This window comes from Prunus avium, chromosome 4 (assembly GCF_965620075.1).
Source record: "Prunus avium chromosome 4, drPruAviu1.hap1.1, whole genome shotgun sequence".
Classification (NCBI taxonomy): domain Eukaryota; kingdom Viridiplantae; phylum Streptophyta; class Magnoliopsida; order Rosales; family Rosaceae; genus Prunus; species Prunus avium.
The window spans coordinates 10,500,298-10,572,386 of NC_142287.1; the positions used below are offsets into that span (position 1 = coordinate 10,500,298).

General features: G+C 35.2%; 2 protein-coding genes and 2 long non-coding RNA genes across 8 annotated transcripts; 1 reads left to right on the forward strand and 3 right to left on the reverse strand.

Annotated features, from left to right (window-relative positions):
- Positions 1-8,136: 8,136 nt before the first annotated feature.
- On the reverse strand, positions 8,137-11,674 carry LOC110755800 (pre-mRNA-processing protein 40A-like). 3 transcript variants are annotated; one of them, XM_088252584.1, is made up of 12 exons: positions 11,380-11,673; positions 10,894-11,267; positions 10,735-10,800; positions 10,604-10,653; positions 10,319-10,405; positions 10,174-10,208; positions 9,948-10,053; positions 9,227-9,307; positions 9,046-9,138; positions 8,910-8,954; positions 8,710-8,825; positions 8,137-8,585 (listed from the first exon to the last, which is right to left on the reverse strand). In XM_088252584.1, the coding sequence occupies exons 1-4, from the start codon at positions 11,468-11,470 to the stop codon at positions 10,639-10,641; spliced, it is 546 nt and encodes a 181-aa protein (XP_088108710.1). In that variant the 5' UTR covers positions 11,471-11,673; the 3' UTR covers positions 8,137-8,585; positions 8,710-8,825; positions 8,910-8,954; positions 9,046-9,138; positions 9,227-9,307; positions 9,948-10,053; positions 10,174-10,208; positions 10,319-10,405; positions 10,604-10,638. The 3 variants fall into 3 exon arrangements, with proteins under 3 accessions (XP_088108710.1, XP_088108711.1, XP_088108712.1); XM_088252585.1 differs by having other exon boundaries at positions 8,901-8,954; XM_088252586.1 differs by lacking the exon at positions 10,735-10,800 and having other exon boundaries at positions 11,380-11,674.
- An 812-nt stretch (positions 11,675-12,486) lies between these two features.
- Positions 12,487-13,387, reverse strand: LOC148294769 (uncharacterized). Of its 2 annotated transcripts, none has more exons than XR_015835042.1 (3): positions 13,173-13,387; positions 12,977-13,055; positions 12,487-12,637 (listed from the first exon to the last, which is right to left on the reverse strand). It is a non-coding gene; the product is annotated as an uncharacterized LOC148294769 (long non-coding RNA). The 2 variants fall into 2 exon arrangements; XR_015835041.1 differs by having other exon boundaries at positions 13,169-13,387.
- A 1,205-nt stretch (positions 13,388-14,592) lies between these two features.
- On the reverse strand, positions 14,593-26,233 carry DGS1 (dgd1 suppressor 1). 2 transcript variants are annotated; one of them, XM_021957087.2, is made up of 14 exons: positions 25,893-26,231; positions 24,337-24,451; positions 23,736-23,939; positions 23,456-23,593; positions 23,149-23,310; positions 22,625-22,819; positions 22,065-22,165; positions 20,936-21,025; positions 18,711-18,783; positions 18,603-18,631; positions 18,381-18,504; positions 17,883-17,993; positions 15,044-15,144; positions 14,593-14,883 (listed from the first exon to the last, which is right to left on the reverse strand). In XM_021957087.2, the coding sequence occupies exons 1-14, from the start codon at positions 26,114-26,116 to the stop codon at positions 14,763-14,765; spliced, it is 1,788 nt and encodes a 595-aa protein (XP_021812779.1). In that variant the 5' UTR covers positions 26,117-26,231; the 3' UTR covers positions 14,593-14,762. The 2 variants fall into 2 exon arrangements, with proteins under 2 accessions (XP_021812779.1, XP_088108293.1); XM_088252167.1 differs by lacking the exon at positions 14,593-14,883 and adding an exon at positions 17,352-17,423 and having other exon boundaries at positions 25,893-26,233.
- Positions 26,234-46,972: 20,739 nt separating this feature from the next.
- On the forward strand, positions 46,973-50,026 carry LOC110745090 (uncharacterized). The gene is made up of 3 exons (XR_015835439.1): positions 46,973-47,449; positions 48,343-48,406; positions 49,516-50,026. It is a non-coding gene; the product is annotated as an uncharacterized LOC110745090 (long non-coding RNA).
- The last annotated feature ends 22,063 nt before the right edge of the window (positions 50,027-72,089 follow it).

Consider the following 72,089-nt stretch of genomic DNA (forward strand, 5'->3'; position numbering starts at 1 on the left):
TAAGTGATTGGCCAAAAATGGAAATAGGCAATTCCATTTACCACTAAATACGAAGGTTACGGATTGGTGTTTGTGAAGTGAAATAAGATCACTAATATGACATAAGGTTTCCTGGTAGAGACATGGTTTTAGTCTCCCATCTCATCGTATAGATGCATCCACATTTCTATAAGTATATTTGTTATTTTTACGCGAAACTTATAGCATATGTTAAATGCATATTTATTAAGACTGTATGGTACATGGAGATCCTCAAAGCTCATGAAATATTTGAGATATATCGCATGAAGCAACCCCTTGAAGGATATAAAGTACCACGATATTCTTGATTAAGAGTTAACACTAAGAGTTTGAGTATTTTGAATTCAAATTTGATATTGTTGTAACATATTCTAACTATTAGATTAGTTGTTGATGCTACTAAAGAGTTAAATCATTTGAAAAGTGAAAAACAGGTCGAATACTGTGATAAACGATCAGGTATGAAGACAATGTTGCTTGTATTACTCAAATCAGAGAAAGGTTCATCAAGGGTGACAGTTCAGAAAAAAGTCAAGAGATTGGAGTTAAACAAATTTGTTCACAAGATAATATGGCGAACCTTTTTACCAAAGTTTTTCCGAAATCTATATGCCAGAAGTTATTGAAAATCAATGGGAGATATCAATCAGGGGGAGTATCCTAGTTCTACTACATACAACACATATGCATGCATGTTGTACTCTTTTCCCTTCAATTAGGTTTTTGTCCCACTGGGTTTTTCCTAGCAAGGTTTTAACAAGGCAACATAAGCGCATTCAACACCATATCAATGATCCAGAAGAAAGTTTTACTCTTTTTCCCTTTGCTTTGGTTTTGTCCCACTGGGTTTTCCAGGCAAGGTTTTTAATGAGGGAACTATGTCATTGTATGGTGGACATCCAAGGGGGAGTGTTGTAAATGCATGAGTTGGTGGATGACCACCATACCTCTTAGTATTCCACCGTTGGATTTTATGTAACCTATGCACTAAGTATTTGTAATTAGTGCTTATAACTTATAGGTATATTGTAAATGGTGATATTCAATTTCCTATCTTGTAAGCCTATAAATAAGTGGTTCTACCAAAGATTAAGGGAGGAATAAACATGGTGACACTTTATCCTTAGCATATCATTTCTCTCTATATTTTCTCCATCTAGTTTTATATCAAATCATACATTTATATACCACTTTGTATACCACCTCTCTAATGGAATTGGGCCATCATATTTGTGGGCTCCACTTGTATTAGAGAGGTGGTAAATAAGGTGGTATGCAAATGTGGTATGTCTAGCATTGGCTTTTTTAAACGAGCATGGTGAAGTATGATGGTGAGTACAAAGAAACTCTATACCATGTGATGACTCTAGCTCATATAAGAAAATGAAGAAATCAGAGAAAGAAAACATACCAAGAGCAGTGTTGTGCTGATAACGTGTTATAAAACTAAGGTAGAAAATGTGGAGAGAAGTGATGTGCTAAAGATAAAGTTTCATCATGTATATTCTTCTTTCATATTGGGTAGAGCCACCTATTTATAGGCTTACAAGATAGGAGATTGAATACCATCATTTACAATATACCTATAGGTTACAAGCACTAATTACAAATACTTAGTGCATAGGTTACATAGAATCCAAAAACTAAGAGGTATGGTTGTTATCCACCAACTAATGTATTTACAACATTTCTCCTTGGATGTCCACCATACAATGACATAGTTGTCTCATTAAAACCTTTGCTAGGAAAACCCAGTAGGACAAAACCTTAGTGAAGGGAATAGAATACAACCTTGGTCTAGATCAATGACATCACGTTGGACAAAACTTTTCACAAACCATGAGTGACGTTTAACAATATATCATGGTTATGAAAAGGTAAGTAGAATGTGTTAGAGAACCCATTCAGTTGGAGTTACAATACAATATGATTCTTCTCTTTTTTTCCAATACTCTTTAATCAAATATGAATATAAATTTTTTTTAATGTCAACTCCGTACCAAAACTTTGGTTTCCTACCACTTTCATACCCACTATTAGTCTTATCGTCAAGAGGTCTGTTAAATTGTGTCATGGTAATGAATAAGCCGTGTGGACTCACTCATATTATGTCACATGTAATGATAAAAATTAATTTAAAAGTTTTATTTTTTTCAAAAAAAAACCTCTCTCCCTCTTTCTTTCTCTTCACTCTCTTCATCTTTGAGTCCAATTGAGCCCCACCACAATTCTCCTAGCCAAACACCCAAGCTCAACCCTAGCCTGAGCTGGAAAAAAAAAGTAATTCATAGAGAGACTAAGGACAAGAGAGAGAGAGATGGAGAGATTTTTTTTACTTTTAAATTTTTGTTTAAAGGTTCATAGTATTTTAATGATATATTTTATTATTTTTAAATAATTTGTGGTCTCATCTACAACAATATCATAAGTTAACAAATGGAGGCACCTTCTACAGTGCACCAGGTGCACCCATGCACCATTTGTCCTTTATGATGCTCCCGGATTTTTTTAAAAATTAGTTACCGGTTATACAAGTTATCAAGTTTTCACTTTTTGAAAATGCAATTGCATAAGGGTCATGCAATTATGCCCTTCCTGTTTGGCAATTGGCATATGATTGGATAGTGATTTACAGTAGTTTGGATATGAGAGTACCATAACATTGTAAGAGGATCCTAAAACTTATAAGTTACAAGATTTGGGCAGCTGTTTACAAGTTTTTGAACTATGATTACAACATTAGGGTTCACCTAATTCATAGTATTGTAAACATCCGAGTTTACAAGTATAAGGACCCAATTTACCATCCGAATGTTCCCATTTACCCTAATATTGTACTACATGTCTTTATCTTTGTAAATTACGATATTACAATATTAAGGATGCATTTTACAATCAAATGGAACATAACTGTCCAAAACCCAGTAAAACAAGACCTTAATATAGTAAAAGTTTGTGTTTACACATATAAGGACTCAATTTACTTTCCTAATGTCCCTAGTTACCTTAATATTGTACTAAACGTCCTTCTCTTTGTAAATTACGATATTACAAGATTAAGGATGGGTTTTACAATGTTCTGGAACATAACTATCCATAAAAGAGTAATACAAGACCTTAGTATTGTAAACATCCGAGTTTACAAGTATAAGGACCCAATTTACCATCCGAATGTTCCCATTTACCCTAATATTGTACTACATGTCTTTATTTTTGTAAATTTCGATATTACAAGATTAAAGATGCATTTTACAATCACATGGAACATAACTGTCCAAAACCGAGTAAAACAAGACCTTAATATAGTAAAAGTTTGTGTTTACATATATAAGGACTCAATTTACTTTCCTAATGTCCCTAGTTACCTTAATATTGTACTAGACGTCCTTCTCTTTGTAAATTACGATGTTACAAGATTAATGATGGGTTTTACAATGTTCTGGAATATAACTATCCATAAAAGAGTAATACAAGACCTTAGTATTGTAAACATCCGAGTTTACAAGTATAAGGACCCAATTTACCATCCGAATGTTCCCATTTACCCTAATATTGTACTACATGTCTTTATCTTTATAAATTACGATATTACAAGATTAAGGATGCATTTTACAATCATATGGAACATAACGGTCCAAAACTGAGTAAAACAAGACCTTAATATAGTAAACGTTTGTGTTTACACGTATAAGGACTGAATTTACTTTCCTAATGTCCCTAGTTACCTTAATATTGTACTAGACGTCTTTCTCTTTGTAAATTACGATATTACAAGATTAATGATGGGTTTTATAATGTTCTGGAACATAACTATCCATAAAAGAGTAATACAAGACCTTAGTATTGTAAACATCCGAGTTTACAAGTATAAGGACCCAATTTACCATCCGAATGTTCCCATTTACCCTAATATTGTACTACATGTCTTTATCTTTGTAAATTTCGATATTACAAGATTAAGGATGCATTTTACAATCTTGTGGAACATGACTGTCCTAAACAGAGTAATACGATACCTTAATAATGTAAACATTTGTGTTTGCACGTATAAGGATCCAATTTACTTTCCTAATGTCCCTAGTTACCTTAATATTGTACTAGATGTCTTTATCCTTGTAAATTACGATATTACAAGATTACGGATGGGTTTTACAATTCTATGGAACACAGCTGTCCAAAATAGAGTAATATGAGACCTTAGTATTGTAAACATCCGTATTTACAAGTATATGGACCTAATTTAACTTCCGAATGTTCCACTTTACCTAATATTGTACTACATGGTCTTTTTTTGTAAATTACGATATTACATGATTAAGAATTGATTTTATAATATAATGGAACACAAATGTCCAACAGTGCAATACAAGTCCTTCCTATTGTAATATCATAAATGGGAAGTGAAATCCTGTGGAAAACGAAGCCAAACGTTAAGAAAATAGGCATGCATGCACGTTTGCAATTTCAAACAGACGGTTTGTCAATTGCATTATACTTGTTCAATTTATAACTCACTGTTTGTCAATTGCATTATGTTTATTCAATTCCCAACGCACTGTTTGTCAATTGAGTTATTTTCGTTTCCTCCTAGGCTACCCAATCTATTAGTGCCCTTTCCATCTTATGGTCACTTCCTTTCAAATTAACTCATTCAATCCATTCACATACAACAATACACGATCATATTTGACATCATTATATAATACGTTTATAGCATCAAACAAGTTACATAAGCTTTGGGGTTACAAAACTATTTCAAAAGGGAATTGAAATCCTTTGGAAAACCAAGCCAAAAGGGTTGAAAAAAGGCATGCATGCACGTTTGCAATTTCAAACTTATGGTTTGTCAATTGTATTCTTTTTGTTCAATTACAAACTAACTGTTTGTCAATTGTATTATTCTTGTTCAATTTCCAACTCACTGTTTGTCAATTGCGTTATGCTTGTTCAATTTCCAACTTACTGTTTGTCAATTGCATTATGCTTGTTCAGCAAATCAAAAACCCATTTACTTATGCTTAGTTTCTTCCTGTGCTGCATTAATTTCTGCTTAGTTTTTCTGGTTTTCTTTTCATAACATAATTACTTGATTTCATAGAGGGAAAATTACCCATAGAAATAGCTGGTTTTCTTTGAGCAGATCAATATAGCAAAATGTTATATTGCTGGTCTTTGGGAACTCAAGTGTGGACAAGGATAATTTTTATTTTATTCACTTTTACCTACACCAACCCTTTTAACAGGTTACCAGCATTCAATGGTGTGGATTTAACCCTCATCTCCACTTACTCATCCAATGGCTGATATTTTGGGCGCATGGATACACCACGCCCATTGTAGAATTTTTCTATAAGTTCTGTTAATGTATGAATTTTGATTAATTCTTTTGGCTTCCCTTGACAATTTTGTAATAGGACTTTTATATGTATTTATCAAGCTCAAGGTTAGATTAAGAATAGGATCTCTAAGTGTTCTTAACTCTCATCTATCCTATGGAGGTTCAAGCAATTTGACAAAGGTAAATCATGCATTGCATATCATGCATTAAAACAGTTTTCATAAATGATGACTAGTCATCCTTGCTCTATAGGATTTCCAGCTGGTTAACCATCTGTTTTGTCCTATTCTCTTTTCTCTCTCTGCTGCCATGTGTTAGTCTGACCTAAGGGATTCTTTTGTCTGTAAAGGCTAGTGAATTCCTCATTTGGAAGCCGCCTCTTTTGGGTGGAAGTTTTGGAAAGATTGGCTTGCCATCTTTCTCTTCTTCTTCCTCAAGAGTAAACCATATATTTCATCTATGAGTTTTTTTAATTGATTTCTTTTTGAAAAACTGCTTTTGAAATATGAATCTGCATCTAGCTATTTAAATCATTCTCTCATTTAGATCTAGATCGGATTCACGACTGATTTCTTCAAGAGTATGGTTTCTTGAAGAAATTTGGTCATTCTCCCTTTAATCCAAAGTTTGGTTTCGGTCTGAGTTTGAGCTTGCAAGCTAGTGCCATGGGATGATCGAACTTGAGAAGGAGCTGCCATTGCCATGAAGAACTGAGCTTCAAGCTTTGCTAAGTTGGAGAAGAAGATTGCACAAAGGAGGTAAAGCTCATCTTCCTAAATAGATCTAGGTTTTGCTTGAGCTTGCTTGTATTCCTTTGTAAGAATCTTTTTCTACTTAGTGGATTGCCTAGTCGGTTGATGACTCCTAGTTTTTCCCAATGGTGGGTTTCTGGGTAAACAAAATCTGTTTTGCATATCTGTAAATTTTTCTGGGTTTGTATTCTTGGTGGTTGACTAGTCGTCTATATCTGCTGTTTGCTGTTTACTTGATAATGATGACTTCACACACTTTCACCATAGTTGTTGCTAGCACAGGGGATGCCTAAATTGATGGGTCCTTCTGAGTGCCTAGGTTGTCACTAGTAATCTTCTAGGGCTGCAGGTACTTTGTGGCATACTCTGTGTGTTCTCTTGATTGTTGAGTTGTTGTGTCTTGTTTGTTTAGTTAAATTACCCCTCGTCACCTAAGTATCAATTTCAAGTTCAATAGGTGTCACAGCCTTTGCACGATTGGAATGCAAATGAGAATTCTTTGTTTGTCAATTGCAAAACTAAAATACAAATGGCACTATCTGTTTGTCAATTGCATTGACAAATCACATAATGTATTTACATTCTCAAAATTAAAAAGGCTGCCAATAACATAAATAAAACAAATCAATAGTTTTTATAATTATTTATATTTCTCATAACCATGAGTTTAATGAAATATCCTACTAAGTACAACTAAGTTTGGATGATTTGATATTATTTATTGATTATGAATTTTGGTATTCTCATACTAACAACGCAAAAGTGCAAAATTTGTTCTGTAAATTGGCAATTGCATATTGGGATTCCAAACGTTGCCTCGCTGTTCGAAGAAGTAGTATTATATGACAATATTCACAAGGAAAATATAATTTCGACCAAAAATCCGAGGAAAATATAATTGCATCCATGTTTAATAGTGTTTAGGACTTAACCGTTCCATAACATTGTAAAGTTTATCTCTAATCTTGTAATAGAGATCATTTCTATTTATGATATTACAAGTTTATGGATACATTTTACAAGTTTATGGAATACTAAGATCCATAATATTGTAAAAAAAAAGGTCCTCAATTTTGTATTTTCAAGATAAACATATAAAAATGGGTCATTATTCTAGTAATGGTGGACCTTAGCAATGTAAAATGGGTCATTATTCTAGTAAAAAATGTTTTACAAGATTAAGGAATGAGGGTAAAATTTATTAGAGTGTTGGGCACATCACTGTTCCATAACATTGTAAAATTTATCCCTAATCTTGTAAATTACAAGATTTAGGTTAAAATTTACAAGCTTTGGCATCGTTTTAAAGTTCACTTTCATCGATAATATTGTAATAGCGTAATTTACAATAAAAATGATCTCCATTACAATATTCATTAATTGTTGGGCTTTGAACAAGTAAAATTGCTCCTCATTCTTGTAAAAACAAGGATTTACAAAATCAAGGACTTATTTTATCATAGTTGGGGCATGCGAGGTCCGAAACCTTGTTAAGTTTATGCAAAATCTTATAAAACCATGAGTTTCATAATTGCCAATCAGGCACTCGGTTTTCGCAAATTGGAATGGTAATTACGTGTTGTCTGTTTATCGATTGTCAACTTGATGGGGCTGAGTGAAAGCAAAATAGGCAATTGATGGGTATTGATTCGATAATATATGGTAAATCAGACTTTTTAATTTTTTTTATATCAAAGGCCAAACGTGAGACAAATTTCCCATCATTATTTAAAAGTGAGACATGATTTAACCAAAAAATAATAATTCTTAACAATAAAAGTTAATATGTGAAATTCTAATACTTTGTAACTTAATTTATGTCGATCCGTATGACCTAATACTTTCCATTTGTTATAACTTATATTTATTTTACCCTTAATCAATTCAAATGTTTTTTTTCGGAAATAAGCTTATCCTTAATATGAAGGATTTTGCACATAGATTACAACCTTTTGAACATACAATTAATTATAAAGGATTTATCATTAGTGAGAAATTCTACGTTTCATAATTGTGCACAGATAATGACAATTGGGCGACTGGAATGCAAATGAGACTACTTTGATTGTCAATTGCTTGACTAGAATGCAAATTACACTACATGTTTGTCAATTGCATTGACAAATCACATATTGTATTTACATTTTCAATTAATTGAGCACATATAATGGCAATTGCTCAACTGGATTGCAAATGAGACTACTTTCTTTGTCAATTGCACGACTGGAATGCAAATGGCACTACCTGTTTGCCAATTGCATTGACAAATCACATTATATTTACATTCACAATGTCGGATTCTATTCTCAACATTAGCTAAAATACAGATGATTAATGGATCAAGACATGATGGTATAAGATGCTAGGTTACACACCTGTTTCTCTAATTCTTCAGCAACATCCTCAAACAATTCTTTTGGTGTTGAACCAGAGGTATTAGATGCAACAGCTTCATACGAAGACATGTCTTTAACCTACAATCCAAAGACAACACTTATCAAAAGTGCTTCAGATGCAGAAGCAATCAAACATTTGTCTTTTGATTTACTATGCAGCTCTTCTTCATATATTATCTCCACAACAACTAGAGTTGAGCACCTTCATGCAGTAATCGAGCCAGTGAGTTTTAGCTGTAAGAGTACCGTCGGCAACATGTTCTTCCATCAGCTTTCGAAACTCATTGCGGTTTTCCTCTCAACCCGCCACAATTGTTCCTTAAATTTAGCGAAACACAAAGATAAGAACATTAAATTAGAAGAAAGATAAATTATCATTTATATGGATTATACCTTCTGTACCTTCTTTTGCTCCTCTTCTTCCTTCTCAAGGTCGCGAATATAGTCCTGCAACAAAAAAAAAACATCATATAGTTCTGGTACATGAACACAACCAATCTTCTCACACACATGATTGAACATAGATTATGTGATCTACCTGGAAAATGAGCAACCTGTCAAGTTTTTCAAGATGCAAGCATCTCTCATCATCCTCTCAGCGATCTTGAACTTTCCGCCACTGGCTGTTCACCTGCAAATGAATGATGATCATGACAAAAGGTAATAGATAAAATCAGTCATAATAAAATACATGTACACGTTCCTTTTACAAGGCTTACCTTGATAAAGTCACAAGATTCCAAGAATTTTCTATACTATGCAATATTCTGCTTATGCTCTTCAGCCGCCTTTTCTTTTTCCTGCATATAAGAATCGAAACCTTGGTAGTAAGAAAAGGCATCCTCTATGACATGAGACCACTAATTTTAATCTTCCCACTCCAAACGAGAATGACAATGGAATTCTAATACATGGCAATCAATTCACTCTAAAAGATAAATGTATCTCAGTAGTTTTTTATTGCTTTTGATTGAGAAAAGAACTCAAAATTGTATTCTTTTCTGTCAGTTTATATTCCCTACAATCTAGGAAGTGTCAACATCTATATTAAGTAACATGAGCACCCCATGGAGTTTTGTACACCTAAAGGGCAATGAAAATGAGGATACCATTTAAGGCGGTTTTACCAAAGCAAATTCAACAGTTGGAAAATGCAAATTTAAACAAATCCACAAATTGAAGGGAGTTAGAACAAGTGGAGAACTGGACAATAAGTGAGACAGCAAGCCAATAAGCCAATACCACCAGTCCAATTGGTGGTTCTTCAACATAATTCATGTTTAAAGCATGTAGAGGCAATTCTCAATCCTATCTACTTGATACCAAAAATCTTTTCTAATAACATCAGGAGTCAAATATAAGGCCCTAATTTACAATACGATATCTACAAATGGTGCATAGCATAAGTCAGAAAATGAAAAATGAAAGGCAAATTGTTACCTTCCTCTCCAATTCTACAATGTAGCTCTCATAAAGATCTTCCCAATCCCTCGCTCATTCTACAACCTTGAATCGTTCATCATTTTCAAACATACTAACAACTTTGCTGATCAGGCCAATACATCAGTCAGAACATTTAAAACATTTTGCATGCTTCCCAGTCATAAAATACATCAAAAAGACTAAACTCAAAATCACACTATTCATAGAACAGAGAGGAGTAAACCTCCATCTGGTTGCTGACGTAAGTTCCTTGGACTCCTTCAGAAAAATATCAAAATACAAACTTTTTTGTTAAGATCAAGGCATGATGTATTATAAAATTATTAAAGAAAAATGCAGTAACCAATTATGACTAGAAAGCAACATACTTGAAACATTTTTGAAAATTCTTCCCGAGCTTTTTTCTGCCTCATGCGCCTCTCTTCATTCTCCAGTTTTTTTCTTTGACCCAAGTACTAAATTAATAAATCTCATTAGTTTTAGTTCAGAAAATGATGCGAAATATTCTTGATAAAAATCATGAATATTAATTAGGGGGGGAGTCATTGAGCAGTGCACAATTCTAATGAAATAAAAGTAGTCTTGAATATGTGCAAATAAACAAAAGAACGACCAAGACTCTAAAGCAGTTAAGAAATCATTAATAAGATTACCTCATTAAATGCTTGCTTCCTCTCGCCTAGAGTTTTCAACGCACTATTGTCTGATATAACATTTCAAAAACTATTAGAAGACTCTTCAACAACAAAAGATGGTGATAATACGAATGGAATAGCCAAGCTACCTGCTCCCAAGTCCAATCGGAGTGAACATTTGCAGATTCCAGAAGTGCTGTAAATGCATTTTTTTCCTCCAAAAAGAGAACATAATTATACACATATTATTCTTTGAACAGGCACGGCAATGAAAAATTGGACAAAGACATAAAATCAAATATGTGTACCTGCTTATTGGCAAACACCAATGGTTCTTCATCAACTGTTTTCTCCTCTGACGGAGTCACATTAACTTCAATGCCATTAACAATCGCTTTAGGAGTCTTGGAGTGAGTATCACAAACTATATGCCTCTCGTGGTAATCCTTTGAGGAGCTAAGATCCATGTTACAACCAAGGACTTGCCGTGTGGGAGTGTGAGAGTATGAACCCTTAATGCCAGCTCTTGTAGACCTCTCTTTAGAATGTTGACCATTCTGCCCATTTTTGCTATCAGCCAACCTCCCTAGCTTCAAAGCAATGAGTGATGAATCCTGGCTATTAGATTCATTGACCGGGCTCGAAAACTTTGACCCAGATTCTCCTTCACACCACTCAAGATCTGCAACACAAACACCCACCAACTTGTTAAATACAAAATCAATTATAATAATCCATATTAAGGGAAAATTAATGAGAGTAATCTTGATGGAAGAGAAAAACATAAAATTGACCTGCCAAATGGTCCAATGGAACAAACTCTTTGGGGTTGCGATGGTGAGGAAGCATTCGGTCTGCATAGCTCTCATTCATGACCAGCGTCATTTTGGCCAGATCCTTGACGCCCTACATGAGAGAAGGAGGCTGAGATGAGAGAAAGAGAGAGGAGTACAGGCGTTAAGTCTGAAAACGAAGAGGAAAAGGGATTTAGATGAGATAGAGAGTGAGGGTTTGGGATCAGAGAGAGCGAGAGATAGAAAGATGAAGTGAGTGAAGAGGGAGCTTAGGTTTTGACAGGTTGGGAATTTTCTTTCAACCTGGTGAGCAGGTTTTCAGGTTATCCCATTCAATGGTGTGGATTTACCCAGGAAATTTTAACAAAATCTAACGGTGAACAGGACTTGGCGCATGGATGCGCCAGGTCCACTGTAGAATTTTCCCTAAAATCAACTCCTAGAAGGCCAGAGAGTTCAATGATTTCACACATTGCCAAAGATGAGAATCATCTCACACATTCAAATTCATACATAAAAGAAGATAAATTCAAATTCATAAATTCACATCAATGATAGCATTTTTGTTTTTTGTTTTTGTGAATGCAGAGAAAAAGTTGGGAAAAAGAGGAGCACAGTTGTGATGGTGGACGGCTCACAAGTCGAAGAATTAGACGCATTAAGAGACAATGATCAATTGTTTATCTTTTGAACATGAACATGAAAATGATGTATGAATGATCACTAATCAGTTTCAGTCACTTTATCAATGAAATTCTATAGCATAACTCATGTCAAAGATGAAGATTGGACAAAGAACTTACAACACCTACATTCTATGCTCTGTTGTTGAGCATCTCTAAAACTGCATAAGAAACTAAAGATATTACTCTAAAATTCAGACTAAATTATCTCAAGCACAAAAATAATACATTATAAGAAGTCATGGATCTCATGGGTTGTAATGGACACCAATTTGCTCCATTGTCGTGGAGGACAATAAATGTCTCAATCCTATCTCAAGTTCTAGATCATTATTTTAACATTAAGATCTCAAGTAAACAGAGTACATAAAATTCCAAGTTATCAAACATAGAATACACACAGTTTACAAAATAGAAACCTGCAATATCCCTTCAAGGCTGAAATGGATGCTCCATCGTCTAGCATCTTCCTTCAAGAACCCAGTGCTTTTGGTTTGAACAATATGCAGTCTCAAGGCCATCAATTTAAAGTCCCATATCATTATCAAGAATGAACAACTCTCAAGCTTCCAACCCTCAAATTCAAATAATAAAAAAAGTAAGAAATTAGCAACGTATATCTGAGAGGGAGAAAGGGGAGAGGTGGGAGAGAGAACAATTCGAAAGAAAAAAAAACAGAATTATAATTTCAAAAAATTACCAAATTCCTATATAAATCCAAAATATTACCAAAATAAATAAATAAGGACTTGCGATTCAATACCCAAATCATTAAACCCTAAATTAAAATAGGACATATAAATCATTTTGTTAGAAAGCCTAGACCAAAATTCAAAGTTGAAATACTTTATGCTATGATGCGAATCATCTAAATCGCACAGTTAGAAAGAGAGGGAGAAAATTAGAGTTCTTACCTGCCACAGAGAGGTTGAGAGAAAGCCATCCACAGAGATCCAGATGAGAGTGAGACAGAGAAATCATAACTATGAAAACCTAAAAAAACAAAACAAAAAAACCAACGATGAAGCAGCAGCAACAAGGAAGATACCCAGACCAAAAACCCTAGAAAGGAGAACGAAATGAAGAAGGAGAAGAAGGAGCATGACCTACTTGAGAGGAGAGGAGATGTGGTCGTGGGCATCATCTCATCGTCACAGAAGGAGGAGAGGAGCTGCTGTGGAAGGAATCGAACTCGAAGGGAAAGAAATGAAAACCCAACCCTAAACTTGAAATGTCTCTTACTGAGAGAGCAAGTATTTTTTATTTGGTTTTACCTACAGCAACCAATTTAACCGGTAACCAACAATCAACGCTTTGGATTACCCCACATGCCCCAGCTACTCATCCAATGGTCTATAATAAGTGGCGCACTGTAGAATTTTCCAACTTCTTGATGGGAAAACTCACAGATGCATAAAAGTGATAGGAAACCAAAGTTCGAGTATGAAGTTGACACCAAAAAAAAAATTCGGTAGTAAAGGTTGAAACTCTGTGAAGTTCCGAGTAGTAAATTCAAATTTACCCTTTCTTTTTTTATTTGTACTCAACTCATTTTACCATTGAATAAAATAGAATAAGAAAAAGATCAAAACACAAACACCCACCCGACCCCACACCAATGCCATATACACACGCTCTAGTAGACCCAACCCAGGTGCGGATGGTACATCACCCTGATGAGAAACACTTGTGTGCAACAGGGACAACATTATTTTGTTATCCCCAGCCAATCACATTATGCCACACGTAATAATTTTTTCACTTGACATAGCATGATTAGCTGAGGATAACACCCATTCACACAAGTTTTTCTACACCCCAACATAGCTAACAACCATCCCTTCCCCTCCTTTTGCACTCGCCGGTTGGGTAAAAAGTTGGGTGTCAATAGTAAACTGTTGAATCCTAAGAGCACTTCCATCAATTTGCCATGGCAAAGGGAAAGGGCAAGTAAGGGCGGTTACTATTCACATGAATAATATTTGCCTAGCAATATTTTTGTTGCTTTTCCACCCATTGCCATCATGAGATTAATAATGATAAAAAATTACTATGTATGTATAAAAAAAATATACTGTATCTTTTGGTTATTTTTCAGAATTTTTTTCGGTTTTTTAAAAATTATTTTCTTCATTGACATCATCACTCGCGGACAAGAACTTAGGCTCATTTTGCCTTGGGGCTTGCCCGGGCTGGACTCCTGCGGTGGAACTACTCTTAACAGAATGTGCGAGGTAAAATTGACACACCATCATAATAGTTCACTGCGTCAAAATGACAGTTATCACTAGTTATATTCGCACTAAGCTCTCTATGTTCTGGTGCCAAAATAAGTAAACCCTCTACTAGAGTGTTGTTGTCAATCAACCACTAATGAATTGATGGTCAACTATGCTTTTATGTGACGCAAAATAAAACTGATTTACCATGTCAATTGGCATTAACCAAAAATGAAAAACAAGTTTACCATTCCAAATTCAAAGCTTTGTCCCAAAAAAAACAAAAAAACAAAATTCAAAGCCACAAAAAAGAAAGCAAAACAAATATTGTTACTCAAGTACTTCTAGTCATTGAAACTTAGTGTATTGTTGCTACTTTAGTCATTGAGGAAGGAAAAAGGAAAAAAAGAACAATAATCATTATGTTCACAAAATTTTCTAACGTGCAATTTACACACAGGAAAAGGACGGGAAAAGGTTCCTACTGGCGTTTCAATGAAGGAAGCAGACAGTCATACGCTCGTTCCAAGCGTGCAGTCACTCTGAGTTTATATTCAGTTTGGAGGCTGGGCTTCCCCAAATCAATTATATCTTGACTCAACCTGTTTCATGATACAACAAGTAAGCTATTTTTCCAAATAAAAGAATTTACTTCAAAATAATCCCTCAACCCCTCAAGTAAGCTATTTTCATCAAAAAGCACAAGAAATTACAGCATTAAAATACAGTAATAGTATGTAAATATGGCGATCTGAAACTAACCACTGCCATTCACCGGTTGCTCTTGCGTGTCTCTCGACAGCATGGTATAGGCGATCCAGACTATACAACAGCAATCCGTACACGCACTGCGCATCTTTCTCCTGTAAAGTGAAAAGCGTATCAAGACTAAGTTGGGGTTGATGACACATTCTTTATTTTCTTCTTTTTCTCCAACAAATAAAAAAATTTAACACAGTTTTGTTTCTTCAGAATCTCAAGCAAAGTAACAGAAGAGCATAAAATAATACAAAGTTAAGGATCATTGGGGAACAATAATGATTCTGGAATAAGTTGATATCAGAAAGAATATATACGAAACATGTGAATGAATAAATAATCATGCGGCCAAATATAGCAACAGCTCATTTATCCTTCTCCAACACCCGACCAATCTTGGGGCCTACCCTCCCCTGTTGGAACATTTCATACTCCAACCCCAACATGTGTCTAAAATTTCAAAGCTCAATCCACTCCACCTCGCTACAATTAATAATATTAGGAAAAAGATAAAGTTAACATTCAAGTTATTCGCAAAAAATAAATAATTATTACCAATGAAATTACAGATCAAACAACGACCCTGATTTAGAAACAAACCACAGGCAAAAAATGTCTAACAAGGAAAAATAAAAACAAAAGTCAAGCTTAGGATCAGAATTAATCACAAAACAAGAATCATAGTACTCACTAAGATTAAACAAAAATGATCAAAACAAAAATATTTTCACTTGAAAAAGAAAATACAGAAAATAATATGTAAAAGAAAATAAGCTGGTGGAGGTTGAATGGAAGAGGAAATTATTTAATTGGGTCTTCCAATCCTGCAATTTTGGAGCAATGGATGATTTCTGCGTTTTTAATTTGTTTTCTAAGTTTTCTATACTTTCAGGATTTCTTGTTTGACTAGGATTTGGTTTACTTATTTTATTAGATTTAGATTTGATTACCTTTTCTATTTGGTTAGGATTTCTTTCCTAGAATTAGTTTGACTCACCCATGTCCTACATCAATCACAGGCCATGGAGAGTAGGAGGCCATCCTAAACAACTTGGTAGGGATAAGATTTCCAAACAGACAACAGGTAAGGAGCTATGGTGTCACACTCCATCCAGAATACATGTTTCCCAAGAGTGAGGTTGCATCCACATCCATGGAAACTGATAACATTGTCACGTCATGGTAGTAAGGTCGTGCCATCAGCATCAACACCACCTCCTGCTGAGGACATTCATGCACCTCACCACCATCCCCACCTCCTGCCTTAGACATGGACACTGCCAAATATAGTCAAGATACACCTATTGACTTCTGGCCACTCATGTCGTATGTTGATGTAGACAGGAACTGAAGATGCGTCAACTTCTAAAAATGCAGGCATGACATGCCAGTATAATTATATTTGCTGATTTACATAGATATTTATCTATATATAAGTGTATGTTTGCTGGAAAAGTAACCATACATATAAATGAATTTAATGAAATCATAATCATGTGTGGCTTTCTTGATAAAAATACACAAAAACTTGATACTTTTTTTTAGGCAGACTTTCAAAGTAAATCAAGTCAATTCTTCTTAAGCATCCAAAAGAAGCATCATATCAGACTTTTTTTTTTTTTTTGAAAAGACATCATATCAGACAAATTATTAACAAAATCCTAGTCCTGCATAAATAATAGCCTATCCAAATATGCTAAAACACTAGGATATACATCATTCAAGAGAATATAATCCAATAAGGATCCACAAATTATTGTGGAATACGAGATAAACAATTAACCACCACAAATTTATATGCAGTCAAGAGAGGTACAAGTAAACATGAAATCCAGCAGTATGTATTGATCAAGGTTGAGGGAGGCAGCTATTAGGACTACGAGTCCTCCACGGTTAGTCGTGACAAGATGGTTCCCACTGCACCATCATGCCATGAACCACCCCGACATGCATTTCTGAGTGCTCCAAAACATGACACTAGTTTATTGCATCACCAAGTGTGTGAGTCACTTATACCACTCAAAAATATAACACTCAGGCTGTAGCTAAGTGTGTCACATGTCAATGTGAAACTTTTCCGGAAAATAAGTATGTGTATGAGGTACCAGATTTATTTTCATTTAAAATTATTACTTTATTTTACCATCAATCCAAGAACAAAAAATTATATATTTTTTTTTGCAGGAAACAAAAAGAAAGAGAAAAACAGAAGAAGAAAAGAGCTTAGAAACGCTGATAAGGTAAATACATCAGTTTTCCAAATAAATAAGGAGAGTAATGTCACCACCTTTTTTAAGCAACATTATCTTACCAAATGGCTAACTGGTTGAGGTAGAACGAAAATTCAATATGCCTTCATTTATGTTGAACTAAAGAGAAAAAACTGAAAACAAAAAGGAATCAAGTTGTAATGGTTGTTGTTATCCTAATTTTAGCTCTTAATATATATATTTGTAACTTTGTTATTCCTTATTTGATTTGTTGACAGTTAGATCTACAGCTTATGACTCTCTATGACTTCATGAATCTTTTGGAAACCACTTATTTATTTTCTTCAATATGCAATATCATGCATAAGTTCAAACAAAAAAAAAATTAAGACAGCAAATACTGTACCCTTGCAATTCTTCTCAACGCATATAATCCCGAATTGCATGAGTAAAAACAACAGTTCAAACTAATTCCTCTGTTACAAATGAATTCCATTTGAGAACTGTATGCTATGAAAATGTTGCCCCTTTCTATATTTTATTTGTGTATAGCTCTATATTTGGCACTCTTCTAATAAAATTTTCTTCATCAAGGAAAAATAGAAAAGAGATGCTTAGAATTGAACTCTCACCATCCCTTTATCAACAAAAGTACGATACTGCATAATCTTTTTCTCAACCTCCACAACAAGCAACCTCCTCTGAAGCCGAGCAATTCTTCCCCTTCCTTCTGCTCTAGTATCCTGATTTACATAAGTAGAACTAAGATTAAGCAACTAATACAAATGGGAGGAAAACAATACATTTGTTACAATTATAATTTGAAATGCATTATGCAGGATTACAAAATTAATTATTTTCAGATTTGTTTAGCTTTCATATTATTTCATAAAGTCCATCTGGCACACGCTATGAAGAATGCACCAGCACTTTTTATAATTAAATAGTTAAATACTTCTAAATTACAATTTAACATACGAATTAGAAATTTCAGAGACAAAAATGAAGTTTTGTGAAGAAAAGTGAATTATAGGTGTTTTAGAAAGCTTTTCAGTAAGGCTATGTTCTGATGCTGCCTTCAATAGTTTTTTTTAAAAAATAAAAAAAAAATCTTTAGAGAGCTCTCCTACCTGTTTGAACCATGCACGCATTAACATTATCAGAGCGAGGGAGAGGAAGAATGCCGGTAACGCAGCTAGAATAGCAAAATTGATCTCATTTGCCCTCAAAATCTGGTTGAGTTCAAGCATCGCCCTGTTCATAAGATCATCTTTAGTATCTGAAATATGAAATACGATAGAGTATCTGAAAAACTCGCTTATTAACCAGAGACAGCATGATCAGAAACTCACGTTTCAATATCCAGCTTTAGCTTCTGAACCTGTGAGGCACCAGGCATTTGTAACATGAGAAATAATATAAACAGTGGTAACTTTACTTATAGGTAATAGAGAAACTACCTGAATCAGCATAGCACGAGCCAGCTCGCCATTAAGAAGGTTTGTAATAGGATGTGTAAGTTCCTTTTCGTACCTGTATATTCAGAAAATGAACAAACTCAATTATTTTCTTCTGAAGATATGGAATTTGCTAATGAAATATAAACATAGGAAATCGGAACAAGACTTCAGTACTTGCGATCTGCGTTTAATAGTTTTCTTTTCTTCAAAAAAGAAGTCGAGTAAACAACAGTACTTACAGAAACTTTAATCAATTCTATTTTAAATAAAAATCACATGTTGACGTGAAAATTTAAGACTTTTTGGTGACATAATTAAATTGACACCAAAAGACAGCAATCAGCCTTTTAGAGATGATGTCCATGGGCATCGACTTGAGCCTTTAGCCACAATCTTGGGATCACATCCAATTTCATGCATTCCATACTTATTCCTAATTATAGTTTACCAAAGGAAATTTATCTCTGTCTGGCATCTCACAACTACTTCTCAAGCAAAGCTTCATTCTCTTTACCAAAATTCCCACCATTAATTATTCTTTTTCCTTAAATTGTGTCACCAGATCCAATCTTACCAAGTGATTCTTATTTCCTTCCGCCACCCCTTCCAACTAAAAATTGCTCATTAAACCCACCAATCTCTTTGCCAGACTACAAGGAATCTTAACAAGGGATAATAGATTGCAAAACTGATCAACACTGATTGGATTAATATCAACCTCCCTCCTTGAAAAATAAGCTTTACTCCAGCCCTCTAGTCTTCTCTCCACTTTTTCCACTACAGGGCTCCAAAAATTTACTTCTCTTGAATTCCCTCCAAGGGGCAACCCCAAATGCTTTACAGGCCACCTTCCCACCTCACATCCCAATGCCAATGCCAGCCCTTCAACCTCCCCTTCTTCAATGTGTATCCCTGCAATTGAGCACTTGGCTCTATTAATCTTCAAACCAGATATAACAATAAACACTTCCATCACCCTCGACAGATTATTGAAATTATCCTCTTTTCATCAGAGAAGGAGATTGTGTTATCTGCAAATTTGCAAAGGAGAAATTTATACTCTTACCATTCCTATTGCCAGCCCTCCTTTGCTCTTTCAACCAACCGACACAAAACATCAACTACCAAAGTGCAAAGAAATGTATCTCCCCTTGTCACAATCTCCTTGTAGCTCCAAATTCTTCATTATTACTTAGGTTAGCGGTTCCTATTGTCTCATACGACGTTATTTGTTATTATATCAATTCCGTTGTTTTTGTAATTTTACCAAATTTCCGTTGACATATTCTATAAAGGGAAAATCCTTAGCAATGCCCCTGTGGACCTTCGCCTGCATCCCACTTTGGTCCCTGAATATCAATTTGACCCACTTTTCCCTCTAAACTTCATTTCATGTGTTTCAATGGTTCCTGTCGTCAAATATGCTCAATTTACGGTAAAAATGGTCCATGTGCCGCACATGCTCACTTTTTTAGATGTCATTAGACTATGGCCCTCTACTTCTGTCTCTTCTTTCTTTTTCTTCTCTCCCCCTTCTTTCTCACTCCCCCTGCACATTTCCCTCCTCCAAACCACTAAGCACATTCAGCTCCCACCTCTAGCACTTCCAAGTTCTCTTTGGGCAAGAAAAATCGAAAATCCATTGCAAGAATCATACACCCACAAGAATCAAAGATTCAAATTCATGAATGCAGTTTTTCTTTTTTCTCTTTTTTTCTTTTTTCTTTTTTTTTTTTTTTTTTTTTTGAGGAAACTTGAATGTTGTTCAGTTAAATGAGGACAAGATGTCCAAAAAAAACACTTACCAGCGACTGAAAAGGTCTACTATACATTATACAAATGGTGAAACATATGGATTGTAATCAAAATAATAAATGAGTTTCTACACTATTCTTTTCCACACCAGGCAGAGTAGTGGTTTAGGCTTAGCTGGAATTTCGCAAACTCAAATACGATTGAAAATAAGACAACCAAATTCGTAGATTAGATTATATTACTATGTATAATTAAAGTGGACTTTTTAGTTGAATACAGCATCCAATCCACATAATTGATCTATTCATATGAACTTCAATGAACAAACAATAAAGGTCGCCATAGCATCCAACGGTTCAATCATAAGTAATCAAATTATTCCAAATTTTATAGCAGAAAAAACAAATGAGAGGCTCAGACGCCAAATATTGCTAGAAGCAACTACATGCAAGCCGAATAGAAATACCCACCTGGCCATAACTATTTCAAGCATTTCCTGATCTGGTGCATTCTCTGGGAACTTTTGACCTTTTGTCTGCTCACTGAAAGCCAACAACATTCTGCAAATCAAGCAGATAGAAATGTAAGATTTAAAATATAAGGAAATGACACCTTTGAGCCAAACATCAAAGGAAAACCAAAATCTGTTTTTCTGTCAGAGGATAAACAAACCAATTTTGAATGTGCTAATGATAAATGATAAATCAATGAAACACAAAACTAGTGATTTCCAAAGGCAAAATTTTGTTTGTATATTGTAGGATATAGTATTATTCCCCTCTACCTTTTATGAAAACAATTGATATGAAAATAAAATAAAAAAGAAAACAGCAAACCCACTACCTTGCTGGTGCATTCCAGTGACTTCATGTGTGAGAAGACAGGTTTAAGCTGGTCCATTCCGGGGTCGTGTAATGCACTATTGTGCTTGAAGTTTTTTTGGTGGAAAGAAAAAGAGGTTTAGTTCTAGGGAGAGGTGCTATGATGTGCTTATGGGATGCGAAGTGTTTTTTGGCGTCTTTTTGGCATCTGTAGCTTCAGAGTTAGGGAGTTATCTTTTTCTGTCATTTTTTCAGATTGGAAAGCATACTTTAGCATATGTTTTGTAGTTCTTTGGAATTCTGTTTTTGTTTTGGGGTTTTCCCCAGGATTGAAGTGTCAGTTGGTATGCTTAATTTTCTTTTAGAAGTGGACTCCTTGTTCACTTTTGTTGTACTGTTTTATTGTCAATAAAGATTAATGTTTCTTATCATAAAACAGAAAAAGAAAAGTGATCCAACTCCAAGGGAAAAAAAGAAATTTGGGATATTGAACATGCGAACATTCAGAAAGAATCCTATTACTTTCAAATCACATTATTCAATATACACAACCCCAACAGTAATTACATTTTTATCTGGGCTAAAGATTTCAGGTTATGAATGGAACGTCCTCTTCTTCCACTAAAAAATGAGAAAACTGCCAACCATTGATATAAAACTTGATAGTCACAAGCTTCATGCTGACCACTTTTGTGATTTTAGAAAGAGGAATACCATTTACCATCCAAGGTTCACGTAAATATAAGTTTGAATTGAAGTAGGAGATAAGAACATTAACCTGTGTAGAGAGTTAGAAGTTAGTTGCACTTCTTCAAGATCCATCATTCCCCTGTGCCTTTTCCTAAATGTCTCAAAAAGTTCATCTCTAATAGACAGAAGCTGGGGAAATTGAGTCAAAATATAACTCTATCATTAACATATTCAGCTATTCTATAAATATGCACAAAGTTTGCGGTGAAAATTGAGTGTCAGCTTTTAATCATGAGATGTCAGCCATTTTTTTAAAAGAGACACTGTACAGTAAAGTGGACAAGCAATCCATCATGAATAGATTAGAGAATATTTAATTCAAGCTACATCTAGTTTATCAAACCAAAAATATTCATGACACAACAGCTTTCCACTCTAGAATAACATCAGAAACAGTAGTGTTCCTAAAATAAGGAGAAACAGATGCCCAAAGCAAATTTAAACATCTAAAAAAATTTTAACAAGGTTAATTTCTAAAGCAAAGCAAGTTGCATGGCACCATAGCTTCCTTCGTTTCCAATCAAAGAAAATAACACATTTTTTAGAGCAATAGCAACAAAAAGCAAGATACAAGTAGGATAAATATACCGGTTGCTCTACATGATCGCTGAAGAAGCTGATGGTTGAATCCCTTGCTTCACGAAGCCAATTATCAATGTCAGGGCTTCCCATCAGACGACTATGTCCTATAAGCCACATAGAACAAACTGAGAGGCCAACCACGCCACAAGTATAACGGATCCAATATTGAGTCACTTTCCTTGGTTTCCGATGTTTTGCAACCTAACTCAAAAATAAAAAAGAAAGAAAATGAGTACAAAGAACCAGAAGGAAAAGAAAAAATTGAAACAAAATATAGAGGTTCGTTTGCTGCATTTTCTCAAAATATGGATAGAGTACACAAACAAGAACCAATCACAAGTCAGTGGATACACATTATATCAACTAGCTGGTTAAAATTTCAAGGTGCTACCAGTAAGCTGGATAGTCATGTCACCTACCTTCTCTTGTACACTTCTTCAGGATGTTAAAGGTACAAGTTTTAATTTATTATCCAACAAAATCTAATGTTACTTAATTGGATAAAACAAAATTATGGAAGAAGATCTTACAATATAAGACAAGTACAAATCCAGCTTCTCCAGATTTTGGTAAACCAGATTAATAGCATCCCTAATTTCACAGTCTGTCCACTGGGATCCTTCTTGATTTATCTCCGGCAGTTTCTCAAATAGTAGCGGGACTGAGTAGCTGCCCTCGACAGAAGAATCACACTGCACAGTAATTGAATTCACTTATTACAATAGTCTTTTCATCCTTCTTGTTTTTCTTTCTTATGGAATTCCAGATGGTAAAATAATTTTAGAAGTCAGACTACCACTGCAACAAAATCTTTAGCTGGGATGTTCAAAAAGCTACCTGCCGCATTGCATGCAGATGGCCAACAGACGCCTCTAGTTTGAAGAATAAGCCATTAATCCTAATTAATAAGGAGGGCAATGAATTCTCTGGATCTCTCAGTAACTCCTCGCCGAACCTGTCAATTTCCATGTAAACCTATACAAACGGCCATTGACATAAATCATATTCCGATATATACATGTTTAAAAGATAACAATAAGTAAAAATCTGCAGTTTTCCTTAAAGGGTTTAGAGACCATATTCAAATTAAACGATACATGAACAAGGTAAAGCAAACCTCAGCCAAAAATGTGGCAAGGGAACATCTTAAGTTAGTTAATATAGCTATCCTTTCAGATATGTGAGCAGATGCAGAGAGGCATATATTCTTTATAGAAGAACCTTCAGCAACGCATCCATGTATCAGCTGAATTGTTCCTTCAATAAAAGCTTGTGGCCCTCTTTCAAGAACCATAAATTTAACTTTTTGAGCATTTGATCCCTGAAATTAGAAATGTCTGTTTGTATTATTTGTATATAACATCTATAGCTGTGTGTATGGATACTTCAAAAACACAGCCAGCATAAAAAAAACACATAAACAAATATACTAGATAAATAAATAAAATACCATACACCATGAAATATAAAAAATAATGGCAGGTATCATAATCTATGTCGAAACACATCCAAAAGATCAAACCATTTGGTTTGACTTTTTATCTTATTTTCCTTTTGCTTTCCAGATAGTACTTGTTCAACATTGTTTCTAGCTCTTTTTTTCAATGAAAATATTAAATTTATTTCATAAGAAGCACTGTACAGTGAAATGGACAAGTAATCTACCAAGAGTAGAATCTAAAGTTGTGTTGCTCATTAAAATATAACAAATTTCTCACCTCAGCCCTAGATTGCCAAAATTGCATGTTCTTCTGGATATTATGCAGATTGGAGAAGATGTGCTCCAAAATATCATGTAGAACATCACAAACTCTAGATGCCTCTGTTGTTACCCTGCATATTAAAGAACCAAACTTTTTACAGTTTTCATCTAACATGATCTAATAGTACATAAAAAATTGAATTCTCGTGTGGCAACTAAGTATGATATGGATGATCAAAAGAAATTTGAATCATATAATAAGGCGATGATTCTTGGTAGACATTGACTGAAGCTTCATGTTTCAGTACGAGGGCCAACTGCGAGGCAGCTGAAATCTTTTTTTATAATTTTTATTAATGCTAAACAAGACTTAACAAAAAGCCATTGTACGGCACTGAAGAAAAGATTTTTTCCAAAATGAAAAACAAAACAAAACCCACAACCATCATCTACCTACACCAAAGGAACTACAAACTGTAACCAAAACAACACCAGCAGGCATGAACACACAACAGCAATCCAATTTGAAAAAAAATATTAATAATAACAGTAAATGAGTTCTCCGTAAACTTGGATGACACCAATGTGAATTGATGGCTATTACATGTGGTTTAGTTGCAATTGCATAGGACCACGCACACTAAAGGCCCCACAATTCGTAATATGACATGTTGCAAACTATATTTGTTAAAAACCTAACTTAGAATTGGCAAAAAAAAAAAAATTATAACAGAAAACTCTACCATAAACCTCAGACTCTCATCCTTTAGAAAAAAACAAAAATGGCCAAAAAGGTTGTGAGGTTTGAAGTAAACCAAAACCATGTTATTGCCTTCGAGGATTAGCGAATTCAACCCAAAGGGTTTGGGGTTGACATAAGCAATGGACCGGACCACCTAAATGCTATGTTCTGCTGTTGTTGTCTAAATTTGTGGTGTTGAAATGTTGTGCCATTTACTATTAGCTACGGTTGAGTGACCTAGTGTAATTTAATTCTTTATGCAATTTACAATCCATAGGCCTAAATAGTTGAACTCAGACTGATTAGGCTAGTCACCGAGATATTACTTAGGGTTTTAATTTTTCAACCATGTTAAGTGAAGCAGTCATAAGAGGTAGTTCTAGCACATTCTTCAAATAGTCCTAGTGTGTCCTATTCACCCTTTATGTGTATAAATATATTAATACAAACACTCAAAAACTACAATTTCCACGCGCATCAAAACTCCACCAATATAACAAGTAAACTTCACATGCAACATCAAAAAGTGCATTTCACAAAACTGAGCTAATTTTCATTGTTCTTAAATGAATCCACGTTTCACAACCAATAAAACATCATAAAAAGCAAGGGACAGGACATAAAGAGGGTATTAACCATGCTGTCGATTCTCAATTGTATATATATACATGCATACACTATCTCTGCAGCAAACAGAAGCAGAAAATTCACAACTTCAACAAAAGGAAAAAAATAAAAATATTCCCCCTCCGTCAGTTTTGTTGGCAGCCAAAGACGGCTTAAAAATTGACAACAAAACAAAAAGTAATGACAGAGAGGAGTAAGCGTACGGAGAGTATTGCAGTGAATTAGAAGGCAGCGGCAGGGGAAGGCATGCTTGGCGTTTCCGTGATCTGCTACGAAAATAAATTGGAATTTTTCCGAGAAAATTGGAATCAGAAGAGGGGACGAAGCCCACTACTCGGTTCCAGAGAAAGTTGGAGTAGAGCGAAATTAGGGTTTTTAGGCCCTTGTTTTCGTTCCCATCAGTTGCTGGAGCTGCAGGTACCTCCATTGCCTTGAAAGCTTTTTTTTTCCTTCTTCTCACTGTATATTGCAAGCGGTAGAAGAAAGAGAGACAGAGAGAGTGAACAATGCATGAAACCGAATGCTGAACTTTGACCCATACATGGGCATTGGGGAACCGGGCCGGACCGCGATTTCAATGAAGCCGAGTTAACCCAACTCAACATGACCTGGCAGTGGCAATATTGTACACAAATTCGTTAACAAAGACACGAATTCAAAAAAAAAAAAAAAAAAAAAAGGAAATAGCGCTTAATGCCAATGCTTTTCAAATTTTATTTGCAAATACCACATTTCCCCACACATTTTGCAAATATAACATATAAATACATACTTATTGTCCACTTATTGCACACATAACACTTTTTCTCAATTTTTGTTCTCTCTCAGCTCTCTCTTTGTTATGTCTCTCTCTCGCGCAGCTCTCACTCTCTCTCTCTCTCTCTCTCTCTCTCTCTCTCTCGTAGTAGTAGTAGTAGTTCTCTTCCACTCCCAGCGTTGTCTGTTAGGTCGCTCCGCCTAAGGTCGTAGCTGCTTGCAACCTCGAAGCTCAACTCCATCGCTGACCTCCAATAGGTACTGCCGATGGTCATTTCCTTAGGGTTTAGGGATTTCTCTGAAATTGGTTTAGGGTTTAGGGGTTTCTTTGAAATTGTCTGATTTTGATGATTCATTGTTTGAAACAGTAAATGGGTTTCTTCTTTGTGGATTGATTCTTGCATTTGATTTGGGATTTGCTTGTTTACTGCTATTGTTTTGTTGTTATTATTGATGTTGTATTGCTGTTTTTTTTTTTTTTGGATTGCCATTGTATTAATGTTGTATTGCCTGCTATTGTGGTTTTATTTCCGTTCCATTGTGGTTTGAATGGTTTTGGCGATTTATGCAATTGGATTTTGTGTTCCTTTTTTGTTTTCTTTCATCCAAAGAGGAGAAATTGTAGGTGTAACATCCCAACCCAATTTTAATTATTCGTTAATTTAATTAATTTAATAAATTACGAAATTACAATTTTGCCCCCCGGGATAGGGTTATTTTGGTCGCTTTTTAATCCATAAGGATTTTGGGGAAATGAATGGCACCATGATGTAGATCGCATCAAGATGAGTCTGTAGACACATAGTGGGCTCAAATCAGAGTTGTAATGAAAAAGTTACGATCAACGGAAGTATAATGGCATAATCGTAAATAATTCAAAGTCTGATTTTTTTTTAAACCTGGTTTTCTCTCTCTCTCTCTCTCTCTCTCTCCGCGTGACAGCCCCCCTCCCTCGGTACTGTTCACAGACCGATTTTTAGCCCCCCTCCCCCGGTACTGTTCACAGACCGATTTTTAGGTCGCCACCACCACCTCCAACCACCAATCGTGACGAGACCAATACCAAAGTGACTGGCTCTGCTCCCTCTTCCCACCCCACCCCTCAACTGCCGCCATCTGCCGCCCAGGTCACCAGAAAAAACCAAAAATACGATTGGTTTTGACCCAAAACTTCCACCACTCGTTCCGGCGATTCCAACCACCAATTTCTTCGATCTAGGTATGTTTTTTCATCCTCTCAATGTGTTCTAGCTGATGGTTGGGTTGATTAGGATCAATTTTCACATTTTAGAACTCAATTTATCGCTTGAAGTTTGCCCAAGTTTTCTACATGTTTCCGGCAAGTTCCGGTCACTTTTTGGCCATGGTCCAAAAACAAAAGTTGCTCCACTCATTGTCCTGATTGCGTAGGTATAGGTCATGATCGGGGTTTTGGAGATTTTCCGGTCACCGGAATTTCTCTAGGGACCCACGCGTGTGGCGGCGCGTGGGCACTATTTGGGAGACCCATTTGGTCCCAAAATGATCCCCATGTCGTCCCGAGCACGACGGTATGCTCATATTTGAATTTAGTTATCGTTTGACTGTCGATTGGATTACGCACATTAGGCGTTATCCGGGTTCGATATGTTTGGACCGTTGGATCGACTCCATTTCAAAATATGTTGATCTAGTCATCTCTAGGGTTGTGTAGGAATTCGCGGATCATGAATCGAAGTCCCGGATGCTTCGATTCAATGACTTAAAGTTTGTGTAAAACGATAACCGTCCGATCGTGCGATCGCGAGCGATCCGACTGTTCGATTTGGACCAAACTTGCAGGACATGTATAATAAACCTTGTTGAACCCATAGGAACTTTCGGATCGAAAATCGAAGGTCGTGGGCCCCGCGAGCCCGGTTGACCAAATATGGAAAGTTTGTCTCAACGTGCTCTACGCAACAGTCCAATTAAAATTTCCATTTTCCTTCCCGAACAAAAAGTCAACTTTTATACTAATAAAATATTCCAAGGGCAAAATAGTCTTTTCTCTAAATAAATTAATAGCTAATAATTAATTTAGTTTTGGGTTGTTACACAAGCAACATGGGACTACTTGTGAGTAGACTTTGTTTTCAAACAATAAGCATTATTTTTAAAACGGAAAGCTATGTATGATGATTTATTGTTTATTGAGTTTATTATATAATTTAATTGTTGAAATATGATATTTTTATAAAGTATTTGAAATACATTTGATGATTGGCATATTGTGATTATCATGGGTTGAGATATATATTATTTTCGAGAATTTCTATTTGGTTATGTGTATGTGGGGTGTTGGTAATGAGATTATGGAAAGAGAGTGGATTATAGTTTATGTCAGTTTGAAGTGCTATAAGCACTACCTAATGTACTTCCCCAAATTTGCAATATTGGAATTGGATAATTGGTGATATGGGATATTTGGAAATGTTGGAACCCGGGCGCCCTTGACGGGGTGTTTCGTAGACCCTTAGCGGGGTTAGTCTGCACTCGTAGGACTTGTCACAGGAGCATGAGTTTTGAGGATTCTGCTGTGCGTGTTGGTAGAGTCAGTCCCCAGGTTGGACGACTCATTCTCTAGCCACATGGTCAATATAAAATAAATCCATGTCCAAATAATTATAACGATAAGTAAAGGTTTGTTTTGACACGATTATGAATGCATACAACCTAAACTAATAAATCTAAAGTAAACATCACGGCAAAGAAGTAGGAATTGATGCATGGCTGAAATCTTCTTAGTTGGATCAACTTATATTGTCCTATGAGATATGCATGCTCTCATTGCATATAAATTAGTAGCTGCTTCAATATCTAGCTCAACGAAAAATAGGTAATGGAAGAAATTATATACCAAACATTGATCATATACAAGTTAAAGATTATTAAGAGGGTACTTAGTTAAACTTGAGACATTTCTAATTGTTAGACAACCAATAGGCGTACATATCAAAGACAGAACATGTGCAGCCCTAACGTACAATAAATCACTAGAAACATATATAACGAAATGAGGCTTGGAGGATTCAAACAAAGGAGCTCTAATACTATGTTAGACAACCTCAAACCAAAGTTGTAATACCATGTGTTAAACAACTGTTAGGACCAAAAAGTTATGTTCTCCAGAAATTGGCTAACAATAATTACCTAGTGAACTATGAACCTCAAAATGTGTTGATGTCTTATACATATACATACGTAGTATATATATCTTTACTTGTACGTTGACAATTATGAATGAAGTTCTAAATTGTCTAACCTAAAAATACAGACATTCAAGAATCAAATTGTCTTTCTTGCCCTCAAATGCCAAACGTCGATCACTAATGATTTCACATCAATACTTATAGTGTATTACACAAGTATTGATTTACACAACATAAAATAGATCCATGTCCAAATAATTATAACGATAAGCAAAGGTTTGTTTTATCACAATTGGGAATGCATACATCCTAAACTAATAAATCTAAAGTAAACATCACAGCAAGAAGTAGTAATTGATGTATGGCTCAAATCTTCTCAGATGGATCAACTTACGTTGTCCCATGAGATATGCATGCTCTCATTGCACATAAATTAGTTGCTGATTCAATATCTAGCTCAAAAATAAAAATAAAAAAGGTAATAGAAGAAGCTATATACCAAATATTGATCATATACAAGTTAAAGATTATCAAGAGGGTACTTAGTTAAACTTGAGACATTTCTAATTGTTAGACAACCACTAGGCCTACAAATCAGAGACGGAACATGTGCAGCCCTAAAATACAAGAAATCACTAGAAATATATATAACGGAATGGGGCTTGGAGGATTCAAACTAAGAAGCTCTAATACTATGTTAGACAACCTCAAACCAAAGTTGTAATACCATGTGTTAAACAACCGTTAGGACCAAAAAGTTATGTTCTCCAGAAATTGGCTAACAATAATTACCTAGTGAACTATGAACCTCAAAATGTGTTGATGTCTTATACATATACATGCATAGTATATATATCTCTGCTTGTAGGTTGACAATAATGAATGAAGTTCTAAACTGTCTAACCTAAAAATATAGACATTCAAGAATCAAATTGTCTTTCTTGCCTTCAAATGCCAAACGTCGATCACTAATTATTTCACATAAATACTTATAGTGTATTACATAAGTATTTATTTACACAATATAAAATAGATCCAAGTCCAAATAATTATAACGATAAGCAAATGTTTGTTTTGTCACGATTGGGATTGCATACATCCTAAACTAAAAAATCTAAAGTAAACATCGCAGCAAAGAAGTAGCAATTGATGCATGGCTCAAATCTTCTCAGTTGGATCAACTTATGTTGTCCCATGAGATATGCATGCTCTCATACCACTACTACAAAAATTGCAATAGACGACGGTAATCCACCATCGTGTATCCGGTTTTTCAACCGTCGTGAAATCGACCGACATCTTTTGATGCATATAACCACGACGGTAAATCCCCGTCGTCTATTATTTGTAAAGACAACGCTTTTACTCAAATCCGTCGTCTATTTGATGTAAAGACGACAGTTTTGTTGAAAGAACTATCTTCTATTAATGTAAAGACGACGGTTTTTTTAAAAGAACCGTTGTCTTTACATCTAATAGATGACAGTTCTTTTAACAAAACCGTCATCTTTACATCAAATAGACGACGGTGTGTTTGAAAGAACCGTCGTCTATTATATCTAAAGATGACAGTTTTAAAAAACACCGTCGTCTATTATATCTAAAGATGACAGTTTTAAAAGAAACTGTCATCTATTAACTATAAAGACGTCGACTCCATTGAAAAACCCATCGTGTATTAACTGTAAGACGTGAATTTACATTTTAGCTTTTTTTTTTGTCACCAATGGTTCTCTACAGCTATTACCCAAACCATACATATATATATACTCAAAAAATTATTTATTTCATAAAACTTGAATATTCTATAGTAATTACATAGTTTACCAATCTTAATTCCTACTAAATCCATACAAAATACCATATCCCTAGCATTATTCCTACCACATCGATAACATTAACCTAATTAGAAATCTTATCCAAATATATTAATAGATCATCTCCCACAATTTGTACTTGTTCTCTTGGAGTAGTGTTCCCAGTCATCTTGGTCAAATGGATCTTCATATCATAGGTTTTATATGATCCATAAAAAAACGGATGCAACAACATCCATTCCAATGCGAACCTGTAGAGAAAACAACAAGAATTATCCCTCAATATACTCTTGCAATCATCAAATTTTCTCTGTACAGAAACTTTGGTTTGGAAATAAATCTACATTGCATGTGTATCCAGCCTTCTCAATAGATGTCATGAGCAATTCAATACCTTCTTTGTGTTCTCCTTGTTCACCCGTTTTGATTTGTTTCCTGTGATGGTAGGGTAAAGTTCCCCATTAATCCAAAGACCATGGTTGGTCAATAAATTAACTTTCTTTGTGTGTCGAGCGTGCCACCGTTAGCAATTTTTCAATTCTAACAGACTTGAGAGTAAAAATAACATGCACCCCAAGCTATTGAATTTGAACAAACGATTGTGAATTTGGGTGAGGAAATCTCCCAAGTAAGTTCTTTTCTATGCCTTAGACTGGTAAGGACTTTATAATTTTTCACAGTATAAAACTGGTAGTTCTGGCCAGAATGATTGATAACAGAGTGAACCACTTTCAGGCAGAACTCCCCTTTACAAAGCTCAAAAAGGGAAAACTGACTATGAAAAGACAAAAAAAGGGTTGTGCTTCCATTTCTACCTGGGTAGATGCCTCTGTTCTGGGTTGGATTGGGTATGCCTGTGCTGGACTGGACTTCTAACAACTTCAACTGCTAGGCTTCAGCTGCAAATCGATGCCAAAGCTTGAGTTTGGCAGAGCTTTAATCTATCAAGCCCTGGAAGGCTTTTGGATGGGCAGAACTGGGACTTTTCCAGTCTGAAAGGGGCAGAAGTGGTTGGACTTAAGCTGGAACTGTACTGTGGTACCTGTGCTGCTTAACCAAGGCTCTCCATAAATTTGTGGAGGTTTTTCGTATTCGTGAAAACTCAAACTTTGCTTGTCTTGGCTTTACTGAACCAAATTTGTAACGAGAGAAATCTCGTTTCGCTGGTTTGTGAACTGGGATTCGAATCAGGAACAATGTTCAAACTGTTTTTGCTGGGAAAAAGCAGTATGGTTCTGCAAGCTTGTTTGTGAAGCTTTTGAAATTGAAATGTTTCAGACTCTGGGTCTGTTTGAATCTGTTTGAAGATTTTCTGAGATCAAGTGATCATCTTGAGTGTTTGTCTTTTGACTGAGTTTTGGTTGTGTTGATTGTGTGTACTCTGTTCACTCTCTCCTGTATTTATAAGAAATGCTTTTGGGAATTTTTGATTCTTTTAATATTTGGGCGGCAAACAATCTCAAAAGATCTTTTAATTAAAAAAGAAAAAGAAAAGGAGTTCTATCCATTTTCTGGTAAGTAAAACATTCAACAATCAGTTCCTGAAGTGATCATTTCCCTGTATTTTGATGGGGTGCCACACTTTTCTGTTGGAATTTTAAAAGGTTTTAAAAATTTAACCGTTTTATTTAATTAATTATTTTGGCTGTTTTATTTGATTTATTGTGGGGGTTATAAATATTTAATATTCATGTTTTATTTCTGGTTGGTGAATGCCTTAATTTTTGGTTGGTGAACTTTTATGGTTGGTGAAGGTTACTTGTTTGGATGCCTATAAAAGGCCACTCCTCCTTCACATTTGAAACACACACAGTACACCATTAGAATATCACATACCACAATCACCACCATAAACTGATTCTCTCCTTTTCTACTTTTATATATATTCTCTACTTTATATTATTATTTTGGCAATGGTTCTGTGACTTGGATACCCATATCCGTCTATGAACGTGCTCATAGCGGATCTTGAGTTTGTGTACAAGGGGTCGTATCTTGGAGTCTTGTAAACCGTCAGTACCTGCACGTAGGGAGGCTACAAAGGCTTTAGGACAGCGTCTTTGACGTGCTTCACCGTACCAAACTCACCTTCTTACTTATTATTTATTTTCCTTTTACTTACCTATTATTTTGTTTTCTTCAATTTCATTATACCTTAAAAGCTTTCCTATCTTTTTATATGTTATTTATAATATAATATTTCTTTGTGTTTGGCTTTACGGAAAAGGAAAACTATATTTTGTATATTTTTTATAACAATCTAAAGCCTTTGTATGTTAAAATCATTTTCTTTCCGTACTGCTATAGGTTCTTTGTAGTTTACAATTGTTGCAATTCAATATCTATATTTATAATATATATATATATATGTAAGCTCTGCACAGTTTAATTTTACAAAATATTTATTAAGTGTGTTTGGTAAAAGGCGTGCTGGTTTGAAAATATTGGTGTGACCGTGTGATGATTTGAATTTATTGTTTGAACAACCAAATATGTTCTCAACCTTTTGCTCAAAGACCTGTTTATCCATAAGTTTCAAAGTTCTATCAAAATGTATTGTTATCACTTTGTTGGTTAAACATAATTATTGGTTTGTATAATTTTGAGGAAAAATTATTTGTTTTGTTGCATCTTTGTCATGCTATATATATATATATATTGCACAGTTCGTTTTGTATACTTGAAACTTTGCACAGTTCATTTTGTTGTTTGGGTTTCGGCCTTTTTCAAAATTAAAAATTAAAACGCATTTGGCCGATTTATATCATATGATGCTATATACTTTGAATTATTGAAATTGTGACTCTTATGATTATGCTATTATTCCTCTAAATTTTTATTCAGACATTATTCCTCTGTATAAATTTTAGTTATATATTTAATTTGTGATTTGCAGTTGTAAGTTATTCAAAGAACACTTGTATTTTGAAATTGAGAGTTTGCCTTGATGAAATTTAAGAGCCTATTAATATATTTTCTTTAATTAATAATTTACATTACACTGACCATTCATTTGGATTGACTAATTGATATTTTGTAAAGTTCTGCAACTTATTTTATTAATATGTCTAATTAATGACCTTATTTCAATAGCGTTGGTATATTAATCATATTATTGCTGATTTTGGATATCAATTATCTTTAGTTTTTGGAAAATGGATCAAATTACGTTATGTGTGGTGTCTTTCGAGTATTTTATATAAATGTACATATATATTGCACTAACGATTGTGTTCAAGGTTCATCTTATTTATGGGAATAGAGATTTGCGTTATTTTCAATTTGGAGTTATGATGGAATCGGTATCAGGGGTCCAATATCATGTACCACAAGATAAGTTCTACCAATTAATTCTTTATCTTATGCAAGTGTGAGCATTGCTATAAATTTATGTGATTCGAAGAAATTAACTTAGTTTGAATTTTGTGAATAAGACAATACAGAAACTTATCATTTGGCACTTGTCTAGTTTTGTCAAATTTTAAATAAATTAATAATTAACCTGAAATGGAAATGGAAAATGGAAATCTATTTCATGATCTTATCTACATGGTCCCTTTGTTCTTTACAAATCAGAGTTTGTATTGTGTCTGTTTATTGTTTTACTTAATCTAGAAATGTCAATTCATGAGTATGCTTTTTCTTGATTGCATACACTTACACTTTTTCAAAAGACAAAAATACTTTTTCTTGTTGAAATTAATTTTCGAGATTTGGCCTAATGGTCACACTTGTTTTCAATTCCTACATTTATTTTGGCAATAAAGTTGCTAATAATGTTGGGTGATTATTGCCCTTAACATGGTTATGAACTTAATGAAATTTTGTGCTAATACCTTCTTTGTTTTAATTCAGAAAAAAAAAACTGCAAATTAATTTAAATTGATTTGATATTAGCATTTAATTACTTTTAACGTTGGATTTTTATACACTATCTTTATGTGGTTTAATGTATTATGAAGGAATAAAGCATTATTGGTCAACAGACAATTAAGTTTTCCTTTTATGAAGATAACTTTGATTTGAATATCAATTGTTGCATTTTCGCAAATCGGTATACTACTTACTTTGGTTTCAAATTCTTGAAGTTGTAGTTTCATTTTGAATTCAAAATCTAATATTGCGTCAATTTTAGTTTTGGCCTATTGTGTATTCAATTGTTATATTTATTATTTATTTTCATTTATAGATATTAATTTTTGTGAAAAAGGGCAGAGAGTTTATGTGACATTATTGCAAGTTTTATTGACCCTAATTATTCTTTATTTGCTGACTGTCATTGCTTTGAATTTAGGAGAAAAACATACAGTTTTTTTTGGGTAGTATAAATGCATTAGTTTAATATACCTTGGTCTAATTTGGGAGGCAATCCACTACTATTTAAAACCTTAGCTAGTTGACTGATACATAAATGTTGAGAATCAAAACTTTTATATTTGTGGAGAAATTATATTTTATGCATATGCATATATGTTTCAAAATTTCATTACTTATTTTATGTTGAGATTAATTTCCCGGATATAAAGTATTCCAATATGCTATAATTGGTTTTGGACGTTAGTTTTTTTTTTGTTCGAAAATTGGTTAATTGATATTAACTTATTTAGAAGTTTTGCATTGCACATTCAATTACGAGATAATTTTATTTACTGCAGCTTTAATTTCAAAACTTTAGTGCCGCAATTGCATATTATCAATTTTAGGACGTTTAGAGATTTATGTCTGGCAACAGTTGTTGATATTGTTGGGTGTTTATTGCATTTAACATTACTAAACATTTATGCAATTTAATTACATCTTTGTTTTAATGCCTTGGATTCTTTTTAAAGTTGCCAACGCCTATATGTTTCAATTGTGCAATCCTTCATATTAGTTACTTGAGTTAATCTTGATAAAATATATTAAGTGAACTAATGTTCTTTTGAGTGTGAAGTCTTGATAGCTGCCACATTGAGTTAATTGCCAGGAAGTGTACTTTGTGAAACCTTCTGGAGAAAACTGACATAGATGATAAATTATATCACTGTAAGCGGCATTTAATTTTGAATTTTGGTGTAAGGTTTTCAACCCGTAAATCCTCTAAAGTATTTTGGCATATCTTACGAATTTAAAATTAAATATAAATTTAGTATAATCTTCATATATTTTGCAAATTCCCTTAAATTTGTGGGGGTTGAGTTTTCCTTAACTATGTAGGTATTTGTTGTAATTTTTGTGGGTATTTCAAATACAAAATTAATATCAATTTTTTTTATATAGATTTTGAGTGGTTTTAATTACCTCTTTAAAACTAAAGTTATGTTGTATACTTATTATAAAAGTTTTGCATTCTTAATTTATTTTATTTTAAAAACAGTGTAGACAATTTGTGGAAGTTGAACTTTTCTAAATGGGAACTTTATTGCTGTAATTTTATTTGTTACTATCATTAAGCAATTTTTGCTTTTATGCTGGAAAATATTAGATTCATTTATGTAGGCTTTCCTTTTCTCTTTCCCAAAATTTTGAGTGTGTTTTCAATCTTTATGCTCTCGTGGGAAAGATTCATTACATTCATTTAGTGACATAATAATTTTATATTTCCTTGGCAAACATGTTGTGTCCGTGTGAAATTTGTTTATATTATAAAATTTTATTATGAGACTAATTTGTCTTCAATTTTGATATGAAAATGTGTGCAACTAATGATTACCTTGGTATAAAATTTTGGTAGAGACTTCTTATTGTCTTATAGGTTCCTATTGAGAATCAAGAAGATACAATTTCAACCTGGATATGCGATCATGATTTCAGCCACTTTGAGTGCACAAAAGGGAGTAAGAGTATCCTGAAATACTTAGTGTTTATAGTTAAATTTATTTAAAGAATTAATTGTTATATTGTTGTTCATAAGTGGTAGCAGGTGTACTCAAAGTTTCATGGACTTAAGAGGTACTCTTGATCATAAGATTTAATGTATGATGTTTTTTGTTATACTTAAATGTATACCAATCCGTATCTAATTTCCGATTATACTGAGGTGAAATCCACTAATCGTTTGTGTGCAAGATTGTGTATGAAATATTTCCAATAACATGCAGGTTTAGAGCGCGCTAAAACGAAGAATAAAGATATGACCTACATTATATATGCCTTGTGAAGGCTAGTCTTGATATGCATGCCTCGTGGAGGAGGCTATTAATGCAAAATGTCGAGGGGGATGTGCTTAAGCCCATAAGGGAGTCACCTAGGGAGGTAACCCAACTTCTGTGATTGGAGATCCCATGAAGGAAGTTCAATGTGGTAGAAACAATCCATATTGCGTGACTCATATAGCACTCATAAAACTATGGAGATATCCTTGAGATATTCTTCTGCTCATCCCTAAGGCAAAAGTGCTATTTTATGTGACGTCAGGAAGGGATTTATCCCTGAATGAGTTTCGAGGCGGGCAAACTCCCGCAGGGTGCAGGTCACATGTACTCTTGGAGAACTCACCTAAGTGAGAGACGTCGTGAGGCCGCGACTATGAGAATTGGGCTATTCTCTAGTAACTCTCATGAGAATCAAGATTAGCGCATGGCCATAAATAGCGCTACCCCGCATCCAAGTCTCAACTAATACTATGTGTGGGATATGTTGAAGTTTGGTCAAAGGTGCCGAGTTCAATACTGTGTACACTCAGGTTCCTCAAATGGAGACTATCATCACTAAGTGAAGGTTCAAGCCCGGAAGGCACCTACACCTATTACATAGTATTATATTGCCATATATATTATATATTTTTCACTGTTTTTTTGTCACGGTAAAATTTTAAAAACCTTGTGGGGGATTGTTGGAATTTTAAAAGGTTTTAAAAATTTAACCGTTTTATTTAATTAATTATTTTGGCTGTTTTATTTGATTTATTGTGGGGGTTATAAATATTTAATATTCATGTTTTATTTCTGGTTGGTGAATGCCTTAATTTTTGGTTGGTGAACTTTTATGGTTGGTGAAGGTTACTTGTTTGGATGCCTATAAAAGGCCACTCCTCCTTCACATTTGAAACACACACAGTACACCATTAGAATATCACATACCACAATCACCACCATAAACTGATTCTCTCCTTTTCTACTTTTATATATATTCTCTACTTTATATTATTATTTTGGCAATGGTTCTGTGACTTGGATACCCATATCCGTCTATAAACGTGCTCATAGCGGATCTTGAGTTTGTGTACAAGGGGTCGTATCTTGGAGTCTTGTAGACCGTCAGTACCTGCACGTAGGGAGGCTACAAAGGCTTTAGGACAGCGTCTTTGACGTGCTTCACCGTACCAAACTCACCTTCTTACTTATTATTTATTTTCCTTTTACTTACCTATTATTTTGTTTTCTTCAATTTCATTATACCTTAAAAGCTTTCCTATCTTTTTATATGTTATTTATAATATAATATTTCTTTGTGTTTGGCTTTACGGAAAAGGAAAACTATATTTTGTATATTTTTTATAACATTTTCTTCCTTTTCGACTGCTTTTGCAAGAATCTGAAGCTTGTGATGGTAAGTTCTCAGTTTTTGAACAACTCCCTGTTTTCCGCTTATCTGCTTTTCATAGAAACAGAGTCTGCTTATCTTTTGAAAATGGTGCCTTCTTTTGAGCAGAGAAATATCTTTGAATAAAAAAAACGGAACTTGATCTCCTGGCAGCAGTCTTTTCAGAGACGTTCTTCTTTATATCTGTCCCTGTTCATCCCCTTAATTTTAGTTGAAATTGTTGACTTTTCTTAGAACAGAGGGTCACGTGGGTCTGTCTCTTTTTCTTTTAATTAAAACCCAGTTGAGTCAAGTTTTGTTTCAAACCCAATTTGAGTTCCTTCGAGGCCCAAGTCTTTTCTTGATTTTGACTGCTTCCAAGCCTCCAGTGTTTGGGCCGAGTGCATTGCTTTAGCCTGTTTATTGGATAATGGGCTGGGCGCGTCGATGGGCTAAGGGTTTCAATTTTTCAGGCCCAAACAGGTGGCCTGAAAAATGATGTGGGCTTTTGCTTTTGAATTGGGCATGCCAAATTTAGGCCCAAACACTCCTGAATTCACACAAAAAAGGATGATTATTTAAGTAGACATATGTGAAAGGAATAACACAGAATAATAGCAATTTCAGTTAAATACTTAGATTTCATCAAACTATCGTTAAACATGAATATTGGGTACAAAAGAGTTGAAAGATGAGCCAAGACATCCTTGTAGAAACAGAGACATCTTGATAATTATACATCACTGACAAGTAGCAAATCCCTAAAAGATGAGCTAGGATTAATTTTCTAAGCTCTATGAGCTGCTCTGCTAATTCACACACACCCTTCACAAGGACATGATGAAATGATGAACAGTGTGAACATAGGTCTATATCATTTATGGATAAGGGGGAAAATGCTATATTCATCATGCAATTGTTAGTCCACTTATAGTTTTCTGCAATCACATTGTGGATGACAAGTAAAATACATACTGCACAACCCAAATATCTCGTGATGTATATGCAAGCCAATGGCAAGCATAACAATTACATTTTCCCAAGTCTATGTCAATTCCATCTATGACATCGTTGCTCCAAAGAACATGTCTCCAGACTGCACAAAACAAAAGCACAGATCAACATTAGTTTGAGGCTTGAGCCTTTGGTCAATTAATTCTCATACAAAGGGTGAAAGGCAAGTCTCGGCAAATAGCTTTTGCCTTTGGTCACCTGACAATCTGGCGTGACACAGTAACCCAAATATCCCGTGCTGTATATGCAGGCCAGTGGCGTCCAATGCTCTGTCCATTGATTCGTATTTGACCTTTTCCCATGCTACCCATATCCAAAGCTAATGGGCTATTACCTGGTGGTGCATTAAAAGTAGCCTGGAAATATCACAACTTAAAATGAATATCTTATCTTTGATGAACTCCAAAATAAAGATGGACATATAAGAGATGGGTATTGTTAGAATACTAACCTTGTACAAGGTAAGAGGTTGCTTTTGAGACATTGAGACCAATCTGCTTAGAAAGCACATGCCAACACACAAGTTATTCTCTAGTTTTCTTTGTCAAAATTTTCAGCATCTTGGCAGGGGAAGAAAGTGGAACAGGAAAGTTGAAGGGCAACAAACCTCGTAGGTCCATTTCCATCGTGACATGTCCCATGTTCCTGAATTCAGACCCTTCAATGTGGCTGGGCCTAAAACTCTTGCATTTCATGTCTCAAAGTGAAGACCAACATTCTGATTTTTATTTAACCACAGAAAAGCAAAAATGTCAATTGCCATATCAAATGCATTTAACAACCAAAATCCGATTAGAAGATGGGGGAACTAACCGGAAGACCCACTGAAATGCTAAGTAAAGCAAGCTTATTGATGCCGGATCTTAGCTTCACGTTTTGACTAAATGTTAATTTAAGATTCTCCAATGCCCTATACAGGGTTCTTGCAATATAGGTGGACCATTTTATAAAATTTAAATTCATTCAGCAGAAGAAGTAAACGAATTTACACAAAATTTCATCCTCTTTCATGTACCTAATGGCTTCTTCTCAAACACCAGGGACATCACTGGTTAACCCCTCACAGGCAGCCTCAAATGCCTCTTGCCAGAACCTGGGCAGTCTGATCCGACAGCTGTTAGTGTAAATATCCCACATGTAATTCACCACCTTCTCCCTCTCCTCCATTTGCTACACACAACAATACCCAAAATCCCCAATAACCCATCAAATTGGAGATCCAACTAAACCAACCTAGAAAACAAAAACAAGCAAAAAAAATGCATAAGAGGACTGACAAGGACATTGAGATCGTCATGAATAGGAGAGTCAAGGTCGTCGGAGAGCTGATTAAGGTTGCTAACAGGCCACCGAAGCATGAAGGTGCCGGTGAACATGGACCAACACGCGAGCAACAAAATCGCAGCCAAAGCCCAAAACTTGTACCTCCCTTTGTCGAGTACCACACTCGAATCCGAGCTCTCGCTTCTCCACGCTGGTTGTCATCGACATTGGAAGGATATTCTCATCCTTCATTACTGATTAATCATAGAGATTTTGTAGATATCGATTTTGTGGATCTGCAAAAAACTCAATCTCACAACTCCTTCGTTGATATCGATTATCTGATGATTTCGTAGGGAGATAAGTGCTCAAGATAGGTGAGAGGGAGTTTTTCAGAGAGTTTCACGAGGGTGTTTCAGAGAGTTGAGGAGGGTTTCAAGGAGGGAGAGAGAGAGAGAAGGTTTCCAAAGATACTTGGGAAATATGAAAATGTTAGATCGCGAATTCACTTAAGCGGTCTTTTACTTTTAGCATGTTTTAAAAGATGTTAGTGACAAGCGTCGTCTTTCAAAACTCAAGCTAATGATAGTGGCGTATAAAATGATATATTACGACAGTTTTGAACAAACTATCATCTTCTAAAACACGATGACGCTTTTAAGATACACCGTCGTCTATTTCGTGTCGTGGTTTAACTATTTTGTAGTAGTGAAGTAGTCACTGCTTCAATATCTAACTCAACGAAAAATAGGTAATGGAAGAAGTTATATACCAAATATTGATCATATACAAGTTAAAGATTATCAATAGGGTACTTAGTTAAACTTGAGACATTTCTAATTGTTAGACAACCATTAGGGGTACAAATCAGAGACGTAACATGTGCAGCCCTAATGTACAAGAAATCACTAGAAACATATATAACGGAATGGGGCTTGGAGGATTCAAACTAAGGAGCTCTAATACTATGTTAGACAACCTCAAACCAAAGTTGTAATACCATGTGTTAAACAACCGTTAGGACCAAAAAGTTATGTTCTCCATAAATTGGCTACCAATAATTACCTAGTGAACTATGATCCTCAAAATGTGTTGATGTCTTATACATATGCATGCATAGTATATATATCTCTACTTGTAGGTTGACAATTATGAATGAAGTTCTAAATTGTCTAACCTAAAAATACAGACATTCAAGAATCAAATTGTCTTTCTTGCCCTCAAATGCCAAACATCGATTACTAATTATTTCACACCAATACTTATAGTGTATTACATAAGTATTGATTTACACAATATAAAATAGATTCAGGTCCAAATAATTATAACGATAAGCAAAGGTTTGTTTTATCATGATTGGGAATGCATACATCCTAAACTAAAAAATCTAAAGTAAACATCACAACAAAGAAGTAGCAATTGATGCATGGTTTAAATCTTCTCAGTTGGATCAACTTATGTTGTCCCATGAGATATGCATGCTCTCATTTTACATAAATTAGTCGATGCTTCAATATCTAGCTCAACGAAAAATAGGTAATAGAAGAAGCTATATACCAAGTATTGATCATATACAAGTTAAAGATTATCAAGAGGGTACTTAGTTAAACTTGAGACATTTCTAATTGTTAGGCAACCATTAGGCGTACAAATCAGAGACGTAACATGTGCAGCCCTAACATACAAGAAATCACTAGAAACATATATAACAGAATGGGGCTTGGAGGATTCAAACTAAGGAGCTCTAATACTATGCGGAAGACTTGACTTGGCTTAGGTTTATGTATTTAATGACTTGAAGACTTTAGGGCAAGGAGACTTTTTCTAATGGAAGTAATGACTTAGATAATCAATTTGGAGGAAGAGGAAGGCTTTGAAGAATCGGAGCAAGTGATAATAAAAACTTAGAATGGAGTAAATGCACACTATTAAAATATAAATATATAAACTTATCATAAATTAAGTAGAAAATGACCGTACGAGAATAAACTGTATAAATGAAAAACTATGAGATAACAGGATTGAATCAAATTGAAAATACAAATTATTGAGAATAATTGTATACTCATAAATTAGAATTTGAAGGATTATTAAGATAACTCAGAAAATAATATAAAAATAACTCAGAAAATAATATTGATTGGAAATATTATTAACTAAGGAAGCTTTGACAAACAAAGTAAGAACTTACAGAAATCTTAGTTCAGTGAAAGCAAGCAATGCCACGCAGGACACTCACACTCCACTCTCACTCACAACTATTGTAGTTGCCTCAGGTCTACAACTCTAAGAGAACTTTGAAAACTGAAAGAAAATACAATGTTCACTAGACAAAGCTTGAAGATACAAATGACTCGGGGCTTCTATTTAAAGACTTGGCATACAAAAGAGGACAAAATAACTTTTGAATTAACTTCTACTTTAACTTAGGTGAAACTTGTTTTGTCTTTGGGTGAAGAGACTTTAACTTTCAGATGTCGGGGCATCTTTTGACTCTTGAGGCAACTTTTGCTTTAAATCTTGCTTTCGGCTACTTTAACTCTGATAGAATTGCTTTAACTTTTGCTTTTTGACTCTGCAACTTTGCTTTCGGCTGCTTTGACTGAAAGGCTTAGTGCTTAGTCTTCGTTCAGATCATAAGGGTCTTGACTGTCAGGCACATAGTCTGTCCATCTAGGCTTCAGCTTTTGACTGAAGGGTTGACTAGGAATCTAGCTCGAAGAAGACTCCGATTTTGGACTGGCATCTTCATCATCTTCATCCTGCATTTGAGAAACTTGGGCAAGGAGCTGCTCTGCTAACTCTGTTAACTCTTTTTTAGACTTTCCTTTGAGAGAGGCATTAGAACTGCTTGGGGAGGCATCATTGACTGGCTTAGCTGGCACATGGAGAGGAGGGAACTGTGCATTAACTTGGCATATTATGTTATCAGTCCTGACTTTTCCCCACCATTTAACTGCAAAATGGTGGCTTAGAACTCTTGTTTCCCAATTAACTTGGTAATTCCACCTCATGATCCAAGGAACTTTGTACTTGGCAACAAAATGAAGGAGCATAGGGAAGAACTTTTCTAACTTAGTTAACTTGTACTTCTGACTAAAGTAATTGAATGACTGTTGGAGCTCAACTGGGAAGATTTCCCAAATAGAGCCATGAATATTCCACCATTGGAGAAACCAGTAAGGGATCTGAGGCTTAAATTTGGCATCAAAATTGAGGAACCATGAATGACTGAAATCTGGGTGCTGATGATAAAAAATAGTATACCAGGCATCAATATAATCACCATAATTGTAAGTAAGGCCTAATTGGGGATCTGTCTGGAGGGGTAACTGATCATAAGGGTTTTTGCTCCACTGCTCAGGCATAAGAATATTGCGTATGTAGAGAGAATGATAAATAGTGGCATCTGTTTCCTTATCCTTGATTGGCCTAATTTCTATTGACTGGGTTTCATAGAGGATATCTCGGTAAAACTTAATTGACTTTGAAGGATGGCTTGGAAAATAATGAAGATTTGGAGGAAAGAACTTTCTGGCAATTCTAACTGGGTCAACTAATTCTTCAAGGTAAGATTCTACAACAAAAAGATGACTATGGCTTCTGGCGGCATAATTTGTCCTTTTAATTGGGCTTGGATTCTGAGAAGGAGCTGAAATAGAGGGGTTAAATATGAAAGGATCATACTAAGAAACTAAAACTGACTGATAATTAGGGCGTAAAGAAGACTGGCTCAAGGGATTAAACCTATTATTAACTGGAATTGGAGAATAACCTGGGAAGGGCACAAGTTGGGAAGATGACTCTTGCTTAATTGGCATAGGCATCAAGGTAGCTGGGAGGACTCTGGCTTGACTTGGACTTGGTTGGCTTGGATGAGCATACTGCATTTTTTGCTTATCTTTATCTTTTTCTTTGCTTGACATGGCTATGCTTGTTTGTCTTGCAGGAACTCTCTTGTAAGAAAATCAAGAATACTGTTTTCACTACCTCTCAAATATTCTATCTCAAAATCAAAAACACTCAGAATGGCCTGCCATCATGCAAAAATCTGCTTACTAGCTATATTTTTAACATCTTTTTCTAAAACATGTTTTGCTGACTTGCAATCAACTCTGACTAAAAACTTTTGATTTAATAAATCATCTTGAAATTTGCTTATGCATAATACAGTAGATAAAATTTCTTTTTTAATAGTAGTATAATTAATTTGAGATTGGCTCCAAACTCTGGAATGAAAACGAACAATTTGCTCAGGGGAATCGAGCTTAATTTTCTGCTTTAGAATACCACCATAACCTGTTTCAGAGGCTCTGTTTCAACAATTTTAAAAGCATTAGCTGAAGGAATACCTAGGCATGGAAGTGACTTGACATGAACTTTGATTTGTTTAACTATTTCTATATGACTCGGAGTCCAGGCAGGAGGATTGCTCTAGAGACGATCAAACAGGGGCTTACATAATTTTCTCAGATTTTGATAGAAATCAGAAACATAATTCAAAGATCCTAAAAATCTCTGAAGTTGGCTTTTCTCTAGAATTTGATCAGGAAATTTATCTGCAAATTGGATAACTCGATTGATTGGGCTTATTTGACTTTGACTTATATTGAAACCTAAAAACCTGACATTGACCTGGAATAACTTGATCTTCTTAGCTGAAATAACTAAACCATTAGTTTTAACTATCTGTAAAAACTTATGTAAATGCTTCCAGTGTTGCTCAATTGACTTAGAGAAGATTAGTACATCATCTATATAAACTATGGAAAAATGACTGTAATCATTAAAAATTTCGTTCATTATGTTCTGGAATTCACTAGGAGCATTTTTTAAACCAAAAGGCATAACATTCCATTCGTAATGACCGAAAGGGGTTACGAATGCAGTCTTGTATCTATCTGACTCTTTAACTTGGATTTGCCAAAAACCACTTTTCATATCAAATTTACTAAAGATTACTGCCTTTTCTAACCTATTAACTAAATCTCTTTTATTAGGAATTGGGTATCTAATCCATTCTAAAACTGAATTAAGGGGCTTATAATTGATAACTAGGCGCTCGGCTCCTCTTTCTAACTCGGCATTTTTCTGGACATAAAATGCTGGACAAGACCAGGGTGACTTCCTTTTTCTAACTATTCCTTTGTTGACTAGATCCGTGACTTCGGCTTTGCATAATTCCATTAATTCTTGGCTCATTTGAATTGGACGGGCTTTGGTTGACATATTCTTTTCACTAAATGATTTGACATAAGGTAAAGTAACTACATGTTGCTTTCGGTGCCAAAAGGCATTGGGTAAATCAGAACAAACTTCATTTTTTAATTTTTCTTCAAATTTACTAATTTGTAACTGTAGTGACTTGTCGGCTAATTGTTGTTCTACTCTTTTAAACTTAATTTCTTTTTTAAAAAAATTAACTTATTTTGTTTTACTCTGGATTAACTTGACTGACTTAGAAACTGCTGACTTTTGTAGTAACTTAAGACTATGTAACTCTGGCTTAGTTAAAAACTCAAATTTAACCTTTTCTCCTAATTGGCTTGAGGTAACTTCGTCGTATTCTACCTGAAAGGGGTAAAGTAATGAGATAAATGGTAAACCTGAAATTACTTCATCAGTAATATCCTGGATTAACACAAAAGACGTTTTAAAGCATATTTTATTTTGGCATACATGGGCGTTATGTAACAACCCAAACCTTAATTCTTATTTAACTATTAATTTAATGAAGGAAAAGACTAAACTACCATCGGAATAATTTATTAGGTTTTAAGTTGACTTTTTGACCGAGAAAGAATTTGGAAAATCCACTTGTACCATTGCGTAGAGCACGACAAAACGAGTCCGTAGACACGTAATGGGCTCAATTCCGAGTCGTATTGAAGATAATACGATCAAAATACGAAAAAGGGCAAAATTGAAATTCTGGAAAAAAAAAATCAGATTTTAAAATCAGACCCTCCCTTTCTCTCTCCTCACTCTCTCTTCTTCCTCGCGACATCTCCCCCCCCCCCTCTGGTTTTCCAGCCGACACCACCCCTCCTCCCAGCCACCACCATCGACGCCGGCCAGCCCAGATCTGACCGGCGACTCCCCAGCCTCCCAGCCCGACGTCCTCCCCCGCCGCCTGCCGCCACGAATCGCTGGAGAGAACCAGAAAATCGCGTCAGTTTTGGCAGAATTTCGTCGGCTCCGTTCGTCGTCATCCGGCCACCAAATCGGATGAATTAGGTATGGAAATTCGACTGATTTTCACGTTCTAGCTGTTCGTTGGGTAGGATTGGAGAGATTTTGAGGTTTGAGAGGTTAATTTTCGAAGTAAATATCTGCCGGTTTTGCGTCGCCGATTTCAGCCACTTCCGGCCACTTTTTGGCCATAGTTCAAGAACAAAAGTGGTTCCAAATTTGGTGTTTTACCTAGACTAGGAGTTTGGGCCGGCGGTTTAGAGATTTTCTGGTCGCCGGAAATTGTTAGGCACATCCACGCGCGGCCGGCGCGTGGGCCAGGTAGCAGAGACCACTCTTGATCCCAGAACGATCCACGTGTCCTCACGAGTGTGTGGGAGTTTACGGATCTCAATTCGGATAACGTTTGAACCCCGAACGGATCTCGCATAGTGTGCGATTTCCGGGTTCAATATGTTCAGACCGTTGGATCGTAGTCAAACTGGAGTATGTTGATCTAGGTAATTTCAGGATCTTGTAGGATTTAACGGATCGTCAATCGGAGTCTCGGATACTCCGGAAAGGCCAACCCTAGGGGTAGGATTACAGAAAATCACTCATCCGTCCGATCGTGCGATCGTGAGCAATCCGACCGTCCGATCGAGACCAAACTTTCGGGACATGTGTCCTATGCCTATTGGAACCTCTAGGAATGATCGGATTGGAATTCTGAGGTCGTGGACCCCACGGGGTGCCGAGTTGACTTTTTGGGGACTTTATCGCTTTTGAGTCCCGAGATACTTCTAAAGCGTGTCCACTGAGAGGAAAAGCTAATGTGGGCATAGGAATGACTTTTAAAGTGATGCACGCACTTTTAGGAGCCGGGGGGTCAGGGTTTTTAATTTAATATTATTTTCCTGAGCAGATTTATTAATAAAATATTCATGATGGTTATTCAGGCACCCGGGCACCAGGTCACCCGCAGGAGGGACCTTCAAAGGGTCCAGCTAGCTCAGAGTATCTGTGAGTGGACTTTTTGTTTCATAAATGAATTTATGCAATTTAATCTTATTAATTGATCTTGAATAAGTTATTCATTGATCAAAGTGTTAACAGCTTGATTTATCGCTTTTATATGTTTTAATTATTATATGCCTTTAAGTATGTCAATTTATATGCTGCCGAGTGGGATATCCTTAAGGGATATAGGAACAAAGGAAAAATATAATTAAATAACAGATTAAATGGCAGCAGAGTTCAGAAATAAATAAGAATTCACTTTATTTCTTTTTAGCTTTTCTAAAATTATATTTTCTTAGAAACCACCATAGGTACCTAAGATTAATAAAGGTTGCCTTCGATAATATGTTGCCTTCGGATTTAAATGGTTGCCTTCGGTTATAACGATGTCTACGGACATCCAGTTGCCTTTGGTATTATTGATGTCGACGGACATCCAGTTGCCTTCGGGTAGGTCAGCATGCTTGACACAGCCCCACGAGTCTCGGGGACGCTCGAACCGTGTGGTGCTAGGATTGCGGATCAGGCCGACCAAGTGTCCCCTGAATTCTGCTAGGATTGCGGATCAGGCCGACCAAGTGTCCCCTGAATTCTGCTAGGGTTGCGGATCAGGCTGACCAAGTGTCCCCTGAATCTGCTAGGATTGCGGCTTGGGTGACCTTGTGTTTCCCGAGGTCTGCTAGGACGTGTCACTCCGGTGGCACAAGGATGGAATTGACGGATTATATGGAATTGACGGATTATAAGGAATTGACGGAAACTAAAGGAATTGACGGAATTATAAATGGGTACACCTGGTGGTAGATTAAAAGTTGATTTCAATGCTTTCAAGGATTTAATGTTTTAATCAAGTGTGTGATTGTTTATATATATATATATATATACACGCTTGCATTGATTTCTGTACCTATATTTATATAAGACTTAATGTTTGATTAAGTGTATGATTGACTCTTAGATATAAATAGAAATGCATTGATTTTAGTACGAGTATAAATAAGAAAATGATATAGTTTTATAACTGTTTTTACAGAGGGGTTAGTATGTTCTAATACTATTTTCTAACGCTTTGTTTTTGGTCCACTCACCCTTTAAATGTTTTGCGCCCCCAGGCAGTAGTCGTGCGTCAGCGCGCCACCACCGGGCCGAGTCCATCTTCCGCCACTTTTCCTGACAACGTAGGGTCTTGTGTAACTATTTTACACCTGTAATCTAATTTGTATAGAGCTCTGATATTGCCCTAGATTGCATGTCTGACTGTTGGAATGTAATTATTTGCATGCTGACAGTTGGCGTATATTTTATATGCATGTTTGACAGGTGTAATCTTGGGATTGGTTTAACTGCAGGGGAGACCTTGCTGAATTTTTCAGCAAAAGTCAAACCCCAGTTTTAGTTGAAAGTTGACTGGAAGGGCAATTAGGTCTTTGGTGCTCGGCACTTGCCAGGTGTCGGACACAAACAGGGTCCGGCTCGGATTCCAAAGTGGAATTTGGGTCGGGTCCTATCACGTTAGGTAACTCGTATTTTAACTTCAGGGCTTTACCGGACGCTGTACCCAAGACTTCTTTTGACTTTTTGTAAAACTGGGTTGGAACTAGTCCTTCTTGAATACAATTTAAATCTGCTCCTGAATCAAATAAGGCTACTGTGTTTAACTCAAATTCACCAATAAAAATACTAAGTTTAGAGTACCATTTTCTAAAATTAATTTGCTTAATTAATTTGATTACTTTGTCTTCTTTATCGGATGACTCAGGTTCCGACTCAGAACTAGACTTTCCAAAGGGATTACTAGCCTCTGCTCTAGACTCTAGTAATTTAACTAGATCCTGCTTAATTCCATAATTCTCAGTTTGTAACTTTTGGCTTATTTGTTTTAATTCCAAAATTTCTTTCTTAACTGTTTTAACTTCTAACTGGAGATCCTGAAGTGTGACTTCTTTCTTTTTATTAAACCTTTCTAGGGTAGTATTAAGGCTTATCTTAGGCTGACTACTAGAACTGGATTCTTCTTGGCTTATGACTTTTCTAAGCTTTCTAAGGTATTTGGCTTTTAACTCGGGATCCTGGACTTTACTTATTAACTCAATTAGTAACTCTTCTTGTTCTTCTTGCTTAGTAAGAACGCAAATTGCATTACTCAAGACTTTGCAACATTTATCTTTGCAACCAAACTGGATTTTTGGTGAATTGGACTGGGAACTGTCTGAACTATAGTTGACTGAACTATCTGAGGGCATAGGTTTTGACTCAGTATTGGCTAACTCAAGAACTTTAATTAATTTGGCTTCATCCTCGGATGCTAACTTTAACTGTTTAACTGTATCTTTAACTTTGCACTCATTAGCATAATGACCTTGCTTTTTGCATTTGTAACACCTGACTTTGCTCTTATCTGTGCTTTTCTTAAAGTAACTATTTTTACCTTGTCGGGGGTTTTTCTTAAAACCTTTTGAATAACCTTTTGACCATTTGTTTTTCCTAGGGGTAAACTTTCTTCTACTATAGAATTCATTATCATCTTTGAAGGAATCTCTCCTACGGGAATAATGGCGACTTTTACTAAAGTGTTTATCATGGCTTCTTTTGACTTGTCTGGATGGCAGGACTGGTGCTAGACCATACTGTTCACAGAAATTACCTAACTCATACTTAGCATTTTTTCTATCGGCTTGGATTGATTTTCCTATTTTTAGATCTACACACATTTTCATACCGACTTGATTAATTGTACTAATTATATCACCGTAGGTTAACTCATCGTAATTAATTTGTCCTGATTCATTGCTTAAGACCGTTCTAATTTTATGGGCAAACAAATTAGGGAGACCGTTAATAAACTTTTCTTTCCAAAAGGCTTGATTACTATCATCTCTTAGCATAACTCTGGAAATGAAAACATCTTTATACCATCTAAAATCACTTAGCTTAGGACATCTTAGATTACTTAACTGATCATGAATTCTAGCTGTTGTACTACTAGGTGCTCCTATGAAATGCTCAATTATTGTGTATAAAAGGACATTGACTCCATCTTCTATGCTTGTTCCTACACGTTCATCTAAAATTGGGTAATTATTTTCATCTGTCTTAAAGGCATGAATTATACTTAGTTTGGCTTCGTTTGTGAGATGTTTATCCCACCAGAAACGAAGTGTTCCTGTGAATCCTGTTTCTAAAAGGGAAACTATTTCTAACTGTCTTAACTGGTGATTTGTGGCATAACTATTGGCTACCATGGACATATGCTGTAATTTATTAAGTATCTCCTGTTCGGACAAGCCATCGATATTCTACTCGTATAGCTTATCAGAAGACACTGAGAACTGACTTTGGCTTCTTTCTTCAAACTGGACATCTGGTGGCGTAGGCTTAGGATACCAATTTTTGGTAAGGCTTGTGGGGTTGATGATCGGTTCATAATTGTATATCATTTTGTACCCTTCTAGCTTATGATTTGGTTATGTTTTTTAGTTAAACTTGTGCTTTTAATCCTTTTTGTGTTTATCTTTCAGTTCATTGAGCTTTAGGTAATAATGAGGGCTTTGGATAGTAAATGATGCAATCCATGCATGTTAGGGCCTAATTTGGATGAATGGATGAAGAGCTTAAAGACAAACTCAATTTTGGCTACAGTCCCCTGCCAGCCCAGTTTCGTAGGTCATATTGCAAGCTTTGTTTCAGCAACCTACATAGCTCGGATGAGGCCACATTCTTCATGAAAGTTGTTCCAATGGGTGTATACTATAACATATCCGAAATTCAGCCCCATTGGATAATTGTGGAGTCTGTTACCTAGCAAACACAGAGCCATGCTCAGGATGGATTTTATCAGCGCGCAAAATGAGTTAGCAATTTGTTTTGGCCTTAACTTCCTCCTCCGACCTTGGATTGGCCCAAATGATATATGGCTGGAAAGAAGACATTCTGAACTTCAAGTTTGAGTGCTTAAAGTCTTAATTTGCTTAAGGGAAGCCCAATTCGTAAGCCCTTGAAGTTGCTGGTCATGCTGACCTCAGGATGAGCTATTATTTCTGGTTGGAAGCTTGGTCATGGTGACATGAAGATGAGCTAGGGCTGCTGGTGGGATTTATTAGTGAAGTGCATCAACCATTTCAGATTTTATAATGGAAGTGTTGTATGCATTAGTGAAGTGCATCAACCATTTCAGATTTTATAAAACAAAGTGTTGTATGCATTAGCCATACTTAATTCAGATTTTCAGCTTCCTTAGGCCTATATATAGTGAGGTTTCCCAAGCTTGTAAACACACCCCAAGGGGGGGAGCTCTCAAACACTTCTCTAGAGCTCCCTTCCCTTCTCTCCCTCAAATTCTCTTAGTTTCTCTTTCTAGTTTTCAATTGTTATAATGAGATCTTTGTGCTGAAATTCTCCTTAAGTTTTTCCAAGTTCTACTTAATTTTCATTGTTATGTAAATTCTTTTCTTTAGTTTCAAGTTTGATTCGTTTCCAAGTTTCAATTATGATTTTTGTTCTTATTCATTATGCTTATAAGTTAATATGCTAGTTTGAATGATTGATCACCATTTAGGCTTGCATGTTAGCTATCTTGGTTTGAATTAAGAGTAGACACCATGCTTTAATTCGAATTGAACTATGAATAGGAAGAGTATGTATGGACATTCGACAACAGGGATTAGATACATGCTTGGTTGTTTAAATTGTTCTTCTATGCTTAATGGGTTCCTAATGCTTAATTTTAGGTTAGACAACAAATGATCAAATTAGGGAATTAGGAACACAAGGTTATGACCACACACCATGGCTTAATCATACTTTAGCTAGAATCAATCCATTAATCTAAATTGAACTTGGGAACTTATCTGCTTGAGTTAGTTATTTTCTTTCTTTCTTGTTGTATTTATTTCCTTTTGTTTTCATTTATGTTTTGTGTAGGGAAATGAATTGGATCATTCAATCACCAATCCTCGTGGGATCGACCTCGCACTTACATATGCTAAACTACCAACGGCTCGTGCACTTGCGAGTATCACAAGTTGAGGATGCAACTGAATCCATTTTGGTGCAGCTGTATCTACACAACAAGTTTTTGGCGCCGTTGCCGGGGATTGGCAACATAGTTTGGTTCTATTTCTTTTCCCTACTTGTTTTATTTTTATTTTTCATTTTCATGTTTTTCTAGACAATTTCAAGTTTTAAAGTTAATGACGTTAATGGACAAGTTGTGTTTGTAGTCCAACAGAAAAGGACAATTGCCCAACAAGCAAGAGAACTGGGTTTAAGTCCCAGCTTACACAATCCATTGGTGCTTGTTGCTTTGAAGCATGGAATTGGATGTGTGTTGATTTTCCTTTTCATTTTAGTTTTTATTTCCTAATCCTTTTAATTCTATTTCAAGTTTGTGTGTTTGTTTTAGCAATTTATGATAGCTTAATAAAAATGGAGAGAGATGGCAACCTCAATCATAAGAATGGGAAGTGTGGAGCAATGGGAGAAGTCGCGACCTCCAAGTGCATCACATTCGACCTAATCGCTTCAAGGGGGAGCATTTCAATCCTTTCTCTTCTTTGAATTATGTTTCTTTCCGTCATTGTTTTTATCTTTTGGTCCGCGCTGAGTTCTTTGTTTTTCTGTGCTGAATCCAACCATATAAAGAACGTAAAATTTGGACTTACGGTTGGAAAGTTATAGCCTAAAAACTGAACAGAGGTCGAAGCTGAAAAACATAGAAACGAATCTGTCCAAATGGTGATAAACGGGTGATAGAAAGTGCTGTTTGTGTTTTTCTTTGGTTTATTGGTTTGTTTCTTTTAGTACAACAATTTATGTTGTTTGTTTGAATTTGTTTAGAGTACTTAGTTCATTTTCGTTTATGGTTTGTTGTTCCATTTTATCTTAATTTGTTTTTGTTTCTTATCTTAAAAATTTTAAAAAGATTTTTCATATGAGCTGACTTATGGTAACTCCAGTGAGCACTTCCGTCAATACAGTGTCTAGGAGTTCTATAGGCGACACCTTCGGTGTCTAAGAAGTTTGGGTTTTAAGCGGGACCATTGTGACCCCTCCAACCTTCCCGGATCCCCTGGCTGTGTTTTCTGAGGCCCTTAACTGGTCATCCATTAGTTGCTTGTATATTCGTGTGTTTTTAAATTAAGTTTTTTTTATTTTTTTTATTTTTTTTTTATTTTCTTTGTTTTCTTTTCTGTTAAGTCTTTGTTTTTGTTTTGTTAAGTTAGTTTATGTATTTATTTACGTGGTATGGTTAGTTAGTTTTTTTTTTCTCTGAGTGTTAAAAACAAACTTTATTTCAATTCAAACATTGCATAAAAACAAAAAAAACAAAAAAACAAAAAAAACAAAAACAAAAAAACAAAATAACAAAATAACAACATCATCATCATCTTCATCATCATCTTCTTCATCTTCTTCATCTCCATCATCATCATGGCTTGCCTCTATTTTCTCGCACTTGTAGAATCTGCAGCAGCTCCACATGGTCCTCATTTTTTCTCTGCAGTGCTTCCACGTGCTGACTGGCACAGTAGAGCCGCTTCTGCAAGTCCGCCACCATAGCCTTCAAGGAAGCTATTTCCTCGCTCATCGCGGCACACTCCCTTGTCCTCGCCAGTAATCGCATGCCCAAATTGGTAGCGGAGACCGCGTGGAGCACAGTTAAATTGTGGGACTCCTCTACCGCTGCCTTATCAGACCTCTGTGCCACATGCAGATGATCTGTCGGAGTGAGCTTGCTGCTAATCATGCCTCCTAGCAGCACTGCTTTGTTCGACAGTGCCTCAGAAAAGTTCGGTATTGCCTCAGCAAAGTTTGAGGCCGTGCCGTGATGATATGAAGAGTTTGGAAAGACAGTGTTTGGAGGAGCCCTTGTCTGGGCATTCGGTGGTGCAAGTGAGAGCTCAAGGTTGAGATCATCAAGGTGAGTGCATGAGGATGCCATTTGTTTTGCTTCTGAATTTTTTGATGTTTTTCCTTGAGTTTGCAGGAAGAAATGCTGGGTATCATCCGCTTGCAGAGGTGTGGTTTAAATAGACATATGCTGATGAGAGAGAGCCAACACCATTTCAGATTTCCCGGGCATGCTCGACCTAATCGCTTCAAGGGGGAGCACCTTTACTTTACTTTTCTTTTTTTTTTTCCTCCGTGTTTTCTGGTGTTTAATGTTTTTGCCCGTTACTTTCATTTTCTAGAGCTTTGTGTTTTTGCTTTTCCCTTTCGGCTATCATCTTTAGTTTATTTTAGTTAGGGAAATGTGTTTTCTTTTCCGTTTGTCGTCTTTGTTTTATTTTAGTTGGGAAGTGTGTTTTCTTTTTCTTTTTCTTTCTGCAACCTTACTCTTTTATTTCCGAAACAAAATAACGAAAATACAAAAACAACAAAATAAAATAAAAACAACAATAATGCAGTAGGAAATCATTTCTTCTCGGTGCTTGGTGTCTCGACCATTGGAGCTTTGAGTTTGGCCCTCTGGCTGTCCTCTTCCGGGGCTTCACGCACAGCTTCTTGGGGCTCATCACTTGAGCTCCCAAAGATCGCAATCTTAGCTTGAGCGTAACTACTCTCGCGATCTGCTTGTTTGCGTTTACCCGGTCGGTCTAGGTCCTCCAGCTGTTTTCGCATGTCGCGAGAGTACAACTCTACCATTTTTGATAGGGTTTTATTCTCGTCCCGCAATACTTCTAGCTGGTGTCGATTCACCTCCACTATCCTTGACCTCTCCCTTTTCAAGCTTTTTATAGCAGTCTGACACTCCTCAACCATACTTCGCTCCGCCGCCAACTGACCTTTCAGCACCTCTACCTCATGGGACTTCGCAAGTAGGCGATGACCCAAACTTGCGACTGTTGCCGTACTCTGCACGCTCAGTGCCAGGGCATCGCTCACGACCCGGTTGTCATCCCTTGTCCCCAGAACACGTATATCTTTAGGAGTCACTAAATTTCTAGCCACTCCAATGGCAACATCGTTGTCCAGGAGTATTGAGTCAGTTACTGTCACAGGCCCCCGTGCGGAAGCAAAGTAGGGCATCCATACTGGTGCCGCTGCTTGGCCTCGTGTCTGAGTCGGTGGAGCTAGGTTGAGATCCAACGAAAATGGGTAGTTAGAGGCCATTTGATTTCTCACTCTCTTTTCTTCTTTCTTTCTTTTCTCTTTTGTGTGTTTCTGAGTTTGTTTTTTTTTACCCTTTCTTTTTACCTTTTATAGACTTAGTCTGCTAAACCCTAGCCGCTGCGGTTCTGAGTTCTGTGCGGCCCTTACCGCTTATCTCTATATGTCGCCGCACCCGTTTCCCAACCCCCTTAATTGCATTTTCACCTTTCACCACCTTCTAGTGAAAAAGTCGTCCCGCTTCACCCAAGAAGCCAATAATTCTGGCTTGGGGGATGTGACTGCTGCCTCTGCACGCCGACACATCCCTCACCCCTTTCACCCGTGACTCCCCAGGAACCAAGGCATCAGGGACCACGCTCTTCCCTTTCAGAAATCACACTCTTTGCGCTCCCAATGCACTTTTTTTTTTTAAATTAAAAAAAATAAAAATAAAAAATAAAAAATAAACGTCTGGGCTTCGGATTTTATTGTGGGTCGGGTTTTCACCGTTGTTTAGGTTTCAAGGTGGGTTAACTTTCTTTTGGGTTGGGCTTTTAATTGTTTGGGTTTTGGTTTGCGTAAGACTGTCTGTTTAGGGCTTTTTGTTTCGACTGTTTTACTGTTTCATTTCTTTTTATTTGTTTTGTAATTTTTATTTTGTAATTATTTTATTTTATTTTATTTTTATTTTTTGTTTTATTTATTTATTTATTTGCTTTAATACCTTCAATTGTTATGTTTGACATTGCTTGTGCCTAAATTTTAAACATTGAGGACAATGTTCATTTCTAGGTTTGGGGGTATTGGAGTTTAGCATGTAAATTTGGTTTTTCCTTAATTTATTTTTTTATTTTTTTATTTGCTTGTTTTTATTTTTATTTTATTTTGTTAAGTCTTGCTTTTATTTTGATTTTGATTTTGATTTTGATTTTATTCACTTTCCGAACACATTTGATGAGATTGTGATAAATGTTTGCATGACTTAAATGAAAATTGAATTTTATTTATTATTTATTTTGTTTTCCTTGTAAATTTTTATTGTAAAAAAAAAAAATTAATTAATTAATTAATTTGGCATCGTTCTAGCATGACATGTTCGAAACCTTCTTTGCACTTGCCATTTGTTTCATAACTTTCCAATTAAAGGATTTGCATGACCCAAATAATTGTATCAAGCATAAATTAGACTTATATAACCATGTAATGTGAGCTTTTGAGCCTTGTGCTTCATTTCATGAGTGTTATACACATACTCTTATTTTCTTGTCATCAAAGTTGTTGTTTGATCTCATTATTCATTGATTTGGTTGATCACTTAAAAGTCATTCATTCTTATGCAATTTGACTTCATGACATTTTAAGAAGTGATATTAAGGCCTTCTTTGGATCGTTTGTGCCTTTCAAGCTAACCTTATGCATGCTTAAGCATGATTTTCCATTGTTTACCATTTTGAGCCTACATGTAAACCTTTTCTTTCATTTTACCAATTATATTTCCTCACCTTAGCCCGAAAAACAAATATTTACCTTTCTAAGGAATTCATGAGCTCTAATTCGGATGTGTTTTTCAAGCTAAGTTTGGGAAGGGATATTACATCAAAAAAAAAAAAAAAAAAAATCACACAATTGGTGAAAGAAAAGAGAAAGTTGTGATTAAGTGGCGGTTGTTTGAAAATTCATTTTTGGGCCTTCAAAATAATTTGGTGTTTGGAAAGGAGTTTGAATCAATGTAAATGAAGGTATAAGGAGTTTTGATCATGTAAAAGAAAAAAAAATATAATCGTGATGATTCGAAGTCTTGTAAACAATTGTTTTATGCTCTTACATTGCGAGTTCCTTGGACTTTGTATTATCCATACCTTTCATTTCTTACTCACCTTACACCCTTGGCCCCATTACAACCTATACTAAAGACCTAAATTGATCTTAAATGTCATGTGGTTGAATTGCATCCATTTTTCTACTTTTAAGTGTTTGGCATCCTTCTTGAGATCATATTAATGCAAGTTCTTCATTTTCCTATTTTGAGTTAAGTCCCTTATGATTTAACTCTAATCTCATGTTTATAATTGAGTGTTGCATTGTAGCCCTCTTCTGAGTGATTCATTTGTGAGAGGACAACTTCGGTGAGATTTGAAGTAGCATTTGTGCTTGGTATGATTTTTGAAATTGTGTGAAAACTAAGATTGGGGAATTTGTTGCATTTGGCTATCACACTAATACACTTTGAACATGTTATGTTTTGAACTTTGCCGCCTTGTAAATAATGTCTAAAATTGAGCTTTTAAACTTTTGAGTCATGTGCATGAGTCATTTATCTTCATAAAATGTTCGGAAAGATTGTTTTGAGTTTTTATTTATTTATTTTTATTTTTATTTTTGTTTTGTTTTTGTAATTATTTTTGTTTTTGTTTTTTATTTTGCTTACGGACTAACAATCTTTTAAGTTTTCTAATTACCTTGTTTTACAGAGTCAGTAAAACGTTTGTGGGTATCGTATCTGTTAAACCCTCAGGAGACACAACTCCTCCTACTAGGGATGCCTAGAGGTTTAAAGGCTTGTTGCATATGCTCAATGCAATCGAGTTACCTACGAAAGTGGTCTAGTTAACTTCTTGTTTGTTTTTATCTTTGTTTTCCTTTTGTTTTGCTCGAGGACTAGCAAAATCTAGGTTTGGGGGTATTTGATCGGTTCATAATTGTATATCATTTTGTACCCTTCTAGCTTATGATTTGGTTATGTTTTTTAGTTAAACTTGTGCTTTTAATCCTTTTTGTGTTTATCTTTCAGTTCATTGAGCTTTAGGTAATAATGAGGGCTTTGGATAGTAAATGATGCAATCCATGCATGTTAGGGCCTAATTTGGATGAATGGATGAAGAGCTTAAAGACAAACTCAATTTTGGCTACAGTCCCCTGCCAGCCCAGTTTCGTAGGTCATATTGCAAGCTTTGTTTCAGCAACCTACATAGCTCGGATGAGGCCACATTCTTCATGAAAGTTGTTCCAATGGGTGTATACTATAACATATCCGAAATTCAGCCCCATTGGATAATTGTGGAGTCTGTTACCTAGCAAACACAGAGCCATGCTCAGGATGGATTTTATCAGCGCGCAAAATGAGTTAGCAATTTGTTTTGGCCTTAACTTCCTCCTCCGACCTTGGATTGGCCCAAATGATATATGGCTGGAAATAAGACATTCTGAACTTCAAGTTTGAGTGCTTAAAGTCTTAATTTGCTTAAGGGAAGCCCAATTCGTAAGCCCTTGAAGTTGCTGGTCATGCTGACCTCAGGATGAGCTATTATTTCTGGTTGGAAGCTTGGTCATGGTGACATGAAGATGAGCTAGGGCTGCTGGTGGGATTTATTAGTGAAGTGCATCAACCATTTCAGATTTTATAATGGAAGTGTTGTATGCATTAGTGAAGTGCATCAACCATTTCAGATTTTATAAAACAAAGTGTTGTATGCATTAGCCATACTTAATTCAGATTTTCAGCTTCCTTAGGCCTATATATAGTGAGGTTTCCCAAGCTTGTAAACACACCCCAAGGGGGGGAGCTCTCAAACACTTCTCTAGAGCTCCCTTCCCTTATCTCCCTCAAATTCTCTTAGTTTCTCTTTCTAGTTTTCAATTGTTATAATGAGATCTTTGTGCTGAAATTCTCCTTAAGTTTTTCCAAGTTCTACTTAATTTTCATTGTTATGTAAATTCTTTTCTTTAGTTTCAAGTTTGATTCGTTTCCAAGTTTCAATTATGATTTTTGTTCTTATTCATTATGCTTATAAGTTAATATGCTAGTTTGAATGATTGATCACCATTTAGGCTTGCATGTTAGCTATCTTGGTTTGAATTAAGAGTAGACACCATGCTTTAATTCGAATTGAACTATGAATAGGAAGAGTATGTATGGACATTCGACAACAGGGATTAGATACATGCTTGGTTGTTTAAATTGTTCTTCTATGCTTAATGGGTTCCTAATGCTTAATTTTAGGTTAGACAACAAATGATCAAATTAGGGAATTAGGAACACAAGGTTATGACCACACACCATGGCTTAATCATACTTTAGCTAGAATCAATCCATTAATCTAAATTGAACTTGGGAACTTATCTGCTTGAGTTAGTTATTTTCTTTCTTTCTTGTTGTATTTATTTCCTTTTGTTTTCATTTATGTTTTGTGTAGGGAAATGAATTGGATCATTCAATCACCAATCCTCGTGGGATCGACCTCGCACTTACATATGCTAAACTACCAACGGCTCGTGCACTTGCGAGTATCACAAGTTGAGGATGCAACTGAATCCATTTTGGTGCAGCTGTATCTACACAACAGTTGACTTTTCCTGTTAACCTGCTGACTTTAAGACTTTGAGAATCCTGGTTAACTTGGAGATTACTAAAGGCTTGTTCAATTTTAGAGATATTACTAGTTTCTGACTCTTGACTAGAAACTGACTCTAAAGACATAGCTGACTCACTATCAGAGTTAACTTCAAATTGTAAAACTCTAACTGAGGTTTCTTCTTCTTTTCCTTTATCTTTATCTTTATTTGGCTTTGGCTTAACCGGGGTGAACTCTTTGAACATTTCTTCAATTTTTCTCATTGTTGGGTTAACTTTAAGGGAAGACTCCGGTTTTAACTCTTGGAATTTAACTAAAGGTTTTTCTTTCTTAGGCTTTAGAGTAATTTCCTGGGGAATTAACTTATCGACTTTGGTTTCTATTTTATCTAATTGTTTTCCTATGACTATTAGCCTTGTGTTGGTGTAATTATTTTGTTCTATTACCATTTTATTGGCATCTTTTGATTCTGGTATTTTGTAAGGACTAGCAATGACTTTAGCATTCTTATGATTAATGATTATTGTTTCTACGGGAGGATGTGTGGAGATGACTTTGGTGTTGTCTTCTTTTTCCCATTTTTCTTGGGTTAAAGTCTTTATTTTTTGACTTGCATGATGACTTTCTATATAGTCTAGGTAGTAGGTTTCTGACTTAGTGGTTTTCATGAAATCTTTCCAACCATTAAAAATTATTTTTCTTTGGTCTTTGGGGAAAGTTACGTGATAATTTTCTTTCATTGACTTATTTTCAGGAGCACAATAATGGGCCTCTAATTTTGACCAATGGATTTTAAATGGTTTACTAAGAACTCTTAATTGGGCATAGTAGGGCTCGAAGACTGATCCTTGCATATTTGACCTGGTTGGTGACTCAGGTTGTATTGGCTCAGGAGGTGCAGTAGGGGCTCTATTGTAACTAGGTTGGACAACTTGTTTGGCTTTTCTTAATTCATTAATTTTAAAATCAATTAGGGCTTTATCGGCGTCTAAATCTCTTTATGTGATTGAAGATGACTCGGCAGACGAATGTCTTGCTGGAGGCTTAAAAGATTGACTAGGCGTAGGTAACTGTTCTAATTGGACTGTGGACTTGACTGGCCTATCAAAACTAATTTTAACCGTACTGTCTAAATATGGTTGAATATAGTCTAAATCGTTTAGACTACGTTGAACCGGCTTAGGGGGGCATTCAGTAGTTAAAAACCAATCTTTAGGTAAATCTACTTCAAACCATTTAATCATTTGAGGAACTATAACATTAGCATTAGACGTATGACTCTGGATTAATAGTGTTTGACTTTTTGGACTTTTGCTTAAGGCTTGGAAATTCATATTCGTACCTGTGACTTTATAATAAATTCTGTAAATTAAAGCTAAAGGTTGGGTACCTGGTAAAACATTATAACCATTTGTTTTAATATTTAAAGTTAAAACTTTTAAGATATGAGGATCACTAAGACTTACTGTAAAATCTGGGTAACAATCAAAGTGAACTGGACCATGGCATAAACTTGACTCAATGATTCCTAAGACTCCATCCTGGAAATCGTTAAATCTGGCATCTCTTAAACTTAATAAAATTGCGGCTTTAAGACCTAACTTAGTTAAGGGTTTAACTGTGACTTGAACTAATCCTATATGCAAAAAATTATTGCCTTCTTTCCTATGCTTCTTTATTGCATCTAAATTAAGTAACTGGCATGTTTCATGTTCTTTTCCTAAGGCATAGACTTGTTCTACTGTCTTGATATGCGTAGTTGTTTTAAATGCATTAATTGACCATTTTTGCTTATAAATTTCCTTACTAGGGACTCTAGGTATATTCCAATCATCACAATGTAATTTACTACTACTTGACTCATATTCTAATTCTTCTTCATTAACTATGTCTGGCACTTGGCTTAAACTGGTTCTAGAACTAGAAGAATTAATTGAATTGGTTCTAAATAAACGACTCATTTTGCTTACGTGTTTAATTTAAATCAACTTAATTAGAAAGACTCTTACATGACTTCTAAATTAGAAAGACTCTTGGGTAATTCCTAAGACTAACTCTAAGATACCTAAGAACCTATGGGTTGTCTCTCTCTCTCTCTCACCTTCTCGTGCCTAACCGCTCATGCCTCTACCCGGGACTTACTGTTTGGTAAAAAGGTCTCACCTTACGGACTTTTGAGAGAGGGGAACCTAAGGAACTAGATAACTTGGAAGAGACTTGGAAGTAGCCTGGGAGACGTACTAATTCAGAAGTAACTTGGGAGACTTGCTAACTCAGAAGGCTTAAATCAGCCACTTGGGTGATATGAGTAGCAGACTTAGACTCAATTCTTTCAACTCTTAATGCTCTGATACCAGGAGGGGACTAGGACCTATAATCTAGAAGAACTAGATTAAAAAGGATTTTTAACTAGTTATAGGCGGAAGACTTGACTTGGCTTAGGTTTATGTATTTAATGACTTGAAGACTTTAGGGCAAGGAGACTTTGTCTAATGGAAGTAATGACTTAGATAATCAATTTGGAGGAAGAGGAAGGCTTTAAAGAATCGGAGCAAGTGATAATATATATATATATATATATATATATATATATATATAATAATAATATATATATATATAGTTCTAAATTTTGAAGCTAACACGAAAGCTTTACACGAAGAGGGCAATTAAAGAATATATACAGTCTCCATCCCCACCCTTATTAAATATAGATAGCCATCCCCAATATTACCCAGATCCATTATTTAATTAACAAGACAGTAACCTTGAGGAGCGATTGAGGAGCGACGGCGACGACGATTATTACGACAGACGGCAACCGCGATTCTTACAGCAGAGGTGGCGATGGCGATTGCGACGGCAAAGATGGGGATGGCAATGACGATTCTCCTTCTTCCTACTTTTTTTGGTTACCACTGAATGCCCAAATGAGCCTCTCGACAGAGGCAAGGTAATCACCCCCAAATTTGAAATTCATGAGGAAGATAAACCCTATTTTGACCAGTGCCCGATAAACCCAGTGACTCGTTCGTGAAGTAATTGGGCACCCTGTGTAGCCCAGTTTGAAAAATGGGCTCGTTCCCTAGCCATGTGGTATAGTCAAACAATCCCCTGGTTGGATTGTTTCCCCGGTACAAGCTTGGTAGTGGTCATAATTATATATCTATATATATATATATATATATATATATACATTCCTTCTTGTTTATCAGTAAGGATACTTCCTCGCTCGCCATGTCAAGGGGCGCGCGTTTCGAGAGAGTGGTTTGGGGAAATGGTTTTGTATGGGATGGATGTTTGGATTGAATCGTTTTCCAAATGGTGGGGTTACTATATGTTGTTTTTAACTAATGGAACTTTGTTTTTGTCCACTCACACGTTTTCTGTTTTGCGCCTCCCAGACAATAGATTGTCTTGAAATCGAATGGCCATATCAAGTCGTGAACTCCGAGCCGAGCTTATGTAGGATAAATTTTTAATTGTTTCTCTCATGTTGAACTTTATTTCCGTTTGTAAACTAAAACTCTTTAGACTGCTCTGATATTGCCCATGTTAGGGTTGATTGTAAGTCCTATGATGTAAATTGCATGATATTATCTTATGCATGCTGCTGGTTGGTATTTTTAAATGTGTTTTGACAGGTTAAGAAAATTTGGGAAATGTACGTTTTTCAGGGGAGACAATTTCGGCAGAAAGTCTCGTCCATTTTTCGTAAGTGGGCCTGGCATCAGATTGATGTCGGAATTACCACAAGATTCGTCTCGGATTCCGAGGAATTCGGGCCGGTCCTATCAGTAGGTGTTCATTTATAGTCTCTACATTAGCCACATGAATCTTTATAGTTTGTTTTGCAGTTGCAGTAGCTTTTTGATGTCTCTAGTTTGTACATAGAGAGCCATTTATTCTGCTATACAGGCAGAGTCCATAATTTTTCTTTTGATGTTCCATTTGTATTGTATTTCATATGTTCTCTTTTTATTACATACATGTATATCAGTATGGTGATAAGTAGATTTTAGGAAGCATTGATGTAGTTGGGCTAGTTCTTTTAGCCTTTTCTCTCAAACCCCGTATGAAGTTGATCCTTGGGGCATGAAATCACTTTGACAGTTAGGTGGTGTTTGGTTTGTGGATGGAATGTAATCCAGATTTGGTAAAATGGAATGTAGATAAGAGTGGAGTGTGGAGAGAGTTTGAGAGTAGATAAGAAACTGAAATTGGGTAAAAAATGCAATTGGTATTATTTCAGATTTCGGGGGATTGACAGTTGATGGGAATGGCCATTTCATTCCATAGTTTAATTCAATAAACCAAACACTGTCTTATAGATAGCATTATAAATGAAAGTGATGTATCAAATAGGATCAACAGCTTCTAGTAGGTAAAAGGAGAAAATATAAGAATAGGAAATGGGATCAATAACTTCTAGTAGGTAAAATGAATTCGTATTTTTTATGTCATGGGACATATTGATGAACATACATGTATGCATATCACGTGTTTATTGCCCCCCTACAATAAAAGTTCCAAGGAAAGGCATTGTCCCTTTCCCATACAAAGATCGCCATAAGTACAATGAAGGACAAATTTTGTCCACAATAGTTACAAAGGTTCCAAGAGAGTTGTTTTGGTCATCTATTACTGATTGAGGACCTTAAGTGGACTGCACAAATTTTCCACAGGTTGTTGTTGAGGATGATTGATCCGAAGACAGTTTCCCAGGTGAACAAGATAAAATTCATTCTTGGTAATAAGGTGATACAATTCAAGGCGCATCAATTTTGCCTCATCACAGGGCTAAGGTTCGGAAACCTCCCTTTCATTCTGATTGCGACTAACGAAAATTGCACATTGAAAAAGAAATACTTCTGCAACAATAAATATGTGACCCTTTTCGAACTAGAAAAAGCCTTCAAAGATTGCGCTGATGAGGAGGATGTGGTCAAGCTTGGATTTCTATACTTTGCTATTTTTGTTCTGTTGGGTAGTGAAAAACATGTCAATATTGACATGCGGTATTTGAAATTGTCGGAAAACCTTGAAGAGTTTCAGAAGTATCCATGGGTCATGAATTTGATGGGTTGCGGTCGCTGCAATTGAAGAGTATGCAACTCCGAATGTGTCAACAACAAGAAACTTTTGACTTGTAATATGACTTTTGGAGACTATAAAATATAGTGGAAACAACTTGTAAAATGGAACTATGAGGTGGCCTTTTTTGTATTATGTAACTATGAGTTGGCCTCTCTTTGTATTATGTAAGTTTCTAAATTGGATTTGATGGAATTATGATGCCTCTTTTTGTATTTGTGCGTATACAATTTCTTTTATCTATGTCCAATTCAAACGATTATAACGGCAATACCCCACAATACACCAGCATATAATGGCAATATGAGATTAATAAGAGCACAATACAATTGCAATAAGATCACAATGCATCAGACTCTACCATTTGATTGACTTATACATCCCTTAAAAGACATATGGCCTACATTACACACCTTCAATATGGACTCTATATATACAATTCACAGAGAGAGAGAGAGAGAGAGTGAAGAGAGAGCTAAGAGAGAGCTGAGAGAGAAAACAACAACTGACCAAAAGTGTTATGTGGCCAATAAGTGGGCAATAAGTATGTATTTATAGGTTATATTTGCAAAATGTGTGTGTAAAGGTGGTATTTGTAGATAAAGTTTGGAAAGTAGTGGCATTAAGCGCTATTCCAGTAGGGGTTTAAAAGGTTGTGTCGTGTGCACCCATTAAGAATAGGGGCAATTTTGTAATTTTATATATCTTTTTCTCCTTCTTTCTTCTATTCATTCTCCCCTCCCCGACTTTTTGGGGTTTTTTTTCTCTTTTTTTAATTTTTTTACATTCAATTTCTAATTTTAAATTAAATTAATGACTCTTGCTTAACACATGACACTTTAATAGAAAATTCTATGAAATCTGAAAAATTCGACCATAATCCACAATGGTTGCTCAATAGTTCAATACAATGGTTCAATAAATTGAACTATTTTGGCATCTATTGAATTGTTTGCAGTTTTTCTTGCTATGGTACAATTCAATAGCTTTAAATCAATAGTTATATTTACTTACACGTTTTTTTACATACTTAAATATAAAACAATGGATAAATTTAATAACACTAAGAAATTGTACCATTGAAATATTCTCAAAGAGATCTTTGAATATATTTGAAAAGAAAATTTAATTGATGTATTTTTCTATTGCATTTAACTATTGAACAACTATTGCCGATGCTCTTAACAACAAAATGCATTAATTGCTGTATTTTTTCTATTTTTTATTAGCATGTGGGTCCCGTGGTTAACCTATTGCAAAATTGCTATCTTTTTAAAGATCTCTTCAAAACCATTTTAATTGTATAATTCTCATCGTAATTAACTTTATTCATTTTATTTTATTCAATCATTTAAAAAAAATATAGTTTATAATTCGTAAGCTATTGAACTGCACCACTGCAAGTGAAACTGTAGTTTAGTTCAATAAATTGAACTATTGAATTGAATTGAAATGAACTGTTGAGCAACCATTGTGGATGCTCTAATAACAACCAATTTCGTCCTTAGATCTGCAATGGTTAGGATCAATGCAATTTTATTGAATGAAATTGAACTAAAATAGTAAAATCTCACTTGCAATGGTGTGATTGCAATAAACGACTAGGAATTTAGGCATGCATGCAATTCTGTTGACATTATGAATGGAGACACACATCGTGATAGATAACCCATATGTAACATATGTTGCTAGCTGTTATAATCATTTTTTCTTGGGTTGATGCAATGGATTTATATACAGAGACCTCAAATAGGGATACCTTTGTAGGACCCACTCCACATTGTATTTCAGCATATCACTATGAGCTCATCAGAATTCCCCCTCTTTCTAGCCAATATGGAAGGAACTATGATATCTTTTCCAAATTCCAAACTGAACGCACATTAAATAATGGAAGACAAATAAACAATCACCCAGGAATGGTTGCCCAAAAGAGAAAAATAAAATAAATAAAATAAAAGGAAAAAAAAAATAAAGTGTGCTAGGAGGAAAAACGTATGTATGTATAGTCGCCCTTTTTTAGGGTCCCACAATTACTATAGTTTCCTTGAATCTAGATCATTCGTGCAAAAAATTAGACAAATCGGAAACTGTTTCGACATCCAATTGTGTCATACAAAATCAATGAACACGGTACTTCAAGAAAGTACTAAAATTTCAATAACTCAATTGAGAGGTCAAATGATATCGGATTCAAGTGATTTTGTGTAGGGATGATCATTGAATGATTATCTAAAAAATAGATGGTTTGGATTAGTGAAATACAATGTGGAGTGGGCCCTACAAAGGTATCCCTCAATAGAAGCGCTCTCTCTCTCTCTCTCTCTCTCTCTCTCTCTCTCTCTCTCTCTCTCTCTATATATATATTAACACTTTTTTAGAAGAATTGGAAGTTGAGATTAAATCAGAACACATCAGAGTAGTGTTTTTTCTGTTTTTTCTTAAGGATAACAATATTGAATATGAATAAGTAAAATTGAATCTGGTTAAGCATGCATAATTCAAAGCATGGAAGCCAAAACAAAGACTTGACCATATAGAAATCAAAACAAAGACTTGACCACATAGAAACCAAAACAAAGACTTGGCAACATTGAAACCAAGCAAAATTCTTAATACAAATTAGTAATGGCTAGTATATATATTAACAAGATGTTCGTTTTTTTGAACAATGAAATAAATCAGAAATGACTAGTTGCTTTGAGAAAAAAAAAAAGTTACGGCTAGTTTACACTAATTAAATGTAATGGAAATTTTTTAAAGTAAATAATAATGTTGTCCCAGTGTCAATAAGAGAGAGGTTGTAGAGTTCTTATGGTGGGCCAGCTTATTGAAATGAATTATTGATCCCTGAAATGAATTATTGATCTTTGAAATGAACTAAACTTTATCACTGCAAGTCAAAAGTTCAATTTATTGAAATAAAATTGAAATAACCCTTACCATTATAGATGCTCTTAAGTAGTGCCGGCCCTGATTTTTGGGAGGCCCAGGGCCAATTAAAAAAATGAGGCCCTATTTTTTTTTGCACATGTATTCCTTTCATTCAAATAACAAACACAAAGTAGTGTTGACCAAAAACACAAAGACAAAGTAGTACTTGAATAACAACATGAAAAACAACTTCTTCTTTTTGGGTATGAATAGCATATTTCAATTTCATAAAAGGCTAAAGAGGAGGCAAACAGAGACAGGGCCACATACATGTCCCAACCTGCACAAATACATAGAACTCACAACCAAGGTCTAAAATATCGATGGTTTCGAAAATATTGGTAGTTCAAAAACACGAAAATTTCGGTGGAAATATCGAAAAATTATCGAGATCAATAAAAATTGAATAAAAAGCACGGAAATTGTAAGAAAAAATTGTAAATTTTTCTTGAAACTTTGGAGGATGTTTATTTAGTCAATTATCTATTACTTTACCAAAAAAATAATTGGAAGAAAATACATTGCATGATGGGTTTAATTGATTTCAGTTGATTATATAGAGAGTTGACAAACACTGCGAGTGTAGAAAATATGTTATAATTAAAGAAATAAGATTAAACACACCATAATCATTTATTTATATTGATTTACTATAATATTTTCCACTTTATAAATTGCATGGTAAGATACATGAGTGATTTAATACCACATAGAGTTCCTATAAGGTTCAAATTTGAGTTATTTAGACTAACACCCCATCATGTTTTTGGCTTTTTACAAAACTCCTTGAGGTTTTAGAAATCAAAAGAACACCTCCTAAGATTTTAAATTATTTTCAAAAAACTCTTTTTCATTGGTTTTAAAAATTGATGATTTTATACAAAAAAATTATCCAAATGACAAAGTTGGCCTTTGAAATTGGATTGCATTTACTTCATTGAGGTTAATTTTGTCATTTGCATAAGTTTTTTTTTCAATTAAATCATCAATTTTTGGACAAACAATCAACGAAAAGGGGTTTTGTGAAAACAAACTAAAACCTTAGGGCCTGTTCATGTAATTTTTAAGACCTGAGGGGGTTTTGTGAAAACACAAGAAACCTTATGGGGTGTTAGTGTAAATAACTCTTCAAATTTTTCACAGTCTTCATCATCTCGATATTATCGATATTATAGCAATATTTTGGCCCAATGTTGTTAAAGTGTGAGAAATTATCGACATCGATATTTTCCGATATTATCAATACTTATACGATATGTGTATGGATATGTTCCAAAATATCCTAGACCCGAAAAAACAATAATATCCTCAATATTTCGTCGATATTATTGATATTTTAGTCCTTGCTCACAACAAAGGGAAGCCAAACAAACAGCCAAACAATTGCACCCAAATAGCTTTGTTTGCTTCCACTAGACCATCTACAAACCAAAAAACAAAATTAGCAATACAAAGTACACAACAATCATTGAAAAAATCTTGATCTTCTAGCATTTTGAGAAACAAAATCATTATTAACTTCTTCAAAATCAAGAGTTTCCAATATATTCTTTTCAATGCATAAGATTGCCAATCCATTCAACCTTTCTTGTGACATAGTAGAACGCAAGTAAAATAACTTATCAACATTAATATCAGATTTGTTACCATGAGTTAGAGCATCTCTAAAATTAACACAACATTCACACAAACTATTATCATTCATCAAAACTAACTTCTTAGGATCAAACAGAAAACCAAATATACCTTCAAATGCTTCGAATTGTTCAAATCTACTCCTTAAAGAAGAAAGTGCAGCATCGACTACAACAAGAAAATAATTAACCCTAAAAGCTTCTTCAACTGATTGAGAAGTCTCTTCTTGGTTATTTTCATCAAATTATTTTTTTCCTACGAGTTTGAAGTTTTTTTGGGAAACACATAATCAATTTCCATCTTAGATGCAATTTCTTTGGTAGAAAACAAGGTAGATGTGAACCCATATTCCCTATACTTTACAAAATAAGAAATAAGCCCCTTCAAAAGTATTATTGTAGCATCAATTTGCATATCTTCAAATTGCAATTTTTGGCTAACCAAGTCAACTTTTTTCAAAATGTTATGCCAAATAGTCATGCCCGACAAAAATTCAAAATTGTCAAGTTCATGTGTTGCTAAAAATTCAGCTTCACTCCTTGTTTTGGCATCTTCACTTACTCTTGACAATTCAAACAATAGCTTCTATTATATCATCAGTTTGGGTTATTATGGCTATAACACTATTAATATGACTTTCTCATCTTGTTGTTGACAATGTTTTAAGAGTTCCAAGGACATGATCTTGAAATTTTTTCCATCTTTTTGTAGAACCAGCAAATATAGTATAAATGCGTTGCACAACAACAAAAAAGACACAACTTTCACAAAAGAATTTGCCATATCACAAACTGTTAAATTAAGAGAATGAGAAGCACGTGGCATATAGAATGCCCTGGAATTTATTTCAAGAAACCTCTTTTACACACCATGGTTTTTCCCCTTCATGTTAGATCCATTATCATAACCTTGCCCCCTCACGTTATCAATATCAAGCTGAAAAGACTCTAATACAGCAAGTAACTCATTAAAAAGCCCCAATCCAGATGTACTGTCCACTTTCAAGAACCCTAAAAAATATTATTCTACCTTTATTAGAATATTTTCCACATCTACATATTGAATTATTAAAGTCATTTGCTCGGGGTGACTTGGATCCAAAGTACAATAAAGTATTATTGAAAAATATTTTGCCTCTTTTGTTAATTCAATTATAGCCCTTTTGACCTTGGAGCTTAACATGCCAATCAACTCATTTTGAATTTTATGGCTGAGATAGTGATAATGAATTTCATTATGTTGAATGGGTCTAAAATGCTCTTGGATTACCAAATCAAATTCTGCAATCAATTCAAGTAGCCCCAAAAAATTACCATTGTTATCTTGGTAAATTTTCTCATTCTCTCCATGAAAAGTCAAACTTCTCTTAGCAAGACAGACTTTTGTTGTACACATATTTGAACAACTTACAGCAGAAACAGTATACTTTGTTCACATCTTTTGAGTATACTAGCCATTTTCTATCCTGACTCTCTCCATTTGGTAACCTACTTGTATAATAAGAATATGAAAAATGCCTAGAGAGGCCATCCAAAGGAAATTTGAGATTACTTTCTCTTATTGGGCCTTTTTGTACTAAAATA

Coding starts and splice junctions, on each gene's coding strand:
- LOC110755800 (XM_088252584.1), bottom strand. CDS start 11,470: ATGACGCTGGTCATGAATGAGAGCTATGCAGACCGAATGCTTCCTCAC. Junction 11,268..11,379: donor TCCATTGGACCATTTGGCAG/GTCAATTTTATG, acceptor TTTGTGTTGCAG/ATCTTGAGTGGTGTGAAGGA. Junction 10,801..10,893: donor TGGTGTTTGCCAATAAGCAG/GTACACATATTT, acceptor CTCTTTTTGGAG/GAAAAAAATGCATTTACAGC.
- DGS1 (XM_021957087.2), bottom strand. CDS start 26,116: ATGGAGGTACCTGCAGCTCCAGCAACTGATGGGAACGAAAACAAGGGC. Junction 23,594..23,735: donor TTGCCACATTTTTGGCTGAG/GTTTGCTTTACC, acceptor CCGTTTGTATAG/GTTTACATGGAAATTGACAG. Junction 14,884..15,043: donor GCAACCGGTGAATGGCAGTG/GTTAGTTTCAGA, acceptor ATCATGAAACAG/GTTGAGTCAAGATATAATTG.